Source organism: Poecilia mexicana, unplaced genomic scaffold (assembly GCF_051168715.1).
Source record: "Poecilia mexicana isolate PSO_F unplaced genomic scaffold, ASM5116871v1 scaffold_2, whole genome shotgun sequence".
NCBI lineage: Eukaryota > Metazoa > Chordata > Actinopteri > Cyprinodontiformes > Poeciliidae > Poecilia > Poecilia mexicana.
The window spans coordinates 16,295,050-16,361,373 of record NW_028263371.1 but is presented as its reverse complement, the minus strand read 5'-3'; the positions used below and the strand labels follow the sequence as shown (position 1 = coordinate 16,361,373).

At 39.2% G+C, this 66,324-nt stretch overlaps 11 protein-coding genes and 2 long non-coding RNA genes across 39 annotated transcripts in view; 1 reads left to right on the top strand and 12 right to left on the bottom strand.

Annotated features, from left to right (window-relative positions):
- Positions 1–1,013, bottom strand: part of LOC106904003 (trace amine-associated receptor 13c-like) — a 1,706-nt gene extending 693 nt beyond the window's left edge. Inside the window, exons 1-2 of the mRNA XM_088003912.1 lie at positions 842–1,013; positions 1–638 (exon numbers count right to left, since the gene is read on the bottom strand). The exon at positions 1–638 is cut by the window's left edge and continues 693 nt beyond it. Of these exons, the coding sequence (XP_087860038.1) occupies positions 1–638; positions 842–948 (745 nt within the window). The 5' untranslated portion in view covers positions 949–1,013. The remainder of the gene's footprint in view (positions 639–841) is intronic.
- Positions 1,014–4,021: 3,008 nt separating this feature from the next.
- Positions 4,022–5,180, bottom strand: LOC106904004 (trace amine-associated receptor 13c-like). 5 transcript variants are annotated; one of them, XM_088003908.1, is made up of 2 exons: positions 4,915–5,180; positions 4,022–4,835 (listed from the first exon to the last, which is right to left on the bottom strand). In XM_088003908.1, the coding sequence occupies exons 1-2, from the start codon at positions 5,121–5,123 to the stop codon at positions 4,022–4,024; spliced, it is 1,023 nt and encodes a 340-aa protein (XP_087860034.1). In that variant the 5' UTR covers positions 5,124–5,180. The 5 variants fall into 5 exon arrangements, with proteins under 5 accessions (XP_087860034.1, XP_014823551.2, XP_087860035.1 ...); XM_014968065.2 differs by having other exon boundaries at positions 4,951–5,180; XM_088003909.1 differs by having other exon boundaries at positions 5,017–5,180.
- Positions 5,181–18,725: 13,545 nt separating this feature from the next.
- On the bottom strand, positions 18,726–19,884 carry LOC106930231 (trace amine-associated receptor 13c-like). 3 transcript variants are annotated; one of them, XM_015007657.2, is made up of 2 exons: positions 19,634–19,884; positions 18,726–19,542 (listed from the first exon to the last, which is right to left on the bottom strand). In XM_015007657.2, exons 1-2 carry the CDS (start codon positions 19,804–19,806, stop codon positions 18,726–18,728), a joined length of 990 nt encoding a protein of 329 aa, XP_014863143.2. In that variant the 5' UTR covers positions 19,807–19,884. The 3 variants fall into 3 exon arrangements, with proteins under 3 accessions (XP_014863143.2, XP_087860032.1, XP_087860033.1); XM_088003906.1 differs by having other exon boundaries at positions 19,703–19,884; XM_088003907.1 differs by having other exon boundaries at positions 18,726–19,538; positions 19,720–19,884.
- A 2,310-nt stretch (positions 19,885–22,194) lies between these two features.
- Positions 22,195–23,584, bottom strand: LOC148160519 (trace amine-associated receptor 13c-like). Of its 3 annotated transcripts, none has more exons than XM_088003903.1 (2): positions 23,096–23,584; positions 22,195–23,008 (listed from the first exon to the last, which is right to left on the bottom strand). In XM_088003903.1, exons 1-2 carry the CDS (start codon positions 23,266–23,268, stop codon positions 22,195–22,197), a joined length of 987 nt encoding a protein of 328 aa, XP_087860029.1. In that variant the 5' UTR covers positions 23,269–23,584. The 3 variants fall into 3 exon arrangements, with proteins under 3 accessions (XP_087860029.1, XP_087860030.1, XP_087860031.1); XM_088003904.1 differs by having other exon boundaries at positions 23,165–23,584; XM_088003905.1 differs by having other exon boundaries at positions 22,195–23,004; positions 23,182–23,584.
- A 3,176-nt stretch (positions 23,585–26,760) lies between these two features.
- LOC148160518 (trace amine-associated receptor 13c-like) lies at positions 26,761–30,404 on the bottom strand. 4 transcript variants are annotated; one of them, XM_088011962.1, is made up of 3 exons: positions 30,391–30,404; positions 27,728–27,910; positions 26,761–27,595 (listed from the first exon to the last, which is right to left on the bottom strand). In XM_088011962.1, exons 2-3 carry the CDS (start codon positions 27,898–27,900, stop codon positions 26,782–26,784), a joined length of 987 nt encoding a protein of 328 aa, XP_087868088.1. In that variant the 5' UTR covers positions 27,901–27,910; positions 30,391–30,404; the 3' UTR covers positions 26,761–26,781. The 4 variants fall into 4 exon arrangements, with proteins under 4 accessions (XP_087868088.1, XP_087868090.1, XP_087868084.1 ...); XM_088011964.1 differs by having other exon boundaries at positions 26,761–27,591; positions 27,814–27,910; XM_088011958.1 differs by lacking the exon at positions 30,391–30,404 and having other exon boundaries at positions 26,761–27,591; positions 27,694–27,900.
- Positions 29,319–31,593, top strand: LOC148160517 (uncharacterized). The gene is made up of 2 exons (XR_015765114.1): positions 29,319–30,149; positions 31,301–31,593. It is a non-coding gene; the product is annotated as an uncharacterized LOC148160517 (long non-coding RNA).
- LOC148160516 (uncharacterized) lies at positions 31,213–33,404 on the bottom strand. The gene is made up of 5 exons (XR_015765112.1): positions 32,666–33,404; positions 31,897–32,346; positions 31,722–31,774; positions 31,439–31,543; positions 31,213–31,325 (listed from the first exon to the last, which is right to left on the bottom strand). It is a non-coding gene; the product is annotated as an uncharacterized LOC148160516 (long non-coding RNA).
- A 2,295-nt stretch (positions 33,405–35,699) lies between these two features.
- On the bottom strand, positions 35,700–37,497 carry LOC148160515 (trace amine-associated receptor 13c-like). Of its 5 annotated transcripts, none has more exons than XM_088003898.1 (2): positions 36,834–37,497; positions 35,700–36,733 (listed from the first exon to the last, which is right to left on the bottom strand). In XM_088003898.1, exons 1-2 carry the CDS (start codon positions 37,038–37,040, stop codon positions 35,924–35,926), a joined length of 1,017 nt encoding a protein of 338 aa, XP_087860024.1. In that variant the 5' UTR covers positions 37,041–37,497; the 3' UTR covers positions 35,700–35,923. The 5 variants fall into 5 exon arrangements, with proteins under 5 accessions (XP_087860024.1, XP_087860025.1, XP_087860026.1 ...); XM_088003899.1 differs by having other exon boundaries at positions 35,700–36,737; positions 36,868–37,497; XM_088003900.1 differs by having other exon boundaries at positions 35,700–36,737; positions 36,937–37,497.
- Positions 37,498–41,617: 4,120 nt separating this feature from the next.
- On the bottom strand, positions 41,618–42,796 carry LOC148160514 (trace amine-associated receptor 13c-like). Of its 5 annotated transcripts, none has more exons than XM_088003893.1 (2): positions 42,539–42,796; positions 41,618–42,438 (listed from the first exon to the last, which is right to left on the bottom strand). In XM_088003893.1, exons 1-2 carry the CDS (start codon positions 42,743–42,745, stop codon positions 41,629–41,631), a joined length of 1,017 nt encoding a protein of 338 aa, XP_087860019.1. In that variant the 5' UTR covers positions 42,746–42,796; the 3' UTR covers positions 41,618–41,628. The 5 variants fall into 5 exon arrangements, with proteins under 5 accessions (XP_087860019.1, XP_087860020.1, XP_087860021.1 ...); XM_088003894.1 differs by having other exon boundaries at positions 41,618–42,442; positions 42,573–42,796; XM_088003895.1 differs by having other exon boundaries at positions 41,618–42,442; positions 42,642–42,796.
- A 3,141-nt stretch (positions 42,797–45,937) lies between these two features.
- On the bottom strand, positions 45,938–47,148 carry LOC148160513 (trace amine-associated receptor 13c-like). 3 transcript variants are annotated; one of them, XM_088003890.1, is made up of 2 exons: positions 46,882–47,148; positions 45,938–46,751 (listed from the first exon to the last, which is right to left on the bottom strand). In XM_088003890.1, exons 1-2 carry the CDS (start codon positions 47,052–47,054, stop codon positions 45,938–45,940), a joined length of 987 nt encoding a protein of 328 aa, XP_087860016.1. In that variant the 5' UTR covers positions 47,055–47,148. The 3 variants fall into 3 exon arrangements, with proteins under 3 accessions (XP_087860016.1, XP_087860017.1, XP_087860018.1); XM_088003891.1 differs by having other exon boundaries at positions 46,951–47,148; XM_088003892.1 differs by having other exon boundaries at positions 45,938–46,747; positions 46,968–47,148.
- A 4,622-nt stretch (positions 47,149–51,770) lies between these two features.
- LOC106930232 (trace amine-associated receptor 13c-like) lies at positions 51,771–52,887 on the bottom strand. Of its 3 annotated transcripts, none has more exons than XM_088003884.1 (2): positions 52,681–52,887; positions 51,771–52,580 (listed from the first exon to the last, which is right to left on the bottom strand). In XM_088003884.1, the coding sequence occupies exons 1-2, from the start codon at positions 52,885–52,887 to the stop codon at positions 51,771–51,773; spliced, it is 1,017 nt and encodes a 338-aa protein (XP_087860010.1). The 3 variants fall into 3 exon arrangements, with proteins under 3 accessions (XP_087860010.1, XP_087860011.1, XP_087860012.1); XM_088003885.1 differs by having other exon boundaries at positions 51,771–52,584; positions 52,715–52,887; XM_088003886.1 differs by having other exon boundaries at positions 52,801–52,887.
- A 3,038-nt stretch (positions 52,888–55,925) lies between these two features.
- Positions 55,926–57,556, bottom strand: LOC106930228 (trace amine-associated receptor 13c-like). 3 transcript variants are annotated; one of them, XM_088003887.1, is made up of 2 exons: positions 56,842–57,556; positions 55,926–56,727 (listed from the first exon to the last, which is right to left on the bottom strand). In XM_088003887.1, exons 1-2 carry the CDS (start codon positions 57,015–57,017, stop codon positions 55,926–55,928), a joined length of 978 nt encoding a protein of 325 aa, XP_087860013.1. In that variant the 5' UTR covers positions 57,018–57,556. The 3 variants fall into 3 exon arrangements, with proteins under 3 accessions (XP_087860013.1, XP_087860014.1, XP_087860015.1); XM_088003888.1 differs by having other exon boundaries at positions 56,911–57,556; XM_088003889.1 differs by having other exon boundaries at positions 56,938–57,556.
- Positions 57,557–61,736: 4,180 nt separating this feature from the next.
- LOC148160512 (uncharacterized) lies at positions 61,737–65,473 on the bottom strand. 2 transcript variants are annotated; one of them, XM_088011952.1, is made up of 5 exons: positions 65,139–65,473; positions 64,778–64,846; positions 63,777–64,030; positions 63,416–63,576; positions 61,737–63,328 (listed from the first exon to the last, which is right to left on the bottom strand). In XM_088011952.1, exons 3-5 carry the CDS (start codon positions 63,990–63,992, stop codon positions 62,779–62,781), a joined length of 927 nt encoding a protein of 308 aa, XP_087868078.1. In that variant the 5' UTR covers positions 63,993–64,030; positions 64,778–64,846; positions 65,139–65,473; the 3' UTR covers positions 61,737–62,778. The 2 variants fall into 2 exon arrangements, with proteins under 2 accessions (XP_087868078.1, XP_087868081.1); XM_088011955.1 differs by lacking the exon at positions 65,139–65,473 and having other exon boundaries at positions 64,778–64,966.
- Positions 65,474–66,324: the final 851 nt, after the last annotated feature.

The following is a 66,324-nucleotide window of genomic DNA, read 5'->3' as shown; positions in this document are numbered from 1 at the left end:
CCTCGACGAGCGAGTAACAGCAATACGGGCAGAAACAGACGAGATATACAACAATGAGAACACCAAGAGTCCTGGCCGCTTTCAAGTCAGATTTTGTTAAGAATACAGACTTCTGGATCGAGGCGGCTGCGACGTGAGAGCGCACGGCACGAGCCTGAGACACGGCCACCGCGAACACTCTCACGTACAGGACGACGATGACGGTTACTGGAAAGATGAAGTTCAAAACGACATCAAGAGTTCCCACGGCACAGTTAATGAGAAGCGCACATTCTCCAGTGCAGGAGTTGCTTCTTCCCGGTTGGATCATGTCGTCCTTCACATAGAACACGCCAAAGAGGGCATTCCACAGCCAGCACACACACACGCAGCATTTGGCTTTTGCCGTGGAGATTCTGGTGGGGTAATGCAGAGGGTCGCAAATGGCAACGTAGCGATCAACTGATATGAGAACAATGTTCCCAGTGGAAGCAGAGACTACGTGAACAATTAGGTAGCAGTACAAAACACAGACGACGTCACCGAGAAACCAGCAGGCTGTGTTTCTGTAGATTTCTAAAGGCATCAACAGGAGACCAACAAGAAAGTCTGACACAGCCAGAGAGAGGAGGAGGATGTTAGTGGGTGTGTGAAGCTGCCTGGAAGAAAACACAGAAAACATCAACAACCCGTTTACTACGTCATTAAATCTGTCAGAAAGGATAACAGAGGTCCTGGAAACATCACATTTCTAAAACATTGAAATATAGGTTTATGCTAGGAAGTTAATATGTGCCTGAAGTGTGAGACTGAGATGATGATGAGGAGGTTGAGCACTACGGTGATCAGTGAGATGAAGGACATTACAGAGTTCAGCAGAACGGCTTCAGCCCAGTGGAGTGTGGGCTTCCTGCAGGAGCTGTTGAGGAGATGTGGGAAACAGAGATCAGTTCTGTCTGGGATCTCCATCCTCAGAGAGATCAAGTGTTCGCCACAGTCCCTGTTATCTGCTGATATCTGTTCATGAAGTCCACGTTGTGCGTTAGTCTCAGGAGGGAATCTATTGTCACTCCTCCCTCCTTCCTTGCTCAGAGCATCACAAACATGTTCACATGTTGTGGTTAAACCGCAAACGTCATTGTATTTTATTTTAATTTGTTTGAGACACAACAACATTGACATACGTTTGTCTCCAAGTTCCACAGATTTAAGCCAAGCTGTACCAAACTCACAATGATCCGTCCTCATCCATCTCCCTACGGGATTCCAGTCCAATATTTGGTCAGCGTGGTCTAATTCCTCCACAACGCCACCTAGAATTCTTAAAAAATAAAAAATAAATCAGCCCCAAGCCATCCTTTGACATTCATAAAATTCAGACATCCTGACAATTTATGTACAGTATATAAGTTATCAAAATGTACAAAAAAGTCTATTGGATTCATTGTCCAAATCCAAGAGGACGTTGGCCATTTTGGATCAAAGTCAACATTTTGTCCGTCCTAGTGGAGGTGTGCAGGAAAGGTGTTAATTTGAGCAAAAGTAATTTGGCTATTTGAAGGCCTAAACATATTCTAAAAGTCACCAAATGTTACACATACATCAGTTGTACATGTTTCCCAGAAGTCATACCACAAACTGCTCAAGAGCGCCCCCACCCCTTGAAACTTTCAAAATATCCTCGCTTATTAGAGGCATGAGATTTCTTACACTTGCATTACTCCTTCACCAATGATTTAACCCAAACAAAAAGTCAGCAGCCATTTGGGATTGAAGGTCGGATTTTCAATCAGTTTTTGTCATTCACAGTCTCCGCATTTGATCAAACTCCTCGTAGGAATTTCCATCAATCTAAAGTTAAAAAAAGTTGTGAGGTTTTGTGCATGCTGAAGGGGCGTGGCATGACATCTTGCCGCAAAACCAAAAATGTTATATCTGATGCACTATAGGTCACAATAACACCAAACCTTCTGTGATTGATCCATATGCAGTCCACGACAATGCTTATTGGTCAACTAATGATGTCAATGAAGCCCCAGTCCCTTCCAACAGGAAATCCCTTGTTTTGCTGCTGGTTGTCTTCCTTTGACTCTTTGATTCATACAGATTTAAACATGTGTCTAGTGACCTAGGCCAGCATGACGCAAAATCCTTCCCTCATGAGGCTCTAATGTCTTTAGCAAGAGGGTGTGGCGAAATGGCAAATTCCAACCCCTCGCTGTTTGAATACGGTTGGCTCTAAATCACACATGCATAATCCAGTTTGCACCAAACTGCATATAAATTACCTTTGTTAATCTCTAAAGAGCCCAATATGCTTATGTTGGATCTTGACTCCAACAGCTAAAACTCCCCGATACATAAATTGATCAGCACCAGCACAGCTACACACATTGGTGTGGTAGTTTCATGATATCTCTTAAGCCACGGCCACTCAAACACAAAAGTGAGAATTATTGTGGCTCTTCCAGCTTTTCCGTGTGCATGATAAAAATGTAAAACCTTACCCACTAACCCTTGACAACTAAATATCTTCAAAAGCGTACAGGAAGTCCACGCCAATCCTTCGACACCCCAACACGGAAAGTCAGATTTTGGTAAAGTTGTCTTGGCGCTGAACTCATCCTGATCTGGACTGAAGCTGTTTGAAAGCTTTACTTACTGCGCCCCCTAGTGGATGGGTGCAGGAACGGTGGGAGACCAAACCACTGCAAAAGGCTGGCAATGCCAGAGCTCATGTGGTTGCAGCAAGGCCGAAAAGGCGCTGAGCTACGAGGGCAGCTCAAAGCTGCTGATAGCTTTACATTTTTACTTGTAAGGCTTTTCTTCTCATTTATACCCAGCACACCTTTTAAAAGACATTTGGCTCAATGAAAGACAGTCTGTCCATATTTTTAAAGCACACAGTCGTTTTAAATCAGTTTGGCTAAAGACATTGCTTTCTCATTATGCTAAGGTTTTAGTGACTTATGTGTAACTTGAAAATAAACTGTTAATAAAGGTTTCTCCAAAATACAATATTAACAACTATCAGTGGACACATTTCTTCTGCCTAATGCTCACAACTTTAAAATAATGTCCAAGACTGCAAGTTGCCTGTAGATTTTCATAGACATTGTGAATTAATTTAACAAAAATACATGAATCTGATTAAAATCTGACAGTAAAATACTGCCAATTTGACAAAAGAACCACAAATATATTGAAGCTTCTCATCCATTTGCATTTTAGAAAAACCTTGATATGTTTTAATGTATATCAGTTAAATGCTGTAGGTTAAGATGACTTTAAAAGTTAATATCTATCTCAAAGTCAGAATGCAGATACAAAATGATAAATGTACAATCAGATGTATGGTAGCGATGTGTACAGTTTAAAAAGGTCTTTGTTCCTATACTTGAAATAATCTTAAAGGAGAAGAAAAATCAAAGATCAAGTATTTCGTACATACCGTGTTTCCCCGATAGTAAGACGTATCGGGGGTATCAGGGGGGTCGGCTAATATAAGCCTCTCATCTAGCTTCGCGCCGCCTCCTGCCCATGTCCGCACCGTCCCCCTCTCCATACGTCGCCGCCTCTGCCACCTCTGTCTGATCCAAATGAGCGCCGCTGTTTTATCTTCCAGTATTCCACTGTTCGTTCTTACCATTTTTCATTGTTTTACATGTTATGCAATGTTGTAACAAGACATTCTTGGCACTTCCTTTTATAAAACTGTTTTGTGGTGAATACAATACTGTTCAGGTTGTTAATAAATGTTAATTTTATCGTTAAAACAAAAAAATCGACAATTTTTTTCCAATATAAGACATACCCCGAAAGTAAGACATAGTGGGGCTTTTGGGGATAAAAAGAAAGTAAGACACTGTCTTACTTTCGGGGAAACATGGTAGTTAATTTCTTTTTGTTCTCAACCCTAAGCAACATATACATGTTGTTTATTCATTTATAAACACAAAGCATTTCATTTAAATCTGCAGACGACTAATAATAAACATTCAATAATGAATCTTGTTCAGATGTCAGTCAGTCAGCAGTGTGTTCACAGCAGCTTGGCCTCACGTGAGCCAGGCTGCAGTATCTGTAGAGTAACAATGATTTTAACAGCTTTTCTGAACCAGGGGTAGAACAGGGCGTAGATCAGAGGGTTCAGACAAGAGTTAACATAGAAGAGGTAGAAAAAGAACGCTGCATACCAGGTACTGGTTAGATTAATATCAACTAAAGAGTAACAGTAATATGGACAGTAACACATTAGATATACAACAACTAGAACCCCAAGAGTCCTGGCTGCTTTTAACTCTGATTTCTTTGTTCCTGATGTCACTGAACGAAACGTGACGACTGTAATGTGAGAGCGCATGGCACGAGCCTGAGACACAGCCACCACAAATACTCTCATATACAGAACTATGATGGTCGTTACTGGAAGTATGAAATTAATAATCAGGTCAAATGTTCCTACAATGTAGCTTATGATAAATTTACATTCCCCAGTGCAGGACTTATACCTGCCAGGCTGAATCAGTTCATCCTTTGAATAGAAAAAGCTGCAGGAAGAAGCAGAGAACCAACACAGACAAACACAGTATCTGACTCTCACCAACGAGATTCTGGTGGGATAATGCAGAGGGTAACAAATGGCTACATATCGGTCGACTGATATCAAAGCTATGTTCCAGATTGAAGCACAGATGATTGTACTAATCAAATAACCAAACAAAACACACATGACATCTCCAAGAAACCAGCAGAATGTAAATTTATAGATTTCAAAAGGCATCAGCAGGAGACCAACAAAAAAGTCTGAAACACCCAGAGAGAGGAGGAGGATGTTTGTAGGAGTGTGGAGCTGCCTGGAGGGAGACAGAATAGTAATTATGCATCAATTATCATATAAATAATCATATAAATATGGCTTAGCATTCTTAAAACTTAAACTGTAGGTTCAGCTGAGAAGTTGATGTTTGCCTGAAGTGTGAGACAGAGATGATGATGAGGAGGTTGAGCACTACAGTGATCAGTGAGATGAAGGACATTACAGGGTTCAGCAGAACGGCTTCAGCCCAGTGGAGTGTGGGCTTCCTGCAGGAGCTGTTGAGGAGATGTGGGAAACAGAGATCAGTTCTGTCTGGGATCTCCATCCTCAGAGAGATCAAGTGTTCGCCACAGTCCCTGTTATCTGCTGATATCTGTTCATGAAGTCCACGTTGTGCGTTAGTCTCAGGAGGGAATCTATTGTCACTCCTCCCTCCTTCTTTGCTCACAGCATTGCAAACATGTTCACATGTTTTCACAGTTAAAGCACAAATGTCATTGCATTTTATTTGAATTTGTTTGAAACAGAACAACAGCAAGCAGCAGATGGAGTTTTTTTTAAGCTGGATCTCGGGACGTGGAACATCACCTCTCTGGTGGGGAAGGAACCAGAGCTGGTGTGTGAGGCTGAGAGGTTCTGGCTAAAAATAGTTGGCCTCATCTCGACGCATGGCTCTGGTTCTGGAACCAGTCTCCTTGAGAGGGTCTGGACGTACTTCCACTCTGGAGTTGCCCACGGTGAGAGGCAGCGGGCAGGAGTGGGCATACTTGTTGCCCCCCATCTTGGCGACTGAACATTGGTGTTTACCCCAGTGAATGAGAGGGTAGCCTCCCTCCGCCTACGGGTGGGGGGACGGGTTCTGACTGTTTGTGCTTACGGGCCGAACAACAGTTCAGATTACCCACCCTTCTTGGAGTCCTTAGGGGGGTACTGGAGGTTGTCCCTCCTGGGGACTCCCTTGTTCTGCTGGGGGACTTCAACGCTCATGTTGGCAATGACAGTGAGACCTGGAGGGGAGTGGCTGGGAGGAACGGCCCCCCCGATCTGAACTCGAGTGGTGTTCTGTTGTTGGACAGTTCCCCGATTTTCTTAATTTCAAAAATTGGTGATCCGGCGAAACATGTGAAGCTGATTTTATCCACTGAACTTATCGAGCTCAGCAAAGATCTAAAATTGAACCACTGTCCTCTTCTGCTCTCCTGTGAGAGTGTAACGGGTACCAGGGTTCTGGACCCGTTAGCAGCAGATGATGAAGCTGAGAGACAGCATGTAAATGAGCACACGGGAATGTTGGAGTCTGTGTTACTCCAATTTCTCTCAGCTTATTTATTAAACAAACCAGCTCATTTTACTGTCAATGCATCCCAATTTATAGTTCAGTAATTTACTGCATATATATTCTATATAGACATATTCCATCATAAACATTAGCTTTTCTTAAACCAGAAACAATCACATCACATCATATTTTGTCACAATTTCCTCAGGTAACATGTACTGACTTTATATGCATTTAATTTAATTTATTTAATAAATTTAGTAATATCAATACATATTTATATAACTATACAAACACAAATAAATAATGATATATTGGATACATGTTTATATGTATGTATGTGTATACACATACATACATATAACATGTTATATGTTATAAAAATGTTTTTATGTTATAAAAATCTAACATATATGTATACATACGTATATATAGATGTATGTGTATGTTTTCCAGCCAACTGTTGTGATCTGTAGTTTTCTGTATTTATTTTAAGGTTTTCTGGGTTCAGTTTCTGTCCTGAGTCTCTGTTGTTTCTGCGTCTTCCCTGTTGATTGCTTCCCAGGTGTGTCTCATTCCTTGATTGCCCTCCCTGTGTATTTAGTCCCACTTGTTGTCTTGGTCTATTGTCGGATCCTCGTCGTGTTATGTCGTCAGTCTGTTTCCCTGTGCCGCCTCTGTTGGACTTTCATTAAATCATTCATCACTTCAACCTGGGTCTGCCTGCGTCCTGCTTCTCACCTCACCAAACCACACCATAAATCTTGACACCGACTAGTTCTAGCTTCAGTGATTCAGCAGCTGAGATTGAGTCCAAAATCCGATGTGAGATCCATCCTGCTGCAGTGAATCCGTCTCTCTTTATAGATATCTCCCTCTTCTTCCTCACATCGTGTCTTTAGGAAACTTTCAAAACAAAAACGGAAGATTTGGGATGTATCTTACTTTTGACAGAGTGAAAGAATATAAATAATAGTCTTTACCACCTGTGTAAACTTTGCCGGTGAATGTTATAACACATAATATAAGTTTTATAATATGTGTTGCATTGTTTCATTTCTAATATAGGCCCTTGTGTCAGATAATCTAAGTCAATGTTAGAGAATAATTAATTTTTTAAGATTTACGGAATCTCAGTTAGCCTTCATAGCGGGGCTGAAGCCGTATTACACCAAGCACTGTAGCTAATATTTGCTGGTATCTCGCCGGTGGACATAAATACAGTAAAGTAATATTCTAATCACTATATATACACAATAATTTGTCCATCTTACTTGTGAAATGTTCTCTGTGGAGCCCTCACATCAATAGTCCATCGACCAGAACAACAATATCCCTCAGTGCTGAGGCATCTTCTGCTGTTTTGATTGAGCAAAGTAAGAGAGAACATAGTCATCAATACGTAGACACCTCATGTAACAGCGTCCGCCATCTTCTATGTGGCAACAGAGCGATCGGAGCTCCTGTATTGTGTGTTTCAACCGTTTTACAAAATAAACTGGATTCATTGCCATTACCTTTCACAGGTAAGGATGAAAGATCAGAATTACTTGACTTTGCAGCTAGAAATTTGCTTCTAAACAACCGAAAAATATTTCCTATGTAGCTAAATTGGCCCGAAGCATCATGGCCTGTTGGCTACTTCCTCTAGCCGCTGCTGGCTCCGAAACACAACAAAACTCGTATAATATCTTTTAACACATTACATTTCCTTAAACAATCCTCGAACAGTACCAAATAATAAAAGTACGTAGTTAAAATAAACTTTAGGGTTATTCTCACCTCAAGTAAATGAGCAGACGGGAGACGCAGTTGGTGTTACTCTAATGTCTCTCAGCTTATGAGAAACTGCAGAGCAACAGGCAGCTCAGAGTCCCAATACACCACCTACCGGTGAAACACCGTTACTGCACCCATCATCTTTAACCCCTGTTAACAAATAAATTATCTTCTTATCATAATCCCATACACATTTAAAGAAATGCATGCTCTTTTTTCACTTTTGTGGCCACACACCAGTGGGCATCACAAGACTGATAGACCGGCCCACCAGGCCGTGTTGTGGTTCCATTGACACTTTGCTCTATGCCTGTTAGGAGATGGAACCCAAATAACAAATAAAAATGGGTAGGGCGGTAAAGTGGAGGGTCCAATGGTTCCCAGAACCCTCCTGTTAAGCTGCGCAAATCACTGCCAGTTCAGACTTGCGGGAATAATGCATTTAGTGCCCACAGATGTTTTTTTTCCATAGCGCATGCTCACTGCGTGCTATTTTTACCCTTAGCAACAGTTGCCATGCTTCTGACAATGATGTCATCAGCATGACTTCAAATGATGTCTGTGTCATGAGGCCCTTCTGAGGATGACTTTATGATGTCATAGAGACCATGACATAACCAACTGATCAGTTAATTCTCTGATCAGTTACCACAAATCAGTCGACACAAGATACATTTGGACGTCTTAGCTCGCCACAAGAAAAATGACTGACGAAAGCCAACAGACGCAAATGGATGTGAGGCCTAAGGCCTCGTTTTGGACAAAAGTCAAAAAGACTTTCTCCAACAAAGTCCATCCTGGCCAAAGAAGCCCAGATTATAAGAAGAGGAAGTTTCTCGGCGAACTTCTGTGGGAGGTAATTGAGAAGGTTGCAGATGAACCAACTCTGCATCTTGTCCGTCCCACATTTGAGGAACAACATAGCAAAATTTTGATTTTGCTATTGAGAAAAACTGGAGACATTAATGTGGACGTACTCTCTGAGTTGTCAGGAGAACTCGCTGAAAGGATTTTCCAAAGTGTTGCGAGAGATGCATTCCACTTTGCCAGTGAACTGCATTTAATCGCACTGCTTGATTACCCAGAAGGACACGAGGTCATAGTGGAGAAATTCAAAAAGCACCTGGAGAATCCCATTCGCCCAAAGAAGATGTTAACGTCCACTAAAAGAAAGATCCGGAAGACGTTTTTTCCAACTGAGGACTTGTACGCAGATGAAAACTGCCTGAGTGAAGATTATACTCAGTCAACCATGGACCCTGAACAATTTTTGAGGGACGCAAACAGGATGGGCTTCAGGCGAGGAACAGAAGATGAAAGGAGAGTTATGGTGCAAAAGATCCTGTGGAGATTGATTTACAAGTCCAGTAATAGATCGAGCTATGGGGCTTACAAACAGAAGGACACTGAACCGGTCCAGAGAAAGCTTGCTCCAGAAATATGGAAAGAACTCAAAGACATTGATTTTGTGTTTTTTGAGAAAATGCAAAAGAAAGTCTGCAGAGACATCTTACAGCTTCTCTGTGGCAATGAAGATGTGGTTAGAGAACTGCTCTTCAAAATGATCAAAAGCAACAACCCAATTGTGATTCACAAGGTTGTAGAGTCCTTCAAAAGAACCCTGGCCCGACCGCGGATAATCAATCTCCGAGACACCTTTCTTCAGAAGACATGGGGGCTCATCAAAAGGGCTGCGTGTGGTGGAGACGATTCTGATGAAGAGGAGAGGCAAGAACCCGCCAAGAGTGGACCAAACGTTGAGTTTGGTCCACGCTTAGCTGGGCCTGTAAATCTGGTCAACCCAGAGATCGGTACTGACTCGGAGGAGTCAGGACCGGTCTCCGATTCAGGACACACCTCGGAGACAAGACCTGCCTCAGAGTCGGGACCTACCTCAGAGTCAGGACCTACCTCAGAGTCAGGACCTACCTCAGAGTCAGGACCTACCTCAGAGTCAGGTCCCGTCTCAGAGTCGGGACCCGTCTCAGAGTCAGGACCTGCTTCAGAGTTAGGACAGACCTCTGAGACAGGACTTGTTACCGAGTCAGGACCCGTCTCCGAGTCAGGACCTGTCATCGAGTCAGGACCTGTCTCCGTGTCAGGACCCACCTCAGGACCCGCGTCTGAGTCAGGACCCGCCTCAGGACCCACGTCCGAGTCAGGACCCGCCTCAGAGTCAGGACCCGCCTCAGAGTCAGGACCCGTGTCTGAGTCAGGACCCGCCTCAGGACCCGCCTCCGAGTCAGGACCCGCCTCCGAGTCAGGACCCGCCTCAGAGTCAGGACCTGTCATCGAGTCAGGACCTGTCTCCGTGTCAGGACCCGCCTCAGGACCCGCGTCTGAGTCAGGACCCGCCTCAGGACCCACGTCCGAGTCAGGACCCGCCTCAGAGTCAGGACCCGCCTCAGAGTCAGGACCGGTCATCGAGTCAGGACCCATCTCCGAGTTAGGACCCGCCTCCGAGTCAGGACCCGCCTCAGAGTCAGGACCCGCCTCCGAGTCAGGACCCGTGTCTGAGTCAGGACCCGCCTCAGGACCCGCCTCCGAGTCAGGACCCGCCTCCGAGTCAGGACCCGCCTCAGAGTCAGGACCTGTCATCGAGTCAGGACCCATCTCCGAGTCAGGACCCGCCTCAGGACCCGTGTCCGAGTTAGGACCCGCCTCCGAGTCAGGACCCGTCACCGAGTCAGGACCCGTCTCCGAGTCAGGACCCGCCTCTGGACCCGCGTCCGAGTCAGGACCTGTCTCAGAGTCAGGACCAGTCTCAGAGTCAGGACCAGTCTCAGAGTCAGGACCCGCCTCTGGACCCGCGTCCGAGTCAGGACCTGTCTCAGAGTCAGGACCAGTCTCAGAGTCAGGACCCGCCTCTGGACCCGCGTCCGAGTCAGGACCTGTCTCAGAGTCAGGACCAGTCTCAGAGTCAGGACCCGCCTCTGGACCCACGTCCGAGTCAGAACCTGTCTCAGAGTCAGGACCAGTCTCAGAGTCAGGACCAGTCTCAGAGTCAGGACCCGCCTCTGGACCCGCGTCCGAGTCAGGACCTGTCTCAGAGTCAGGACCAGTCTCAGAGTCAGGACCCACCTCTGGACCCGCGTCCGAGTCAGGACCTGTCTCAGAGTCAGGACCAGTCTCAGAGTCAGGACCTGTCTCAGAGTCAGGACCTGTCTCAGAGTCAGGACCCGCCTCTGGACCCGCGTCCAAGTCAGGACCTGTCTCAGAGTCAGGACCAGTCTCAGAGTCAGGACCTGTCTCAGAATCAGGACCTGTCTCAGAATCAGGACCTGTCTGAGAGTCAGGACCTGCCTCGAGTCTGGACAGATGTCTGAGTCAGGACCAGTCTCAGAGTCAGGACCTGTCTCAAAGTCAGGACCTGCCTTGAGTCTGGACAGATGTCTGAGTCAGGACCTGTCTCAGAGTCAGGACCTGCCTTGAGTCTGGACAGATCTCTGAGTCAGGACCTGTCTCCGACTCACGACAGACCTCTGAGTCCTCATGCCTAATGGTGCTTTCAGGATTTTTATCACCAACAGAGTGACAACGTGTCAGAAGTGTCAAATCTGGATGCGTTTCCTCAGCAGAACTTTGCAACCTACCAGAGCGGATGATTGTGGCCTTTAGAATGCGTACAAGTTTTCAATCTGAGAATACCGGAAACCTTTAGTCATCCATTGTTACAGGCAGAGCAAGGTGGATGTACCGAAGAGTCAGAATGGGAGGCCGAGGGAACGGTGGCGGACTGGAAGGATAGAGGAGGTTCGAAGAAGAAGGAGAGACGGTGCGGGACTGACGTATCCTTAGAGAGGTGGGGGTGGAGGAAGCGAAGAAGGAGGGAACGAAGGAGAGACATTGAGGGGGGGCTAGTGTACCATGAGAGGTACACTAGCCCCCCCTCAATGTAGAGGGGGGGCTAGTGTACCATGAGAGGTACACTAGCCCCCCCTCAAAGTAGAGGGGGGGGTGCGAAGAGGTGGGGGGCGATCTAGCATACCATTGAGTGGTGGGGGGGAAGGGTGGACGAACGGCATATTGCAAGAAGGGGGAGGAGGTCTGGCTGTAGAAGGAGGGGGGCAAAGGAGAGATATTGAGGGGGGGCCAGTGTACCATGAGAGGTACACTAGCCCCCCCTCAATGTAGAGGGGGGGGCAAAGAGGGTGGGGGGCGATCTAGCGTACCGTTGAGTGGTGGGGGGGCGGACAGGCGGACGGCGTATTGCAAGAATGGGGAGGAGGTCTGGCTGTAGGAGGGGGGCGAAGGAGAGACATTGAGGGGGGGCTAGTGTACCTCTCATGGTACACTAGCCCCCCCTCAATGTAGAGGTAGAGGTGAGGGGTCAAAGAGGGTGGGGGCGATCCCGATCCCCCTATAAATGCTATTTTATTTATATAATTAGGGCTATTGTAAACAAATATTTTAGTAATAACATAATCTATTGATTATTCTTACACTTAATCGAGTAATCATTTAAAAAATTGACTAAATAAAGTACTGGTATAACAGCAGTGTTACTATTGGATATCAATATCAGTCCAATTTTTAATTTTTGAGCTTCCCTAACAGCTACTTTTTGTAGTTTAGAAAACTAACCTTTAATAATAACAACTCGCTTTCTAAGTTAACCTGAAAAAATTTATACAAAAATCTAAAATTAATTTCAGTTCAATAAAAAGAGGCAGGCTCACAAATATGCTTATTAAAAATGTCTATGATCCAGCTTTTAGTTTATGTAGCCAGTCAGATGAACTGTCACGTTGCCCCATACATATCAAGCTTTGAGTTTGAGAATATGGGAAATGTCGCCTGAAGTGGTGGTGGTGGTGGTGGTGGTGGGCCATAATTTAACAGTTTGTATATTTTTAATTAAGGGGAAAAAAACTGTTAAATTATGGAATAATTCTGTTGAAATTCCGTAAAAAACGAGAAAATGTATTGGCAGAAAATTACCAGGACATTTCCTTGTTTTTTAATGGAAAAATTGAAATAAAATATTGTTAAATTACGGGAAACTTCTGACGGAAATTCTGTAAAAAACACTGAAAATATCCTGCCAGAGAATTACCAGGACATTTACTGTATTTTTTATTTTTTAAATTTTTTTTCAGAATTTCCATCAAAATATTTTCCATAATTTAACAGTTTTTATGTCAAATTTACCAATATTTTGTTAACCAAAAGCTGAAATTCTCTTCTTTTGTGATTTATTCACAAACTTTTTTAAAAAACATTGGGCATTTCCAAATTCTTTTGTCCTCCAAACCTTTGAAGTCTGTATTCTATACCATATGTTAATTATAGTGTAAAATATATTAAAGGTAATGTATTTAATATATTCTTAACATTATTTTGAAACAAAATTTAATTCTAAGTCCACAGGAAATGTAGTTGTAGAACACAAAACACTTAGTTTGACCTCATGCAAAGTGATGCAAAAATGAAACCATTCTACAATCAATTTGCAGACCTTATTTTGCAATTTAAGACCATAAATTGACATGTCATCTAGTTTTTATAACTAACCTTTACAATTATATATGAAGAGCTCAACATATTCTTGAGTTTGCTAATGTTTATCTTCTGAACATCACAACTAATTTATTGCATTTTGCTATACACATTTTCAACATCTAAATCAAATGTAAAGCAGTCTTGACTCTAATCTTTGAAGTCAAATAAACAATTTTGTTCAGTTATTATACTATAAGATGGAACATAAAAAAATTGCTTTTGAACATGAAAATCATAGTTGTAAACAGGACCAACATAATTCAAAATAAATGCCGAAAGTCAACGATTATTTTTATGAAATACAGGTATAAATATTTTGTTAAAAATCAAATGCTACATAAACCCAGCCGATAACACTCTATTTGAAGGCGGGTGAATAAGACTGACATGACACCGTCATAAACACCTGTCATGAACATGAATAAGTCTTCATGAATATTTATGAATGTTGTCATAAAGCGTCATTCGGTAAATCATGACACTTTTAATACAAAGTTGACATTATTGAAAATTTCTTTGTTTTGACAACTTGATATTAATCTAGACAAAGATTAATGATTGATTAATAGTATTCAGAAGATTGTTTTCTTGACAGCACAAAGACGGTACTCTTATCTTTCATGATACATGATAAGTGTCAATAAAATGATAGTATTATTTAAAAAAAGCTGTGGTCAATAAATCCCCACAATATTTGTTAATCATTTCATGAGGCTTGTTGACCTTTGTGTTACCTGTATGAGTTTATTGATAAGTGTCAATAAAATGATAGTATTATTTAAAAAAAGCTGTGGTCAATAAATTTCCACAATATTTGTTAATCATTTCATGAGGCTTGTTGACCTTTGTGTTACCTGTATGAGTTTATTGATAAGTGTCAATAAAATGATAGTATTATTTAAAAAAAGCTGTGGTCAATAAATTTCCACAATATTTGTTAATCATTTCATGAGGCTTGTTGACCTTTGTGTTACCTGTATGAGTTTATTGATAAGTGTCAATAAAATGATAGTATTATAAAAATAAAGCTGTGGTCAATAAATCCCCACATATTTGTTAATCATTTCATAAGTAAATCAGTGATTTACTTATGAAATGATTTATTTACAATATGTAAATAAGTTACCAGTTTATACACTGCTAGGATCCTTTTATTGAAATTTAGATTGTGGTTATTTTGTTCTTTTATGCTGTGTTTGCATGCATTTTGTTAAGAAAATAAGTTTAAAATAAGCTAGTTTTAAAACTTAATATGTCTTGATTCAAATAGCCTAATTATAGTTTTAAAATCAGTAATGTATTCTGGCTTGTTGACCTTTGTGTTACCTGTAGTTACAGCAGATGGTTTGCTAGGATCGTTTGAACTGCCTTTTGTCTGTGTGGGAAAACAATACAGTGGAAGTTCCAACTTTCACACCCATCTGGAGAGTCGTAAACACAGCAGGAGTTCCTGGCTTTAGCGAAAGGGTCAGAGATCCTGACTGGATGAGCAAAGATACACATAATTTGAATGAATTAAAGAAAAGAAGATAAAACTTTCCACACAGAGTAACAAATCAGATTTTGCTCTTTGCAACTTCTCCAAAGACGTCTTTGCTTTTTGTTTGTCGTTTCCATCTTTTGTCTTTTTCTCTCTCAGGTAAATTCATGTGTTGTTTGTGCTCTGAGGTTTCTGATGTTTTGTGATGTGCTTTTCTGGTGATGGTATGCATCTGTCTTGAATAAATGCTGATTTTTGTGATGCTGTTATCTCTGCGTGATCTCAGTCCTTGCACGCATCATTTTCTGAATCCGGGCATAAGAGAGGATTTAACGAGTCAAAAGGTTTTTAAAGTTCAAGAATTTTTTCTGTCTTAATAATTTCTAGAATGTGTAATATTACCTTGACCTCTATAACCCCATGTCCTAATTTATTACTTGAGAAGAATTGTCAGAAAAACTGTAGCAAGTTTTACATTCAATTAATAAAAATTTAATTTTTATTAAGTATGAAAAGCAAATGTAAGAAGGTGTCTTTATAGTGATTGTTGTGTTTATGATATTCTATTTGGAAGCTTGTTTTTTCACCAGGTTCCAGTTTTGTCTTAGACTAACTGTGGTTGACAGTAGATTTGGTGTAAATTATATACATGACTGCTTCATAAGTTTTAGATAAATCAGAGACATGTTTGTAAGCTGTTGGTTCAGTGGCTAATTAAGACACACATCACTTTATTTTATGTCTGGAATTAACAAGGTGCAAGTAGTTTTATAGTAGAGACATTTCACTGCAGATATTTAGACAAACCACATTCATAAGATGATAAAAAAAACATCCAAGGATAGCTTCAGTTTGAAATAACACACACAGGCATGTTCTGAAATTCACTTTTTTATTGCACTTGGTCTCAACCATTTTTTGATGGTCTCGGTCTCGGGCGCTAAGGACTCTGCATTTTATTTCAAGACCAGTTGAGACCGCAAGTGTGAAAATATTACTAAACGTAATGCTCTGCATACACTGCAGTACCTATCATTTTATTTAATTATGTACACTGATATTTTTTTAATTAACAAATAAATAAAACACAAGAACGAAAGAGCATGCAGAGCATGCACATTGCTCTTTGATTGTTTTTGTTCAAAGTGGCAGCTGCATTGTGTGCCATGGTGTCAGACTATCTGGCTTCATATAGCGGGAGAGAGGGTGTAAACAGTCACGGTGAGCGTCTTGTGGTTTGGTTACTTCTTGCTTGTTGCTCCTTGGTCAGTGTTCATAGTTGAGCGTTATTTGCCATCAGGGTATTGCCTCAATTGCTATGTTAAATGGTACAGAGAGTGGTGGTTTCTGACATGAGCAACATGGACAAACATCAGGGCATTATCTTTTTAGGCATGGCACCAGACCACCACGAATCATAGCACAGAGATGGAAGCAAAGCAGAACAAAAAGTTTGTTCTGCTTCTAATATTGGTTAAATTAATTAAGTATTTAATATCTAGGTGTTTCTATGGGACTATGGATCTTTCAGATCAGTTTGAGAAATAATTTTGATCATATTTCCCATTTTATTGTATCATTTAGTGTGGGGCGCTGGTCTTGGTCTTGACTTGGTCTCGACTTCCCTCGGTCTTGATCTTGACTTGGTCTCGGACCCTAAAAGTCTTGGTCTTGTCTCGGTCTTGATGCACTCTGGTCTTGGTTTTATCTTGGTCTCGGGTTGGGTGGTCTTGACCACAACACTGGCATATACAGACATAAGCTACTAAAACAAGAGCTAAAACTAAAATGTTTGCATTTATTAAAAAAAAAGATTATATTTCACACAAAGTTACAGAGCCTTTCTGAAAGCACAAACCTGCAAAGAGCTCCTTTGTGAATTTTGCATAGAATTGGGTGCCTAGAATCATTTAAGAAAAATTAGGTTCAAGCCACGCATTGACTGACAATCATAAAAGTTGTGTTAGAGAAACAACTTAATGTTCTCAGAGTTTGTTACAGTGATGAAGAAGGTGTGCAGGAATGGCGTTAATTTCAACAAAAAAAGAACAAAAAAGCCTATTCAAAGCCCTAAATATATTCTAAAAGTCACCAAACTTTGCACATACATCAGTGGTTCATGAAGTAAGCCATGGAATCATAATAAGAGCGTCCACCCAAAACTATCAGTAGACACAAAACTACTGCTCACAACTTTAAAATAATGTCGCAGAAGTCGCCTGCAGTTTGTTCCCCCTTATAGACTTTGTGAATTAATTTAATAAAAATATGTGACTCTGATGAAAAACAACAAATTGAAGTTTCTCATTAACATTCACTTAACAAAACCTTGATGTTTTAATGTGTGTTAGTTAAATGATGTAGCTTAAGATGACTTTAAAAGTTAATATCTACCTCAAAGTCAAAACACAGATACAAAATAATAAATGTATAATCAGATGTATGATAGAGCTGTGAACAGTTTAAAAATAAATTTTTTGAATATTTAAAATAATATTAAAGCAGATGAAAGATCAAAGATAGTATTTCATACAGAGTTAATTTATTTTTGTTCTCAACTCCCCTAAGCAACATCTACCTTTTTGTTTATTCATTTATAAATACAAAGCAGTTCATTTAACTCTGGTGCCATCCTAATATTCTGTTTACTCCCCTTGTCCTATGTGCTAAAAATGACCCGCCCTAACAAAAGCCCCAAAATAAAGCAAATTAATTGAATTTTAAATCCAACATCTATTTGGCATGATGAAACAGTCTGTTATTTATCAGTTCAACTCAATTTAATTAATCTTTTTATCGTGTATTTTTATTATACAATACAAAAAGACGATCTTATTTTCTTTTTAACACAAACCATGCGTTGTAGCAGTTTTCTTTCACATAGTAAATGCTTACTATTGCAATTATATAAATGTGAAGTCACTACTTCTGAATTGGATATACTGAAAGGGAACAAAAAGTCGAAAAATTTGAACTTTTTAGTCAACGGTTCATTCCTTTATATGTTTTTTAGGAAGTGAATTATAAAAATACCTCTCATAACACAACAAAACAAAATGTAGCTTCATTTTGTGAACAACTTAACACCAGCTGTTGTGTGTTGTCTCATAATTATATGAGATGTTCTATACAAGCTGAAGAACATCTTCTGCTCAACATAAGGTATTGAACTTATAACTTGAAGATGTTCGTCACCGTATGAAGACGCTCCTACGTTTAACATCGTCAGCACAAGAATTTGTTCAACACCTTATGCTGGAGATCCCATGTAGGGCAGTATGTGCAAACGTAGGTCCTGTTGAACAGTGAAACGTCTACTCATGGCTTCAGCAAGGAGCCAACTAGTGGCACTCAGATTCAGCATATCTTCATATCCTCTATGTCCAATTTGTTTTTATTATGTCTGAGATTATTTTCTGTTGTGTTTGGGAACTTGTGTGATGTGGGAGGTTAGCTGCAGATTGAGAGGGCAGGTGCAGGTCAGTTCAATTCAAACATCAATCCAGTTTCTTTGATATGTGTGGTGTGTGTATGTCTTAGAGAGACTTTGTGTATGGCCTTTGAAATGTTTTTTTCTGGTGCTTAAATGCTTTTATAATGCACGGGTCAAAAATGACCCATAAGACAATCAATCCTTGTACCCTAGAGGTGCACAGCCCTCAAGGAAATATAAACAAAAACAAAGTACTACTTTTTCTAATGATGGGGTCAAATTAGGAAAAGTTATAAAATTTCAAGCTGGAAAAATATTGTTTAGGGTATTTTTTTCTACAGGTAAACGGGTCACTTTTGACCCGCAAGACAATAAAAGGGTAAACTTTGCAGACGACTAATAATAAACATTCAATAATGAATCTTTCTTGTTCAGATTTCAGTCAGCAGTGTGTTCACAGCAGCTTGGCCTCACGTGAGCCAGGCTGCAGTATCTGTAGAGTAACAATGACTTTAACAGCTTTTCTGAACCAGGGGTAGAACAGGGCATAGATCAGAGGGTTCAGACAGGAGTTAAAATAAAAGAGGCAGAAAAAGAACAATGCATATGAGGTACTGGTTAGATTAACATCAACTAAAGAGTAACAGTAATATGGACAGTAACACATTAGATATACAACAACTAGAACCCCAAGAGTCCTGGCTGCTTTTAACTCTGATTTCTTTGTTCCTGATGTCACTGTATGGTGACGTGTGACGACTGTAATGTGAGAGCGCATGGCACGAGCCTGAGACACAGCCACCACAAATACTCTCATATACAGAACTATGATGGTTGTTACTGGAAGTATGAAATTAATAATTAGGTCAAATGTTCCTACAATGTAGCTTATGATAAATTTACATTCCCCAGTGCAGGACTTATACCTGCCAGGCTGAATCAGTTCATCCTTTGCATAGAAAAAGCTGCAGGAAGAAGCACAGAACCAACACAGACAAACACAGTATCTGACTCTCGTCAAAGACATTTTTCTGGAGTAATCCAGAGGGTAGCATATAGCAATATAGCGGTCAACTGATATCAAAACAATGTTCCAAATTGAAGCAGTGATGAGGTTAGAAATCAAAAGACAAAACAAAACACACATTGCATCTCCAAGAAACCAGCAGAATGTAAATCTGTAGATTTCAAAAGGCATCAGCAGGAGACCAACAAAAAAGTCTGAAAAACCCAGAGAGAGGAGGAGGATGTTTGTAGGAGTGTGGAGCTGCCTGGAGGGAGACACAATAGTAATTATACATTCAATTATCATATAAATATGGCTTAGCATTTCTAAAATTTAAACTATAGGTTGATGTTTGCCTGAAGTGTGAGACTGAGATGATGATGAGGAGGTTGAGCACTACAGTGATCAGTGAGGTGAAGAGCAGCACAGAGTTCAGCAGAACGGCTTCAGCCCAGTGGAGTGTGGGCTTCCTGCAGGAGCTGTTGAGGAGATGTGGGAAACAGAGATCAGTTCTGTCTGGGATCTCCATCCTCAGACGGCTGCAGCTCTCTGGTCTGATCCTGTCCTGCAGCAGATGTTTGTTTCTGTCCTCCCTCCTCTCTGGTGCTTTAGTCTCTGGGGAGTTTCTACTTTCTCCTCCTCCACTTTGCAGATGCATTTCATGTATATGATTGGTTTGCCTTTTTTGTTTCCCCCATAAGAAAAAGAAAAAATCCTGACAAAAGTTAATCAAACATTCATTATTTTCACACATCTCCTGTTTTCTGTGATTGCCATCAGAAAGTCATTCACAGATTGTTGTTTAAGCTGTTAAACTCACCATCGTACCCTGTGTTGTTTCAAAATGCTGAAAATATCAAACTTAAGTGAAGAGAAATTTATGTCACAGTTTGGAGGCTTGAGATTGATCTCTGTCTCTTTAAGAAGCTCCATCACAGCACTGCCTTTCCATTATGCTGTTTACCACCGTTCTTAACTTCGTTAAAAAGAGTTTCTGGCCGTAGTTCATTTTATGGAGTTATTTACATTAATCTCACTTAATTATTTAGGTTTAGTGAAGACAGCTTACTTTTTTGTGTTCAATTAACTTAGGCGTTACAAAGCTAACTAACTTAAAGTAGCTTAAAGGAACTTTTTATTTTAACTTGAAACAATTGAGTTCAATGTTGAGTTAAATTGACCAACTCAATTTACTAACTTATTTCATTAAATGTGTTCAGCATGACAAATTGAAGTCAGTCTTACTTAAATCATTTATTTTTGTCTAATAAATAATTCAAATGTCTTTGACTAAATTCTACAGAAAGTCAACTCAAACTTTTAAGTTGTTTCAAACTAAAAAACTCAAATGATCCAAAATGACATTGTCACTCACATCGTACTTCAAATACAACTTGAATTTAAATAATTTTAAGTGTATGTTTTTACATGTTATTTTAGCTTTTCAAAGATATCGTACGCTGAAAAAAGAAAATAGTTTATCCAACTTAATTCATTAAATTAAGTTGGAAAGACAGTCACCGGACTGGAATCGAACCTGCTACGGCCGTGTCGAGGACTGTCTGCAGGCTAGGTCCTGTGTCTGTCCGTCTGTCTGCCTCTCAGGTGCTGCTGCAGACAGACCTCCTGTCTTTTGCTATTCTTCAGTGCTGCAGGCCCAGAACCATTGTCACCGCTCTAACAATGGCAAGCTCGCCAACATACACCCACACACACCCATGCAGCAACACACAAACAATCCAAAAGGTCAAACAAACACAGGTCAGTATTTCTGCAACTAGGTCTGTATACTTTTATTTTTCTTTTTGAAAGATTTTTTGGCACTACTGGCCTGTAATTGAAAGTAAGCTAACAGGAAGAGAGAAAGTGGGAAAGACATGCAATGAACAAACTGAGGACGTTCCTCGAAGTCGGGACGGATGTGTCAATGTCTGTAGCCACCGTATACAGAGCACCACACGACGCCCCGTGTCTGCTTACTTTGATACTGGATGTAGTCCTCACTTAAAGAAGTCAATTGTGCAAGTAGGACTCCATTTTGAGACGTTTTTTCTGTAGACCAGAACTGCTTTGACACATAAAGTCAGCCAGATTCTCTATGTGGTTTGTCTTAAATGCCAACAATAGAACACCTGAAAAAAAAGAGAAATGTAACAGTACCTCTCTCTCTTTTTTTATTTTTACAAGAGCGAAGGCCCAACATACTATGACATACTTCACTCAACAGAGTACAAAACTCCAGCCCACCCTCTCTTTGTGTCATACATATCGTGACTTCATGGCCTTATTTGTGGGGGTCAGTTTTGTGTTGGTTTTGTGCACCACATGCATGATGCATGTTGAGGATGTGGTTGTGTTCGTATGGCTCAGGTGCAGTGATGGTTTGGTGCGTAGTCTCCAATATCATCATGCAGGCACCTCTGGTCATCACCATCGCCCTATATATCAATACCTCTTTCTGAAGATAATAAAAACAAACTTAATTTAAAGATTTTGGTTTTTTTTTAAAGAAATATTGGCAAAAAAGATTAGGATGTTCAGTCATTTCAAAGTTTGGATGCATTTTCGACTTTTAACTACACCTCAGGTAAAGGCCCTGAGAACAATATCAGTGCACATCAACCCTGCAAAGCCAGCAAACGTAATTCCCTCTAACTACCAGACACTGGATATCAAAACCACAATCAGATGTGTGACAGCACTGTGGGAAACTTTAGAGAATGGCTATGAACATTTTTTTCACAGTATCTAAAACAAACTTTAAAGCTGAAAGTATTTTATACATTTAACTAAATTGTTTTGTTCCCACCTTGCCTTAACTGAGACACATACAAAAGACAGTTTATTCATGAAATCCAGACTAATAATGAGAAACATCAATTAGAGCTGCTGGGATGTCAGTCAGTCAGCAGTGTGTTCACAGCAGCTTGGCCTCACGTGAGCCAGGCTGCAGTATCTGTAGAGTAACAATGATTTTAACAGCTTTTCTGAACCAGGGGTAGAACAGGGCGTAGATCAGAGGGTTCAGACAAGAGTTGGAATAGAAGAGGAAGCACAAAATCGACGCATATGAGGTACTGGTTAGGTTAACATCAACTAAAGAGTAACAGTAATATGGACAGTAACACATTAGATATACAACAACTAGAACCCCAAGAGTCCTGGCTGCTTTTAACTCTGATTTCTTTGTTCCTGGTTTCACTGAATGAAACGTGACGACTGTAATGTGAGAGCGCATGGCACGAGCCTGAGACACAGCCACCACAAATACTCTCATATACAGAACTATGATGGTTGTTACTGGAAGTATGAAATTAAGAATTAGGTCAGTTATTCCTGCAGCATAACTTATGTAATGTATACATTCTCCAACGCAGGTATTTATCCTGCCAGGCTGAATCAGTTCATCCTTTGAATAGAAAAAGCTGCAGGAAGAAGCACAGAACCAACACAGACAAACACAGTATCTGACTCTCGTCAACGAGATTCTGGTGGGATAATGCAGAGGGTAACAAATGGCTACATATCGGTCGACTGATATCAGGACAATGTTCCAGATTGAAGCAAAGATGATTGTACCAATCAAATAACAAAACAAAACACACATGACATCTCCAAGAAACCAGCAGAATGTAAATCTAAATATTTCTAATGGGATCAGCAGGAGACCAACAAAAAAGTCTGAAACACCCAGAGAGAGGAGGAGGATGTTTGTAGGAGTGTGGAGCTGCCTGGAGGGAGACACAATAGTAATTATACATCAATTATATAAATATCTCTTAGCATTTCTAAAATTTAAACTGTAGGTTGATGTTTGCCTGAAGTGTGAGACTGAGATGATGATGAGGAGGTTGAGCACTACAGTGATCAGTGAGGTGAAGAGCAGCACAGAGTTCAGCAGAACGGCTTCAGCCCAGTGGAGTGTGGGCTTCCTGCAGGAGCTGTTGAGGAGATGTGGGAAACAGAGATCAGTTCTGTCTGGGATCTCCATCCTCAGACGGCTGCAGCTCTCTGGTCTGATCCTGTCCTGCAGCAGATGTTTGTTTCTGTCCTCCCTCCTCTCTGGTGCTTTAGTCTCTGGGGAGTTTTTGCTTCTTCTGCCTTTTCTCTGATGACTTTTTTTTTTTTACATCCATGAACTCTTTGTTTTGTTTCTGCTATTCTCACTTGGCTCTTTCTTGACTACTTTCAGAAAAAAAATCATAATTTTTTCACTAGTTCAATTAAACCACACAAAAAAGCTGTTTTAGTCTTTAAGTCTCATTGAAGCCATGGTTTTTTCTTGTGCGCATCAGTTAACAATGTAGCAAAGCAATAAGGAATCTGGCATCTGGCTTAAGTAAAACAATCCTGTAAAACTTAACTAAATATTGAAAGAAATTAAATATTTTAACCACTGTGTTGCTTTTCTCCTCCTAACTATCCTGGATGAGGAAACTGGAGACACCTTGCAGAGATGCATTAAAATGCTGCCCTCACTGTGCGTAGCTTTACAAAGCTACAGCTAGCTAACACCCGAGTTGAAAAATAATCCAGACTTTGATGGTGTTTTGGTTTTATTTGCAAATCCTTTTCATTAAGTTCTTTTTGAAGCTGTAACAAAACACAAAGTGAAGTATATAGCAATTACAGATAATATACAGAAGGCAACTCATCTCGGCTATAGCTCCCAATTTGGACTCATCAGCTAATAATGTGGCTAATTGCAGATTAGCTGCCTGCAGGACGTAGAAGGAAGCTTTGCTGACAAAATGCTGTTCAACATTGAAATAATAATTAATAAAATGAACTTGCAGATGAATTATATCCAATTATGTCCACAAAACAGAAGGACAACCAGTGACACTATGCCTACAGCCAGAGCGGTTCTGCTCTACTGATAAAATTAAATTAGCCGAACAGTGTCTACTGGGACTGGGTCACACCCGTCAAGTCTCCCATTTCAGCCAGGAAACTACCGTTTTATTTTTTTACCCCACGTCTCGCCGTGCTCCCATATTTGTATTTTCCCGTAAATATTACTATTCGGACTGCTCCACCCATTCCCCGTTATGACTTTACGTTAGTGTTATTCCCCCGACCCCCACTAGGTGTCAGTAAGACTTTGTTATGCAACTTAATGATCCGTATCAATAAACCCAAGCAAAACATTACGATGCAGTCAGCACAGTTAGCAAGTCTTTTCAGATCATCCAAATAGGCAGACCACAACATCGGGCAGCCACCTATAGTGGTGTGTGCAGACATTTAGGGGGACAAGGTGTTCAAGTGGAAAAAAGGGCCCATTGTATACCAATCCAACATCACAGAATATGACCATATGAAGAATCACCTATACTTCTGCATGTAGCCAGTGTTAAATATCACCAGACTTACTGGAGGCAATGTGCACCAAGCTCTGACATCGGTCATACAGTGACCTGACAGCCTGTTTTAAAATACATGATATTTCATACTGCCCCCTCCCCCCAGGTACACAAAGCACATGTAGATTACTTGGGCGAAGTCCCATTTAGTCTGCAGGACCATGCTGAGGGTGTAGAGCTGGCCCAGTGCTCCACATTCGAGCCATTTCATGTTTTATAAGATGAAATGGAGATGGAGAATAGTATACCTAAACACTATTGCTTTGAAATAGGATGCGGTGGGTTGCATCCTAGTCTGGCGTCCTTGAGCCTGTTCTTCTGAAGCAGTGAGCTCATTCCTGTTCTTGTTGCTAAAATGAAAATAGTTTGCAGTGAATAGCTTTGCCTCATATTTATTAAGCTAGCGTCCGCCTTGTCCAAAGAGATGCTAACGCTCTCAGAAGATCCTGTGGTTGACAGTGAAGGTCACTGAGTTGGCAGGGCATGTTTTTATAAGCTATTCGTTGACCATGAGCAGTCTGCTGTATCTTTCATTTCCACATCAAGCTGTTGGTATTGGTCCACCGATAAACTTCTTCATTTTCAGTTTCCCATTTGTGCTCAGAAGACGAGGAAAGTCATTTTTCAGAATTTCAGATTTTGGCTTGGCCAGATCATTAGCTCCCACATGTACAATTAGACTTCAACTTCAGGCTGATCAGCGGTTAGACAGTATTTTCTCTCTTACATCAGACACTGTGTCATTGGGGTAGCAGAGTACCGGCCCTCTCCTGTCATTGCATTAGAAAGTCATGTTAAAAAGTGGGAAAGGATTTGTGGTTTCAAAACACTGTAGAAATGTTGTGCCTGCCAGCAATAAGCCACAACTCTGAGAAACATGGCTGATATGACAGCGCTCTCCTGATTTTAACAAGATTTAATGAAACTCTCAAAGACCAAGGACTCAGCATCAATCAATACATTTAAGTCATCTCCCATAGAACAACTTAAAATAAGTAATGAAAAAGTAGATTCAGGTGATGCTCTGAACCAGGTGTAAAACACAGCATAATTCATGTTTCATTGTGTGAAGTGTCAAAAAAAATCCAACATATGACTATTGATATAAAGGCTCTTATCCTTCTTGTTTCCCTCATTCCTTGTGATTATGTTAAAACTTTTATCCGTGTTAGATTGGAAGCAGCTGTTAAAGTCTTGTTCAGCTTTATTTAAGTTAAACATGAGCAGTGAAAGAAATCAGTGGGACTGGAAACATTGCATTGGGAATATATTATATTGTGGCTTTATTTTCTTAATTGTGAGTAATCTGAAAAAATACGGTAAAAACGACATTTTATCCAACAGTTACAGAGTGATAAAATGCAGCATTAACATCAGTGTAGGCCTGACACAGTTGGCCCCTTTCTAACTCCGGCTCACAATTTTGAAATACTGTCAAATTTTCCTTTGTCTCTTAACGTCTCCTAAATGTACTTAATTTATAGTGATAAAAGAAACAAACCCATCAGTAGAAAAATAACTTTTTTAAAGCCTATATCAGTTAAATGCTGTAGAATAAAGTGATAAAGGCTGTGGCACTTCAGTGTCAAGGGCCACAGAAATAGCTATGGAGGATCAGAGGTGGCATAAAGTGAGACTTTGGGTGTGCTGTGGTGGCGCAGGGGTTAAGCACAACCCGCATATGGAGGCCTTAGATCTTGACGCAGCTGTCGCAGGTTTGATTCCCAACCTTGGTGACCTTTGCTGCATGTCTTCCCCATCTCTCATTACACACTTGCCTGTCAATTAACTATCAAATAAAGGCCACTAGAACAAAAAAAATCTTTAAAAAAGTGAGACTTGACATGTTAAATGGGTTTATATTACAGATACAACATAGCAAATAGAAGATTAATGTGCAAAAGTTAAAAGAACTTTGTTTGAATATTCAAAAGCGATAACATCTTAATTCAGAGAAAAGTATTTTATGCACAACTAATTTCTTTTGTCCCCAACTCCCCTCAACCAGAAAACATTTTATTTATTAATTTATAAAAAACAAAACAAAACGAAAAATCTGTGAATTTATGTTTTTCAGACAACTAATTCAAAAGATCAAAATAATGAATCTCTCAGATGTCAGTCAGTCAGCAGTGTGTTCACAGCAGCTTGGCCTCACGTGAGCCAGGCTGCAGTATCTGTAGAGTAACAATGATTTTAACAGCTTTTCTGAACCAGGGGTAGAACAGGGCGTAGATCAGAGGGTTCAGACAAGAGTTAACATAGAAGAGGTAGAAAAAGAACGATGCATATGAAGTACTGGTTAGATTAACATCAATTAAAGAGTAACAGTAATATGGACAGTAACACATTAGATATACAACAACTAGAACCCCAAGAGTCCTGGCTGCTTTTAACTCTGATTTCTTTGTTCCTGGTTTCACTGAATGAAACGTGACGACTGTAATGTGAGAGCGCATGGCACGAGCCTGAGACACAGCCACCACAAATACTCTCATATACAGAACTATGATGGTTGTTACTGGAAGTATGAAATTAATAATCAGGTCAAATGTTCCTGCACCATAACTTATATAAAGTGTGCATTCCCCAGTGCAGGACTTATACCTGCCAGGCTGAATCAGTTCATCCTTTGGATAGAAAAAGCTGAAGGAAGAAGCACAGAACCAACACAGACAAACACAGTATCTGACTCTCGTCAACGAGATTCTAGTGGGATAATGCAGAGGGTAACAAATGGCTACATATCGGTCGACTGATATCAAAGCTATGTTCCAGATTGAAACAGAGACGATGGTACAAATCAATAACCAAAACAAAACACACATGGCATCTCCAAGAAACCAGCAGAATGTAAATCTGTAGATTTCAAAAGGCATCAGCAGGAGACCAACAAAAAAGTCTGAAACACCCAGAGAGAGGAGGAGGATGTTTGTAGGAGTGTGGAGCTGCCTGGAGGGAGACACAATAGTAATTATGCATTAAATAAAGAAAAAAAATATCTGAATTTTAATTATTTCTTGTGAGATTATGTAAATACATTGCTTCACATTTCTAAAATTTAAACTGTAGGTCGATGTTTGCCTGAAGTGTGAGACTGAGATGATGATGAGGAGGTTGAGCACTACAGTGATCAGTGAGATGAAGAGCAGCACAGAGTTCAGCAGAACGGCTTCAGCCCAGTGGAGTGTGGGCTTCCTGCAGGAGCTGTTGAGGAGATGTGGGAAACAGAGATCAGTTCTGTCTGGGATCTCCATCCTCAGACAGCTGCAGCTCTCTGGTCTGATCCTGTCCTGCAGCAGATGTTTGTTTCTGTCCTCCCTCCTCCCTGGTGCTTTAGTCTCTGGAGAGTTTCTGCTTCTTCTACCTTTTCTCTAATGATTTATTTTTTTTAACAACCATCAAATGTTTGTTTTGTTTCTGCTATTCTTTACTCGGCTCTTTTTTTGACTACTTTCAGAAAACCCCCCATAAATATTTTACTAGTTAAATTAAACCACACAAACCAGCTGTTTTAGTCTTTAAGTCTCATTGAAGCCATGTTTTTTTTTCTTGTACGCATCTATGGAGTTAGATTTGTTTCACAATTATTCAATCAAAAAAATAAAAAATCATGTCAAGCAATAAAAAATCTTAAAAACTTTTTAATCATAAAAATAATTTATTTATGAAACAAAAAAATTTTTTAAAGATTTTTTGTTTTTGATTGAAGTCACTAATTTTTTGATTGAAACTTTTTTTTTTGGTTGAAACCTTTTTTTGGTTGAGTCTATTTTTTTTTTAGTCGAAATTTTTTCTGAGTTCTTGGTTGAACTCGTTTTGTTGTTTATACAACTTTATTTGCTTTGAGGAAACTTACATGAACATTCTGGGCGGGGCTTAAGGACGAGCGATGTAAGACGTGCTCCGATTGGTTAGCGTTGACTAAAGCGGATGACTCCCTGAGATCTCAGAACTCCGTCCCGAACTGCAGGGCCTCATTGACGGGACACAGAATGTGAATGGTACGTAATCTTCACAAAATTACACCGTTTAGCAGCTTCTAAAGTGTCCACCCTGTTTCAAAGAAGAAATCTTACTCAACTTATGATGTCAGTCACATATTTTGTCTGCCGCGATCCCCGGTAGTATATTGTGCTAGCTAATGTTAGCACTAGGTAAAGTTCATAAACTAGGCTTGTGTAATATTCGTTAACCAGCGCACCTCTGTCGAGTGGCATTAAGCGTGGAAAATACCAAATATATCTGGAGGAAATATGTGTTAAAAACTGTTGCGTAATCCTCCGTGTGTGTGTGTGTGTGTGTGTGTGTGTGTGTGTGTGCATTAACTAGCATTGAAGCTAAAATGGGAAAACAGCGGATCGTTGCACCATTGTTATTAGATGCACATTAATCTGCACCACACGTCAAGTGACTGTGCAGATGATTTATTTACCAGGCACATAATCAGTGCTGTCGATGAGGGGAGGCAATGTAACTCTTAAATATATTTTCTTCCAGATGTAAAATGTAAAACTAAGCTGGTAGGTCACTGGCCGAAGGAGGATATTCACATAATTTCTGATTTTATTATTTAGTGGGTGTGTGTCTTGTACTTAGTTTCATTCCGAATTAGATGTAATATACCTTTTGCTGCGTTATGATATTAAATTAAATTGGTGTTCTTCTAATTCCTACGGTGGCCCTGAGGTGCAAAACACTACAACATTAACGAAGCACAATTACAAATTACAAAATCACTACAACATTAACAAAAACACAACGACATTAACAAAAACACAACGACATTAACGAAAACACAACAACATTAACGAAAACACAACGACATTAACAAAAACACAACGACATTAAGAAAAACACAACGACATTAACAAAAACACAACGACATTAACAAAAACACAACGACATTAAGAAAAACACAACGACATTAACGAAAACACAACAACATTAACGAAAACACAACGACATTAACGAAAACACAACGACATTAACGAAAACACAACGACATTAACAAAAACACAACAACATTAACGAAAACACAACGACATTAACGAAAACACAACAACATTAACGAAAACACAACGACATTAACAAAAACACAACAACATTAACGAAAACACAACGACATTAACAAAAACACAACGACATTAAGAAAACGGAAAAGGTAGGTCCCAGTGGAGACCTAAGGAATCGCTGATTGGACTACAGCTCGTTAGAAAACGGAAAAGGTAGGTCCCAGCGGAGACCTAAGGAATCGCTGATTGGACTACAGCTCGTTAGAAAACGGAAAAGGTAGGTCCCAGCGGAGACGTAAGAAATCGCTGATTGGACTACAGCTCGTTTTACTTCTGAACCGGAAGTTTTTCTGGAGACCCTTTTCACAATGATGTCAGACAATGGGCGCCGTAACTCGAAGAGATGTATCTTTACTTCTGGTGTGATTTTGCCTCGGGAAACCTGACTGAAAAATTCACGGATACTCATTAGCTTAAAGATATACTAAAAGGTAAGGTTAATTACAACAGCATTTACGTGTTAGCCGTTATTACTCATTGTCAATCCACCATTCTCTAACTGTATATATAATAAACAGCCTCCGATCGGAGAATAAACCAGCTAGCAGCTGCTTTAGCCACAGTTAGGAAACATATACACGCCTGCCTGTCAGTGCTGTGTTGTTAAGTTTCACTAAAATCACTGACATCTTCCAACAGTTGTTTAGAAAAGCATTTTAAATATTGACTTACTGGGAATTACTTAGCAATAGTAATTTGTTAGCTGGCTAACATTACGTAGCCTTTCTGTTTTGGAAATAGAACGTATTTAGGCTCTAATCTTAATCAGATTTTTATAGTATAGACTGGGGTTGCCGCCTGTCACGTAAAATGCATTATCGTCACCCTCCTCATGTCATACGCTAGTTTCACCACCCTCTCAGTAGCGACATTACCTGTAGTCTCAAGTCCAAAACCTGACAGTTATGCTAAACTGAGAAGTCAAACTCTTGCTAAGATAGAGACACGAGTAGGAAGATAGATAGATATTAAAGTTTCATTGGAGGAATGTGATGAGCTCTACTCGCATATGTTGGAGCCTATTAACCATTAGATTAATTTATTTTTTGCGAAATTAATTTTCGCAGATCTAGGTTATGTGAATGATAGATCTATTGTATATTTATTTATGTATTTATTTTTGCTTAGACCCTCTTCCTTGTCAGTCAGCCTCCTGCAGTGATTAACAGGCAGAAGCAGCTGCTGGGGTTGATCTGATTGTTTGGTGGAGGAGTGAGGAGTGAAAAGGTTTTTGTACCACAAATTAACGTTTATATTTGAAGTCAACTCAGACATTATTTTTTGTTACTTTTATAAGTAAAAGAAACCAGGAGAAGTCTCTGCGAGTGCTTTTCATTTTTTCTTTGAGTGAGTTGAAAACCTCCTAAAAGACTACTCTTGCATTTTTTTTGGACTTTATTATGATGCAAGAGTGGCCATAACAATATATATTAGCTCATTAACTTCACATTTCTCCAATGAATATTTATCAAAGGTTATGATTAGAAGGATACATTTCTTTTACTTTGTTTTCCTGCGGTTGTAGACTTGGCAGTAGAAAATTGATAATATAGGAATAACACCTTTATATCCCTTTTAACAGGTTACACTTGATTCTGCTGTGGTGCCTGTGGAAACGAAGTGCATGAAGTTTGTGCTCAGCTAGGAAAACCCTGTGGATCACATGGTGGGACTTCTGCTTCAAACTGCTCACTAGTTTACCATTGGCTCTGTCACCCACCAGTTCACTGCAGACTGGCACCAGTTCACTGCAGTTCACTGCAGACTGGCACCCGCCAAGGATCCTACATGGATGTCTTCTTAAGTTGTAAACCCTGAGTACATACTGTTAAAATAAAAATATACCGTTTGTAAATAAATTTTCTCTATCAATGACTTAAATTGTTAACTGTGATAATTATGTTTGTGTAATGTTATTTATATATATATATATATATATATATATATATATATATATATATATATATATATATATATATATATATATAAAATTCCCTTCTCACCCTCCGCAGGTGGTCTCTTTCATCCTCTGAGCCCTGGGAGCTTGAGGGTTCTGCTGCAGTATGTATATATATATAGCTGACTGTATATATACAGTCAGCTATATATATATATATATCTATTTATATATATGAATCCATGTACAGTGTTTAATGTTTGCAAGAAACGGTCACAAACCTTATGTCTTTGTTCCACAATGGCAGCTTTAATAAGCTCCTCTCCTTTCTCATTTCCTCTCCTCCACATACTTCGTTGCCAGATGTGTAAGATTTACAAAAAAAAGCAATTTAAATGTAAAAGTTGCACATATGTAGATTACTCAAGAGAAGCTATTTACAATAGTTTTTACAGAACTCTACACAACATCAATTTATTAATAGATACATATTGATATTAATTAAAGGATAGATACACAAAGATTTCATTTCTAACAGCTGCAGTATTGAGTGTTCATCCAAGAAGTGTGACTTGCAGGAGCAGGGAGGCTCTGTACTGGTTTGTCTCCTTTTAAATCAAGAGGCTCATGATAGTTTGATGTTAGGCAGCAGATGTCCCACAGCTGATTGACTGAACCTGCCATGGACAGAGGAACAAGACCATCCCAGATATGGTAGGCTAGGTAGGCTACTGTTGAGAAAGATGAACAAAACAATATGAGAAATTATGAATCACATCAGAATATGTAAATTATTTGGCAGATAGCGCTTAAGTCAATATTTAAAATGCTTTTCTAAACAACTGTTGGAAGATGTCAGTGATTTTAGTGAAACTTAACAACACAGCACTGACAGGCAGGCGTGTATATGTTTCCTAACTGTGGCTAAAGCAGCTGCTAGCTGGTTAATTCTCCGATCGGAGGCTGTTTATTATATATACAGTTAGAGAATGGTGGATTGACAATGAGTAATAACGGCTAACACGTAAATGCTGTTGTAATTAACCTTACCTTTTAGTATATCTTTAAGCTAATGAGTATCCGTGAATTTTTCAGTCAGGTTTCCCGAGGCAAAATCACACCAGAAGTAAAGATACATCTCTTCGAGTTACGGCGCCCATTGTCTGACATCATTGTGAAAAGGGTCTCCAGAAAAACTTCCGGTTCAGAAGTAAAACGAGCTGTAGTCCAATCAGCGATTTCTTACGTCTCCGCTGGGACCTACCTTTTCCGTTTTCTAACGAGCTGTAGTCCAATCAGCGATTCCTTAGGTCTCCGCTGGGACCTACCTTTTCCGTTTTCTAACGAGCTGTAGTCCAATCAGCGATTCCTTAGGTCTCCACTGGGACCTACCTTTTCCGTTTTCTTAATGTCGTTGTGTTTTTGTTAATGTCGTTGTGTTTTCGTTAATGTCGTTGTGTTTTTGTTAATGTCGTTGTGTTTTCGTTAATGTCGTTGTGTTTTCGTTAATGTCGTTGTGTTTTCGTTAATGTTGTTGTGTTTTCGTTAATGTCGTTGTGTTTTTCTTAATGTCGTTGTGTTTTTGTTAATGTCGTTGTGTTTTTGTTAATGTCGTTGTGTTTTCGTTAATGTTGTTGTGTTTTCGTTAATGTCGTTGTGTTTTTGTTAATGTCGTTGTGTTTTGGTTAATGTCGTTGTGTTTTTGTTAATGTTGTAGTGATTTTGTAATTTGTAATTGTGCTTCGTTAATGTTGTAGTGTTTTGCACCTCAGGGCCACCGTAAATTCCCCATTCTAGTATGACCAGCAGAGTGCAGCTGAAGCAGGACAGGCTTGTTGGTCTTACTGATTCTTCCAGCTGCTAGAGACGATCAGAACATGAGGATGGAGAGACCAGCAAGTGTTGAGTCAGAGAAGGTCAGGTAGGGAAGTAAGTGTTCCTTTTAGGGGCCACGTGTGTTTGGCTAAATATATTTCTCCAAGTCAGTTTATTTATTGGTTTTAAAACTAATACCTCTTCTTCTATGTTACATTTTTTGCATTATTTTTAGTACAGATAATCGGCGTACTGTGTCTGCTAGTGGTTTAAATTGATTTCAGCTGCATTCAAAAAAGTATTCAGATTTTAACATGCATTTTGTACTTACTAATTATTTCAGTTTTACCCAAGATAGATATATTTACTCCAGACTTACTGGAGGCAATGTGCACCAAGCTCTGACATCGGTCATACAGTGACCTGACAGCCTGTTTTAAAAGACATGATATTTCATACTGCCCCCCAGGTACACAAAGCACATGTAGATTACTTGGGCGAAGTCCCATTTAGTCTGCAGGACCATGCTGAGGGTGTAGAGCTGGCCCAGTGCTCCACATTCGAGCCATTTCATGTTTTATAAGATGAAATGGAGATGGAGAATAGTATACCTAAACACTATTGCTTTGAAATAGGATGCGGTGGGTTGCATCCTAGTCAGACGTCCTTGAGCCTGTTCTTCTGAAGCAGTGAGCTCATTCCTGTTCTTGTTGCTAAAATGAAAATAGTTTGCAGTGAATAGCTTTGCCTCATATTTATTAAGCTAGCGTCCGCCTTGTCCAAAGAGATGCTAACGCTCTCAGAAGATCCTGTGGTTGACAGTGAAGGTCACTGAGTTGGCAGGGCATGTTTTTATAAGCTATTCGTTGACCATGAGCAGTCTGCTGTATCTTTCATTTCCACATCAAGCTGTTGGTATTGGTCCACCGATAAACTTCTTCATTTTCAGTTTCCCATTTGTGCTCAGAAGACGAGGAAAGTCATTTTTCAGAATTTCAGATTTTGGCTTGGCCAGATCATTAGCTCCCACATGTACAATTAGACTTCAACTTCAGGCTGATCAGCGGTTAGACAGTATTTTCTCTCTTACATCAGACACTGTGTCATTGGGGTAGCAGAGTACCGGCCCTCTCCTGTCATTGCATTAGAAAGTCATGTTAAAAAGTGGGAAAGGATTTGTGGTTTCAAAACACTGTAGAAATGTTGTGCCTGCCAGCAATAAGCCACAACTCTGAGAAACATGGCTGATATGACAGCGCTCTCCTGATTTTAACAAGATTTAATGAAACTCTCAAAGACCAAGGACTCAGCATCAATCAATACATTTAAGTCATCTCCCATAGAACAACTTAAAATAAGTAATGAAAAAGTAGATTCAGGTGATGCTCTGAACCAGGTGTAAAACACAGCATAATTCATGTTTCATTGTGTGAAGTGTCAAAAAAAATCCAACATATGACTATTGATATAAAGGCTCTTATCCTTCTTGTTTCCCTCATTCCTTGTGATTATGTTAAAACTTTTATCTGTGTTAGATTGGAAGCAGCTGTTAAAGTCTTGTTCAGCTTTATTTAAGTTAAACATGAGCAGTGAAAGAAATCAGTGGGACTAGAAACATTGCATTGGGAATATATTATATTGTGGCTTTATTTTCTTAACTGTGTCTAATCTGAAAAAATACGGTAAAAACTACATTTTATCCAACAGTTACAGAGTGATAAAATGCAGCATTAACATCAGTGTAGGCCTGACACAGTTGGCCCCTTTCTATCTCCGGCTCACAACTTTGAAATACTGTCAAATTTTCCTTTGTCTCTTAACATCTCCTAAATATACTTAATTTATAGTGATAAAAGAAACAAACTCATCAGTAGAAAAATAACTTTTTTAAAGCCTATATCAGTTAAATGCTGTAGAATAAAGTGATAAAGGCTGTGGCACTTCAGTGTCAAGGGCCACAGAAATAGCTATGGAGGATCAGATGTGGCATAAAGTGAGACTTTGGGTGTGCTGTGGTGGTGCAGGGGTTAAGCACAACCCGCATATGGAGGCCTTAGATCTTGACGCAGCTGTCGCAGGTTTGATTCCCAACCTTGGTGACCTTTGCTGCATGTCTTCCCCATCTCTCATTGACTTTCCTGTCAATTAACTATCAAATAAAGGCCACTAGAACAAAAAAAATCTTTAAAAAAGTGAGACTTGTCATGTTAAATGGGTTCATATTACAGATACAACATAGCAAATAGAAGATCAATGTGCAAAAGTTAAAATATCTTTGTTTGAATATTCAAAAGCGATAATATCTTAAAGCAGAGAAAAGTATTTTATGCACAACTAATTTCTTTTGTCCCCAACTCCCCTCAACCAGAAAACATTTTATTTATTAATTTACAAAAAAAAACAAAAAAAATCTGTGAATTTATGTTTTTCAGACAACTAATTCAAAAGATCAAAATAATGAATCTCTCAGATGTCAGTCAGTCAGCAGTGTGTTCACAGCAGCTTGGCCTCACGTGAGCCAGGCTGCAGTATCTGTAGAGTAACAATGATTTTAACAGCTTTTCTGAACCAGGGGTAGAACAGGGCGTAGATCAGAGGGTTCAGACAAGAGTTGGAATAGAAGAGGAAGAAAAAGAACGATGCATATGAAGTACTGGTTAGATTAACATCAACTAACGAGTAACAGTAATATGGACAGTAACACATTAGATATACAACAACTAGAACCCCAAGAGTCCTGGCTGCTTTTAACTCTGATTTCTTTGTTCCTGATGTCACTGAATGAAACGTGACGACTGTAATGTGAGAGCGCATGGCACGAGCCTGAGACACAGCCACCACAAATACTCTCATATACAGAACTATGATGGTTGTTACTGGAAGTATGAAATTAAGAATTAGATCAAATGTTCCTAGAATGTAGCTTATGATAAATTTACATTCCCCAGTGCAGGACTTATACCTGCCAGGCTGAATCAGTTCATCCTTTGAATTGAGAAGGCTGCAGGAAGAAGCACAGAACCAACACAGACAAACACAGTATCTGACTCTCTTCAATGAAATTCTGGTGGGATAATGCAGAGGGTAACAAATGGCTACATATCTGTCGATTGATATCAGGACAATGTTCCAGATTGAAGCAGAGACGATGGTACAAATCAATAACCAATACAAAACACACATGGCATCTCCAAGAAACCAGCAGAATGTAAATTTGTAGATTTCAAAAGGCATCAGCAGGAGACCAACAAAAAAGTCTGAAACACCCAGAGAGAGGAGGAGGATGTTTGTAGGAGTGTGGAGCTGCCTGGAGGGAGACAAAATAGTAATTATGCATTAATTAAAGAAAAAATATCTGAATTTTAATTATTTCTTGTCAGATTATTTAAACACATTGCTTCACATTTCTAAAATTTAAACTGTAGGTTGATGTTTGCCTGAAGTGTGAGACTGAGATGATGATGAGGAGGTTGAGCACTACAGTGATCAGTGAGGTGAAGAGCAGCACAGAGTTCAGCAGAACGGCTTCAGCCCAGTGGAGTGTGGGCTTCCTGCAGGAGCTGTTGAGGAGATGTGGGAAACATAGATCAGTTCTGTCTGGGATCTCCATCCTCAGACGGCTGCAGCTCTCTGGTCTGATCCTGTCCTGCAGCAGATGTTTGTTTCTGTCCTCCCTCCTCTCTGGTGCTTTAGTCTCTGGGGAGTTTCTGCTTCTTCTGCCTTTTCTCTAATGACTTTTTTTTTTTTTTTTACATCCATGAACTCTTTGTTTTGTTTCTGCTATTCTCACTTGGCTCTTTCTTGACTACTTTCAGAAAAAGAAAATCATAAATCTTTCACCAGTTAAATTAAACCACACAAACCAGCTGTTTTAGTCTTTAAGTCTTATTGAAGTAGGGCTGAATCGATTCCTCGAATGAATTGCGTATCTCGATTAATAAAATTCCTCGAGGAAAATGTATCTGCCTCGAAGCTTTGTGAATTTATGTGTTATTTAGCGCACCGTGTTCCAGCCGGAATATTATTTGCGTTGCGCAGAGCTCTGACGTCCGCCTGAGTGTTTGACGAAAGCTAAGTGTTAGTGGCACAACGTCCAATTTTCAAGTTCGGCTTGTGGAGATTTTATTGATTGATGACCAATAGACATCCTTAAAATGACTGGCGCGATGCCTGGAGTACGGCAGGGAGCTGCTGGTTCAGAGCGAACAGCAGGAAGAGCGCTGCAGGTGTATTTATACAGGTGAGCAGATAGACTGAACACGGCGGGCGGCTGAGTAGTTGATGCTTACAGTGTAAGTGTAGCTTCACAGATGAACTGCACAATAAATTTCAAATCATCCCGATCTCAACAAACGAGTGGCAGAAATCATCGTGTCAGTACATGACTGGCAGGTGAATTTCTGATTGTGACGAACAATTTTTACCCTTTTTTTCTGTCTCGATCACACAAGATCTGCTCTAATTCCAAAGCTACAACACCTCGACTCTTCAAACCTGGACTGGATTATTCTGCTCTACAACCCCTGGCAAAAAGTATGGAATCACCAGTCTTGGATGAGGAGTCATTCAGACATTTCATGCTGTAAAACAAACTCGGATCAAAAACATGATACAATATTAAGGTCATTCCAAAGTGCAACTGAGGAAAAAAGTATGGAATCACTCAAATTGGAGGTAGAAAAAAGGACACACCCAGTCTATTTCCTTTCCCTAAATGGACACCTGCCCCAGATTAGATGTGCCCGTTAGTGTGCAGTTCAAAACACCTGCAGTCATGACACCTTGGAGGGCTGCTGGACGAAGTGGAGTGGCGAGAACCATGACTCCAACAAGAGAAATGTCCCTTGAAACAAAAGAGAGGATTGTGAAACTTCTTGAAGAAGGTAACCCTTCACGCATGGTTGCTAAAGATGTGGGCTGTTCACAGTCAGCTGTATCCAAGATATGGTCCAAACACAAACAGCATGGAATGGTTGTTAAAGCCAAGCGTACTGGTAGACCAAGAAAGACATTAAAGCGTCAAGACAAACAACTAAAGGTCATTTGTCTTGAAAACCAAAAAAGTACAACTAAACAGATGAAGCATAAATGGGAGGAAGCTGGAGTCAATGTATGTGACCGAACCGTAAGAAATCGCCTAAAGGAGGTGGGATTTCAATACAGGAAAGCTAAATGAAAACCAGCATTGACACCTAACCATAAAAGAACAAGATTCCGATGGGCTAAGGAGAGGCAATCATGGACTGTGGATGACTGGATGAAAGTTGTCTTCAGTGATGAGTCAAGAATCTGCATTGGACAAGGTGATGATGCTGGAACTTTTGTTTGGTGCCGTTCCAGTGAGATTTATGAAGAGGCCTGCCTGAAGAAAACAACCAAATTTCCACAGTCCTTGATGATATGGGGCTGCATGTCAGGCAAAGGCACTGGGGAGATGACTGTGGTTAATTCTTCTATCAATGCACAAGTTTACATTGACATTTTGGACAGTTTTCTCATCCCTTCAATTGAACAGATGTTTGGAGATGATGAAATGATTTTCCAAGATGACAATGCATCGTGCCATAGGGCAAAAACAGTGAAGGCATTCCTTGAAGAAAGACACATTCAGTCGATGTCATGGCCTGCAAATAGTCCAGATCTCAACCCAATAGAAAACCTGTGGTGGAGATTGAAAAAAATGTTCCACAAGAAGGCTCCAACCTGCAAAGCTGATCTGGCAACTGCTATCAAAGAGAGTAGGCACCAAATACTGTTTGTCCCTCATCAAGTCCATGCCTCAGAGACTAAAAGCTGTTATAAAAGCCAAAGATGGTGCAACTAAATACTAGTGATGTATTTTGAATGGTCTTTTGTTTATGTGTTTTTCATGATTCCATACTTTTTTCCTCAGAATTGAGTGATTCCATATTTATTTCCCTGTGTTTGGTCAATAAAAGTATCATTCACTGACTTCCACAATGTTTTCTCTTCATTTCTTTGAGTGTTCCTGAAAGCCAACAAGTTGCACTTTGGAATGACCTTAATATTGTGTCATGTTTTTGATCCGAGTTTGTTTTACAGCATGAAATGTCTGAATGACTGCTCATCCAACACTGGTGATTCCATACTTTTTGCCAGGGGTTGTAATAGCAGAATATTTAAAACCGTGTTTGTGATTTGTGAGACCTTTTTCTGATTTGTGAAACTTCAAAAAAGGGCAATTTTTGTAAAACAATCCTGTGGAACATAATTAAATATTGAAAAGAATAAAATATTTTAACCACTGTGTTCCTAAATATCCTGGGTGAGAAAAGTGGAGACACCTTTCAGAGATACATTAAAATGCTGCCCTCGCAGTGTGTAGCTTTACAAAGCTACAAAGGTTCTGGGTTCGATTCCCGGCCCGGGATCTTTCTGCATGGAGTTTGCATGTTCTCCCTGTGCATGGTGGGTTCTCTCCAGGTACTCCGGTTTCCTCCCACAGTCCAAAAACATGACTGTCAGGTTAATTGGTTTCTCTAAATTGTCCCTATGTGTGAGTGTGTGTGTGCATGGTTGTTTTTCCTGTCTCTCTCTGTGTTGCCCTGCGACAGACTGGCGACCTTTTCCAGGGTGACCCTGCCTCTCACCCAAAACGGAGACAGGCACCTGGACCCCTCCTGCCCATAGGGACAAGGGTGTAAGAAAATGGATGGATGGATTCTTCTTATAAAGAGCAGTAATAAAAGAAAATCACTAAACAGTAATCAAAAATAAGTCTAGGACAGTTGCATCTCCCATAGAACATCCATCCATCCATCCATCCATCCATCCATCCATCCATCCATCCATCCATCCATCCATCCATCCATCTATTTTCTAACACTCTTGTCCCAGGTGGGGTCGGTCGAGGTGCTGGTGCTGATCTCCAGCTAACGTTCCGGGCGAGATGCGAGGTTAGAACAACTAGAATAAGAAAAGAAAAGTAGATTCAGGTGATGCTCTGAACCAGGTGTAAAACACAGCATAATTCATGTTTCATTGTGTGAAGTGTCAAAAAAAATCCAACATATGACTATTGATATAAAGGCTCTTATCCTTCTTGTTTCCCTCATTCCTTGTGATTATGTTAAAACTTTTATCTGTGTTAGATTGGAAGCAGCTGTTAAAGTCTTGTTCAGCTTTATTTAAGTTAAACATGAGCAGTGAAAGAAATCAGTGGGACTAGAAACATTGCATTGGGAATATGTTATATTGTGGCTTTATTTTCTTAACTGTGTCTAATCTGAAAAAATACGGTAAAAACTACATTTTATCCAACAGTTACAGAGTGATAAAATGCAGCATTAACATCAGTGTAGGCCTGACACAGTTGGCCCCTTTCTATCTCCGGCTCACAACTTTGAAATACTGTCAAACGAGTCTGATAAAAGAAACAAACCCATCAGTAGAAAAATTGTTTTTAAAGCCTATATCAGTTAAATGCTGTAGAATAAGGTGATGATGGAACCACTGTAACGTCACATCGACCTCAAACCAGAGGCAGCTTCTTCCAAAGCTCCTTCTCCACAGACTTTAACTAGGCCTTCCTCCTTCAGCACTGTTCTGAACAGAGCCAGATATTATCCAGCCAGAGCAGACTGTGTAAAGTCTGTTTAACGTCAAAATGAAAATCAAGATCATAAAAGGGCCATTTGTGAAAAAACGTATTAATGAAAATACCTATTAAACTCTTAAGATATTATAGCTTGAGTACTTCCTAAAACTAAATATTTAACATCTCACATTGATGTAATTTGGCACCGGGCAAATAAAAACTAATTTGACTTGACTGATAAAATCATATTTATGTAACTGCTAAAGTTTTATTTCTGTGGCCCTCGAGAGTCTTGAGGGCCACAGAAATAGCTATGGAGGATCAGATGTGGCATAAAGTGAGACTTGACATGTTAAATGGGTTTATGCTACAGATACAACATAGCAAATAGAAGGTTAATGTGTCAATGTGCAACAGTTGAAGGAACTTTGAATATTCAAACGTTTAACATCTTAAAGCAGAGAAAAGAAGGTGGTATTTTATGCGCAACTAATTTCCTTTGTCCCCAACTCCCCTCAACCAGCAAACATTTTATTTATTAGTTTACAAAAAAAATCCAGTGAATTTATGCTTTTCAGACGACTAATTCAAAAGATATTAATAGTAATGAATCTCTGTTGTTTGTCAGTCAGCAGTGTGTTCACAGCAGCTTGGCCTCACGTGAGCCAGGCTGCAGTATCTGTAGAGTAACAATGATTTTAACAGCTTTTCTGAACCAGGGGTAGAACAGGGCGTAGATCAGAGGGTTCAGACAAGAGTTAAAATAACCAAGGAAAAACAAAGAAAATGAATAAGGGGAACTAGTTAAACTAATCCCAATTAAAGAGTAACAGTAATATGGACAGTAACACATTAGATATACAACAACTAGAACCCCAAGAGTCCTGGCTGCTTTTAACTCTGATTTCTTTGTTCCTGGTTTCACTGAATGAAACGTGGCGACTGTAATGTGAGAGCGCATGGCACGAGCCTGAGACACAGCCACCACAAATACTCTCATATACAGAACTATGATGGTTGCTACTGGAAGTATGAAATTAAGAATTAGATCAAATGTTCCTAGAAGGTAGCTTATGATAAATTTACATTCCCCAGTGCAGGACTTATACCTGCCAGGCTGAATCAGTTCATCCTTTGAATTGAGAAGGCTGCAGGAAGAAGCACAGAACCAACACAGACAAACACAGTATCTGACTCTCGTCAATGAAATTCTGGTGGGATAATGCAGAGGGTAACAAATGGCTACATATCGGTCGACTGATATCAGGACAATGTTCCAGATTGAAGCGCTAAGGATGGTATTAATCAAATAACAAAACAAAACACACATGGCATCTCCAAGAAACCAGCAGAATGTAAATCTGTAGATTTCAAAAGGCATCAGCAGGAGACCAACAAAAAAGTCTGAAACACCCAGAGAGAGGAGGAGGATGTTTGTAGGAGTGTGGAGCTGCCTGGAGGGAGACAAAATAGTAATTATGCATTAAATAAAGAAAAAATATCTGAATTTTAATTATTTCTTGTCAGATTATGTAAACACATTGCTTCACATTTCTAAAATTTAAACTGTAGTTTGATGTTTGCCTGAAGTGTGAGACTGAGATGATGATGAGGAGGTTGAGCACTACAGTGATCAGTGAGATGAAGAGCAGCACAGAGTTCAGCAGAACGGCTTCAGCCCAGTGGAGTGTGGGCTTCCTGCAGGAGCTGTTGAGGAGATGTGGGAAACAGAGATCAGTTCTGTCTGGGATCTCCATCCTCAGACGGCTGCAGCTCTCTGGTCTGATCCTGTCCTGCAGCAGATGTTTGTTTCTGTCCTCCCTCCTCCCTGGTGCTTTAGTCTCTGGAGAGTTTCTGCTTCTTCTACCTTTTCTCTAATGATTTATTTTTTTTAACAACCATCAAATGTTTGTTTTGTTTCTGCTATTCTTTACTCGGCTCTTTTTTTGACTACTTTCAGAAAACCCCCCATAAATATTTCACTAGTTAAATTAAACCACACAAACCAGCTGTTTTAGTCTTTAAGTCTCATTGAAGCCATGTTTTTTTTTCTTGTACGCATCTATGGAGTTAGATTTGTTTCACAATTATTCAATCAAAAAAATAAAAAATCATGTCAAGCAATAAAAATTCTTAAAAACTTTTTAATCATAAAAATAATTTTTTTACGAAACAAAAATTTATTTTAAAGATTTTTTTGTTTTTGATTGAAGTCACTAATTTTTTGATTGAAAATTTTTTTTTTTCTTTGGTTGAAACTTTTTCTGAGTTCTTGGTTGAACTCGTTTTGTTGTTTATACAACTTTATTTGCTTTGAGGAAGCTTACATGAACATTCTGGGCGGGGCTTAAGGACGAGCGATGTAAGACGTGTTCTGATTGGTTAGCGTTGACTAAAGCGGATGACTCCCTGAGATCTCAGAACTCCGTCCCGAACTGCAGGGCTTCGGTGACGGGACACAGAATGTGAATGGTAAGTAATCTTCACAAAATTACACCGTTTAGCAGCTTCTAAAGTGTCCACCCTGTTTCAAAGAAGAAATCTTACTCAACTTATGACGTCAGTCACATATTTTGTCTGCCGCGATCCCCGGTAGTATATTGTGCTAGCTAATGTTAGCACTAAGTAAAGTTCATAAACTAGGCTTGTGTAATATTCGTTAACCAGCGCACCTCTGTCGAGTTGCATTAAGTGTGGAAAATACCAAATATATCTGGAGGAAATATGTGTTAAAAACTGTTGCGCAATCCTCCGTGTGTGTGTGTGTGTGCGTGTGTGTGTGTGTGTGTGTGTGTGTGTGAGTGCGTTTGTTTGTAATACGTTGTGGGGACCAATTGCTCCTCGTGGGGACCAGGCTCAGGTCCCCACGAGGGGAAACCCTGTTTTTGGGTCAGGGGTGAGAGTTAGGGCTAAGGTATGAATTGAGTTTTGGTTAGGGTTAGGAAAAGGGTAAAGCTCAGGTTTAGGCTGTAGAAATGAATGGAAGTCAATGGAAAGTCCCAACAAAGATAGCAACACGTGTGTGTGTGTGTGTGTGTGTGTGTGTGTGTGTGTGTGTGTGTGTGTGTGTGTGTGTGTGTATTAACTAGCATTGAAGCTAAAATGGGAAAACAGCGGATCGTTGCACCAATGTTATCAGGTCCACATTAATCTGCACCACACGTCAAGTGACTGTGCAGATGATTTATTTACCAAGCACATAATCGGTGCTGTCGATGAGGGGAGGCAATGTAACTCTTAAATATATTTTCTTCCAGATGTAAAATGTAAAACTAAGCTAGTAGGTCACAGGCTGAAGGAGGATATTCACATAATTTCTGTTTTTTATTATTTGGTGGGTGTGTGTCTTGTACTTAGTTTCATTCCGAATTAGATGTAATATGCCTTTTGCTTTGTTATGATATTAAATTAAATTGGTGTTCTCCTAATTCCCCATTCTAGTATGACCAGCAGAGTGCAGCTGAAGCAGGACAGGCTTGTTGGTCTTACTGATTCTTCCAGCTGCTAGAGACGATCAGAACATGAGGATGGAGAGACCAGCAAGTGTTGAGTCAGAGAAGGTCAGGTAGGGAAGTAAGTGTTGCTTTTAGGGGCCACGTGTGTTTGGCTAAATGTATTTCTCCAAGTCATTTATTTATTGGTTTTAAAACTAATACCTTTTCTTCAATGTTACATTTTTTGCATTATTTTTAGTACAGATAATCGGCGTACTGTACTGTCTGCTAGTGTTTTTAATTGATTTCAGCTGCATTCAAGAAAGTATTCAGATTTTAACATGCATTTTCTACTTAGTAAATATTTCAGTTTTACCCAGGACAGATAGATTTACTCCAGACTTACTGGAGGCAATGTGCACCAAGCTCTGACATCGGTCATACAGTGACCTGACAGCCTGTTTTAAAAGACATGATATTTCATACTGCCCCCCAGGTACACAAAGCACATGTAGATTACTTGGGCGAAGTCCCATTTACTCTGCAGGACCATGCTGAGGGTGTAGAGCTGGCCCAGTGCTCCACATTCGAGCCATTTCATGTTTTATAAGATGAAATGGAGATGGAGAATAGTATACCTAAACACTATTGCTTTGAAATAGGATGCGGTGGGTTGCATCCTAGTCAGGCGTCCTTGAGCCTGTTCTTCTGAAGCAGTGAGCTCATTCCTGTTCTTGTTGCTAAAATGAAAATAGTTTGCAGTGAATAGCTTTGCCTCATATTTATTAAGCTAGCGTCCGCATTGTCCAAAGAGATGCTAACGCTCTCAGAAGATCCTGTGGTTGACAGTGAAGGTCACTGAGTTGGCAGGGCATGTTTTTATAAGCTATTCGTTGACCATGGGCAGTCTGCTGTATCTTTCATTTCCACATCAAGCTGTTGGTATTGGTCCACCAATAAACTTCTTCATTTTCAGTGTCCCATTTGTGCTCAGAAGACGAGGAAAGTCATTTTTCAGAATGAAAAGGCGCATGGGTTAAGCACAACCCGCATATGGAGGCCTTAGTTCTTGACGCAGCTGTCGCAGGTTTGATTCCCAACCTTGGCAACCTTTGCTGCATGTCTTCTCCATCTCTCATTACACACTTTCCTGTCAATTAACTATCAAATAAAAGCCACTAGAACAAAAAAAATCTTTAAAAAATTGAGACTTGACATGTTAAATGGGTTCATATTACAGATACAACATAGCAAATAGAAGATTAATGTGCAAAAGTTAAAAGAACTTTGTTTGAATATTCAACAGCGATAACATCTTAAAGCAGAGAAAAATATTTTATGCACAACTAATTTCTTTTGTCCCCAACTCCCCTCAACCAGAAAACATTTTATTTATTAATTTATAAAAAAACAAAACAAAAACAAAAATCTGTGAATTTATGTTTTTCAGACAACTAATTCAAAAGATCAAAATAATGAATCTCTCAGATGTCAGTCAGTCAGTCAGCAGTGTGTTCACAGCAGCTTGGCCTCACGTGAGCCAGGCTGCAGTATCTGTAGAGTAACAATGATTTTAACAGCTTTTCTGAACCAGAGGTAGAACAGGGCGTAGATCAGAGGGTTCAGACAAGAGTTAACATAACCGAGGAAAAACAAAGAAAACAAATAAAAGTTATTGGTTAAACTAATCCCAACTAAAGAGTAACAGTAATATGGACAGTAACACATTAGATATACAACAACTAGAACCCCAAGAGTCCTGGCTGCTTTTAACTCTGATTTCTTTGTTCCTGATGTCACTGAATGAAACGTGACGACTGTAATGTGAGAGCGCATGGCACGAGCCTGAGACACAGCCACCACAAATACTCTCATATACAGAACTATGATGGTTGTTACTGGAAATATGAAATTAAGAATTAGGTCAAATGTTCCTAGAATGTAGCTTATGATAAATTTACATTCCCCAGTGCAGGACTTATACCTGCCAGGCTGAATCAGTTCATCCTTTGGATAGAAAAAGCTGCAAGAAGAAGCACAGAACCAACACAGACAAACACAGTATCTGACTCTCGTCAATGAAATTCTGGTGGGATAATGCAGAGGGTAACAAATGGCTACATATCGGTCGACTGATATCAGGACAATGTTCCAGATTGAAGCGCTAAGGATGGTATTAATCAAATAACAAAACAAAACACACATGGCATCTCCAAGAAACCAGCAGAATGTAAATCTGTAGATTTCAAAAGGCATCAGCAGGAGACCAACAAAAAAGTCTGAAACACCCAGAGAGAGGAGGAGGATGTTTGTAGGAGTGTGGAGCTGCCTGGAGGGAGACAAAATAGTAATTATGCATTAAATAAAGAAAAAATATCTGAATTTTAATTATTTCTTGTCAGATTATTTAAACACATTGCTTCACATTTCTAAAATTTAAACTGTAGGTTGATGTTTGCCTGAAGTGTGAGACTGAGATGATGATGAGGAGGTTGAGCACTACAGTGATCAGTGAGATGAAGAGCAGCACAGAGTTCAGCAGAACGGCTTCAGCCCAGTGGAGTGTGGGCTTCCTGCAGGAGCTGTTGAGGAGATGTGGGAAACAGAGATCAGTTCTGTCTGGGATCTCCATCCTCAGACGGCTGCAGCTCTCTGGTCTGATCCTGTCCTGCAGCAGATGTTTGTTTCTGTCCTCCCTCCTCTCTGGTGCTTTAGTCTCTGGGGAGTTTCTGCTTTCTCCTCCTCCGCTTTAGACGTTTTGAAAACTCATTTTAACTTTAGGATTCATTAAACTTTTGCTTTGTTATTGTTATTCTTACAAACCTCCGTCTTTTCAAAATGTACAAATTTTGAAAGGACGTCACACTTCATTTTGCTCTGCTTATTGATCACAGAATAGACTATTTATCAAACCAACAGAGGAAAACTGAAAGCAAACTGTTGTGAAAACTCTTGCATGTTTGAGGTAACAAACATACCAGCATGTTTTGGTGACAGAAATATGTAGGATAAGCAGTGATGGGAAGTAAGTAAGTACAGGTACTTTGTTACTGTACTTAAGTACAAATTTCGTGTATCTGTACTTTACATCCGTACATTGCGCTTTTTTTCCCCTTGAAATGTGAAGTTCAGTACGGAAGCGCATTGGTATCATGCAAGAAAAAAAATTCAAGCGCTATCTTGTTTTAACAAGATAGCTATCAAGATAGTTAATTTGACAACAAATTCAAGTGCTATCACGTTATAACGTGATACGTATCACGTTTATACAAGATGCAGTACAATGTACAAATGTTGCAGTGAGAATTTTTAGATGAAACATAGACAAAATGTCATATTTTTTTTTCTCTTTTTTTAATAACCCCTGCAATTCATTTTCAGGAAAACGTCTCAAGATAAATATTGTAAACCAGAAGAAATATTTCTGGTTTACAAATCAAGTGTATATATTATCAAATGATTTAGCTGTAAATTAGATTTGGAAGGCTTTGTACTCTAAAATGCCCGTTTTTCTGTAAACTGGATGTTAACGCTTTTGGCAGTTGAAGGTTTTTCTTTAGGAGACGCTAACGGATGGAGCAGTAAACGGCTGTTGAAAAAGGTCATGTTATGTTCGAGTGCCATTCCTCCGACGATGTGGCCAAGTCAAACTGACACGGTAATATTCACGGTTGTTTTTCCGAAGTGGAAATGTAAAAAATAAGCCAAGTGTCATATTGAACCTGAAAGCTAGCGAGAATCCTGTAAAACAGACGGCTTCTCAAATGTGGTGTTTTTTGCTCGCCTTGCCCTTTTTACTTTGAGATCTTGTCAACCGAAAGAGTCAACACTGGAAATTACTTGTTTTATTAAATGAGATCTGCAGCATTATTTTTGCACCAGTTGTTACCAAAGGACTTGCTGTGTTTCTAAAACAATTGATAATTGAGCGTCATACTCTTTTCAAGCAGCTGTATGAGAGAAATCTCACACTGAAACATATTTTCATGACACATTATCCAAGGATAATGGTTCGTTTTGGACCTCTGTATAAACTTTGGTGCATGCGATTTGAAGCAAAGCATAATCCATTCAAAAGACTTGCACATATTATGTGTAACTTTAAAAACGTTTCAAAGACATTGGCTTTCAAACACCAGGTACAACAAATGTATCATTATAAACATAGCTCTCTCATCTCCAAGAAAGTCAGTGTGACCAATGCCTATCTGGTTAGTGTGAAGTCATTCAAAACAATCTGAGCTCTTGTTAAATCACTTAAGGTTAACTCTAAAAACTGACATTTCTACGGCCACCAACTTATATCTGTCTCAATGTGTATAGCCAAATATACATAAATGGCTCCATTCTGGCATTGAAAGATGGTTACAAAAAAGCCAGTATTTGGTGAAGTTGTTCATATTCTGGCATGTAATGACTCCATTTTTATCTTTGTTCAAATACTAAATGTAATGTACTTTGATGATCATGTTTATGCCTATCCAGTACAAAAAACATGTGACTATGAACTGATCACACTTTCAGAAATTTCTAATTTTCATCCTTTAGATGTTATGAGGAGTTTTGCCTCCAGAGAGCTGAATGTGGCACCAAGATATAAAATATTGCACCCTCGTTCATGATTGTTCTATATTGTAAATGGATGTTCTGATTTGAGTCCAATTGAAAATCTCAGAAATGTTGAAAGGGACAGGAATTCGTTTTCATTTCTTCCATGACATTTGTCATTTTTTCATCCATGTTATTGAATTTTACATTAGAAAAACTGGTTATTTGTTAGCTTGTTGATTTGAATCTCTATTTAAACTTTTTAATATTTGAACTAGATATTGTAGCTGTGTAAACTTTATGTGCATGATTGTAATCAAATAATCTCTAAGATCCACAATTTGAAATTTCAATTTTATTTGCTCTTGTGTATGAGAATAAATTTTACACATGTGTGTCAAAATAACACATCTTAACACGTTTGTGTTGATTTGAGTAAAACAAAACTTGTGTTAAAATGACAAACATTAATTGTGTTAAAAATAACGTGTTGTTCTTGAGCTGATTCGGCATGTGTTAAAATTTGACACATTGTTATTTTTAACACATCTGTTTTTAGAGAGTGGGTGGCCAGGATGAGGGCCTATGGGCAGTCCTTGAGTCCAGCTTTTTCCAGCCATTGGTAGGATTTCAGTTCACTTCGGTGGTTCATCCCATGTAGGGGCTTGTCCTCCCATGATGGTGCCTCCAGCACCTCATCCTCTGTTCCCCATTGTCTGAGCACACCGTCTGTTGAGGCTTTGTCCTTGATGTATTTATGGATCTTGGATGTTTCATCCTGGACAGTGGCTCTCACACTCACTAGTCCTCTGCCTCCTTCCTTTCGGCTTGTGTACAGTCTCAGGGTGCTGGATTTGGGGTGGAACCCTCCATGCATGGTTAGTAGCCAGCTCTCTCTCTTTCTCTTTCTCTCCCTCTCTCTCTTTCTTCCTTTCTCTCTCTCTCTCTTTCCTAAGCTTTGAACCATGCAGCTTATATGTGGATTTTTCTTCCACCACCAGGGGGCTCTTTAGCAGGAACTGAATCATAGGTATACATATTAGAATCCAATAGATGGCAGTAGTGCAACAATAATGGATGCAAGCTGCCGAATGAGCCAACGAAAATGTAATTTTTATTCCGTTTCTGTTACTGCATTTACATGAAGACGTTCTAATTACAATCTTTGTTTACACAGTAACGGTACACATCGAAAAGGTGTAAAGTTCTATGAAATGCATAGAAATGCTATTAAAAAGTGCAGTGGTGTAGGGGTTGGACCAATTAGTCGACTAGTTGATTCTTTTCTCTGCAATGACTTTTTTCTGGGCCAGTCAACTAGTCGCAATCACGTGACAAAACTGATTTTTCCAATGAATTGAAAAAAGGTGAAGTAGGTGAGTTTGTCAGAAAGCTCAAATTGTATAAAGATTTCATCAATTTACCAAAGAGAAGCTGAAAATTTCAATATTTGCCATGAATATAGCTGATAAATCTTCAAGTAGTTGTGAGGGGTTTTGTGCTTATGTCACTATGACGTCACCGCGACTAGTCGACGTCGACTCGACTATTATCATGATGTACTCGACTTTAAAAATTATGAAGTTGTTCAACCCCTATAGTGGTGTTTGGGGTCGTCACGAGACAACGAGACGTACAGCTGAGTGTCAGCATAACTGTGAAAGCTGATCCCATGGTTCCTGATAACTCCACCAAGCGGCAACATGTACAAATTAAAATGTATGTATCCATACAGACCATAAAGGCTCTGTGAGATAGGAGCTGAACCACCAGAAAGGCCAACCAGATGCTGTCGCCTATTTAAAAGAATTTGATCTACGGTATCAAAGGCGGCACAAGGACTGAGCTTGTGTGAATCTAGATCACACCTAAAATCATTTATCATTTTTAAAAGGGCTGTTTCTGTACTGTAGCTCGTCCTAAAACCAGAACTGCCGTAACCTGAATCAAAACTAACAAGATATATACACAATTATTAACATATTGTGTATGAATATATTCTATTAAATACTTAAGTAATTTAGTATCCCATTTCATAGCAAATACATGAAGACTAAGAGAATCAATAGCTACACATTAGCAATGAGAATTATTTTTAATAGGAATCGATAAAAGCTTCGTTCTAATAAAGACATTTGACTTTTTTTTCTTTGGTATTGCTGATGAACAAGTGGGACATACTGAAAAACTGGGGGGAGAGAAGAAACCTAAGAAGTTTATCTTCTTGCCTCGCAACAACAGTGGGTCCTTCCAACAAGATTTTTTTTTTTACTTTGATTTTTCCAACAAGTGTTATTCTTATACTTCACTCCCATCTGATGTACGATTGCTTATTTGCACCAGTACAGCTAAGTTGGATGTGGTGGACCTCACAGAATCAGATTGTCCTTGCAATGCATTATACACATGTATTGAAGAGGGAGGAAGCTAATAAAACAAAACTCACCATCAATAAAAAGTTATGTTTTCATATGAAGAAGGAAAATGATCAAAACTGGTTTTAGGCTGTTGAGTTGTTCACAGTAGAGATATTTCATATTTTTAACCTAATTTCAGAGAAATTTGGCAATAAAAGACCTCTGCCAGTGGATATGAACACAGCAACAAAGTGAGGCTCCTCTGAGGAAGAAATAATAAATAACAAAAGCACAATAACCTAAGAGATAGTGCTGTGAATCAGTTTTGTCCACACCTCGTCTCAACTCATACTTAGGCCAGTTATTTTACTTTTTTTAAAGACTACTAATAATAAACATTCAATAATGAATCTTTCTTGTTCAGATTTCAGTCAGCAGTGTGTTCACAGCAGCTTGGCCTCACGTGAGCCAGGCTGCAGTATCTGTAGAGTAACAATGATTTTAACAGCTTTTCTGAACCAGGGGTAGAACAGGGCGTAGATCAGAGGGTTCAGACAAGAGTTAAAATAAAACAGGTAGAAAAAGAACGCTGCATACGAGTTACTGGTTAGATTAACATCAACTAAAGAGTAACAGTAATATGGACAGTAACACATTAGATATACAACAACTAGAACCCCAAGAGTCCTGGCTGCTTTTAACTCTGATTTCTTTGTTCCTGATGTCACTGAATGAAACGTGACGACTGTAATGTGAGAGCGCATGGCACGAGCCTGAGACACAGCCACCACAAATACTCTCATGTACAGAACTATGATGGTTGTTACTGGAAGTATGAAATTAATAATCAGGTCAAATGTTCCTGCAGCATAGGTTACAAAATATCTGCATTCTCCAATGCAGGACTTAGCCCTGCCTGGCTGAATCATCTCATCTTTCAAAATGAGAAAGGAACCGGATGTGGTAGAGAACCAACACAGACAAACACAGTATCTGACTCTCACCAACGAGATTCTGGTGGGATAATGCAGAGGGTAACAAATGGCTACATATCGGTCGACTGATATCAGGACAATGATCCAAATTGAAGCATAGAAAATGGTACAGATGAAAAAACTAAACAAAACACACATGGCATCTCCAAGAAACCAGCAGAATGTAAATTTACAGACTTCAAGAGGCATCAGCAGGAGACCAACAAAAAAGTCTGAAACACCCAGAGAGAGGAGGAGGATGTTTGTAGGAGTGTGGAGCTGCCTGGAGGGAGACAAAATAGTAATTATACATTAAATAAAGAAAAAATATCTGAATTTTAATTATTTCTTGTCAGATTATGTAAACACATTGCTTCACATTTCTAAAATTTAAACTGTAGTTTGATGTTTGCCTGAAGTGTGAGACTGAGATGATGATGAGGAGGTTGAGCACTACAGTGATCAGTGAGATGAAGAGCAGCACAGAGTTCAGCAGAACGGCTTCAGCCCAGTGGAGTGTGGGCTTCCTGCAGGAGCTGTTGAGGAGATGTGGGAAACAGAGATCAGTGCTGTCTGGGATCTCCATCCTCAGACGGCTGCAGCTCTCTGGTCTGATCCTGTCCTGCAGCAGATGTTTGTTTCTGTCCTCCCTCCTCCCTGGTGCTTTAGTCTCTGGGGAGTTTCTGCTTTCTCCTCCTCACATAATTACAAACATTTCTCTTCGTTATTAGGTCATAGTTTTATCTTTTGCTCACGCTACAAGCTAAACAAGTTCTACACAGCAAATTCAAAAGTGTTAAATGTTTTGGTGTTAGTAGACTTTGTGCAAAAGCAGAGTTAATTTTACTCTAATAGAGTCACTTTCTGTTTATAAGTCTGGGGTGTATATTATTAGTAGTTAAAATCGAGTGTTAAAACAAAGTGTTTCCGTATCAAATCTAGAGGTGTTAAAATGGAATCAATAACTCTTGACCTCTGAACTCTGAACTCCACCAGCGGCTCTAACACTGAAGGAGTTCATTCACTGCCTCCGCCCAGAATCACAGATTCCCACCGAAGCGACGCAACAGAAGCCAAATCATTTCAGGACTATTTACTCTCCACATGTCTGAGTTATTTACTGCGCTTGGTAAGTTACTCTTTTTCTGAGATGGTTTATAACTATTATTTTGAGTTGAGTTCAACCTGCATGATAGACGTCACGTTCGCCACACGGCTCGGTGTTAGCATATTTAGCTTAGCATGCCGAATGTTAGCGGAGTATAAGGGTTGGAAAAATATCGAGCCGGTTAACATTTAATCAAATTATTGGCTAACTTAAACAGATCCGTAATAATCTGTAATATGTTTTTTCATGATCTTGAACGTTTACATGCATATTGGTCAGATTTATCAACCTTTCTGATCGATTTTTTTCTTTTGAAAAACGGTTGAGAGCGTTATTCCCGCTGTTGTGTCTTCTTATATACGTTTTTCAGCATGTTTTAATCTTTTTATTGCCTTTTTGTATACAACCAGTCTGGTTGAGGATGAATCTCCAGCCTAACCTCCCCCTCCTGATCCCTCCATGGATTCTTCGAAGATTCAAGCTCCAAAAATGATTATGTAAGTGTTAATATCTCTGAAACTCCACATTTCTGTAATGAAAGCTTGTTGTTAGAGTTGTAGTAAAAATTTATTCCTTCGTTCCAGTCCTCATTGTTATGTTTTTTGTTTGTTATGATCCGGAGACCGACACTGTTTGTAGTACTCAGAGACTGAAGACGGTCGATGCAGTAGGAGCTTATTGGTTTCTCCTCTACAATAAATCATTACTGTTTAAACTTTACCTTTAATAACATAAAGTTACCTAATTTTTAAAGTGAAATCAGTAATACTTTTATAACAAATTTATATCAGTAATGATTTCTTGGTTAATGTCAAGTTGCCATAACAACGGCATTTTGAATAATGTCAACTTTGTATTAAAAGTGTCATAATTTAATGAATGACGCTTTATGACAACAGTCATAAATATTCATGAAGGCTTATTCATGTTCCTGACAGGTGTTATGACATGTTTATGACAGTGTCATGACAGTCTTATTCAACCCCCTTCAAATAAAGTGTTACCGGTACGAACTCTCCAAAAAGAGTTAAATTAACACTTTCTGGTGTGGACCCATATAGACACTTTAAAAGTGTTGAAATCAAATCTGACAGTGTTAATCTGGGCCTCCTGGATTGCTGTGTAAGGGTAGTGAAAGATTAGGTGGAATCGGCCAGTAGTAGTTTTCCGAACCTGCAGATCATGAGCTTCTTAACCAGATGGAGGCCAATTTCAAGGCTTCAAATGTCTTTTTATTGATTATTAACAATATGTTAATAAATATCATTCAAAGCCATGCATAGCAATACAATTAAAGGTTTTAATCCACAAACAGATCCCCGAACAGCAGACAATTCCTACACAAAACAAACTGATGTAAAATAAATAACATTTGCATAAAGTATAAAAAAGACACCACAAATAAAAAAAATGCTATTTGAGATAACTGACAATAAAATATGTTATCCACAAATAAGAAGCGAAAAAATAAATAATTTTATAAAAAAGAAGGTTGGTTAGTTGGGGGGCTACTCAGAGACAGGGGGCGCCAAACTTAAAAAAAAAATCTATTTTCAGAACCTCAGAGAGTAAATGTCGTCTTTTCAAAGTCAAAAAAGAAAAAAATAATGAAGCTACTTTTTTGTTGAAATTTCTGTGACAATACATTATGAGATCATGTATGAAAAGAAAGAATTAATGACCAATGATCATAATAGGGAGGTGGTGGAACAGATAGTTATTAAGGGAGCAGCAGCATTTTCACAGTTATAGTGAGAATGATATAGTAAATATTATTTTTACCTACTTTTGAATGTTTCAAAGAAAATTGTTTCAGATTTAACTATCATCATTTAAACTGTTGCTGTGTTTTTGTTGCTGGTGAAGAGCAGAGAGACTTCAAATGTCCACACAGATTCCACATTTAATAACACACCTTTATTTTTTTACCATACAATTAGTACAACACAATTAACACAGGGAACAGAGACTGCAGCCATAATATTTATGACAAGTTTTGCGTCAAACATGTTAAACTCAACCAGTCTATCCACATTAATAGTTTAATGCACAAACAAGCAGTTTTAAAACTGGAAGGACAGTGAGGCCTGACGACCAAAACAGCAAACTCCAGTCCGCATAAAATCCAAGGCCTCGGTTTGAAAAGGAGAAACTCTGGCATGTGAACCAGAGACCGCTCCAAAGGCAGGAAGCTGACTGTAGGGCAGGGCATTCTGGGTAAATACAACCAAAACAAACAGGAGAGTCTAATGCTAGCAGGAGAAATGGCTTTTACCAGAGACAGAAGAGAAATCCTACAACCACAAAAATCTGACGCCACTTCATTTTTGTTTACATAAGAAGGAAGTTGTGCTCGGCCTCTTCTGAGGTTTTCACGTTGTTTCCTTCAGTAGTTATTGGTGCAGAAACGCTCGCAGGCAAGGGGGGAGGAACAGGTTTTGGTCCCCAATAGAACCAAGACTAGAGGACAATCAGGTGTGAAAGTCAGCACTCATCTCATTATGTTTACAGACCATCTACAGTATGTTGGCCTCACGTGAGCCAGGCTGCAGTATCTGTAGAGTAACAATGACTTTAACAGCTTTTCTGAACCAGGGGTAGAACAGGGCGTAGATCAGAGGGTTTAAACAGGAGTTAAAGTAAAACAGAAAGATTAAATACGACGCATATGACGTGCTGGTGACGTTAACCTCAGCAAGAGTGTAACAGTAGTAAGGGCAGAAACACGTGAGATAAACAACGACGAGAATACCGAGAGTCCTGGCAGCTTTCAGCTCTGATTTCCTTGTGACAGAAAGCTGATGCGAGATGGCTGTAACGTGAGAGCGCACGGCACGAGCCTGAGACACGGCCACCACAAACACTCTCCCGTACAGAACTACAATGACTGTAACTGGGACAATGAAGAACAAAGTCAGCTCGACAAACCACGCAACAGGCTGGGCAACGTATGCACACTGTCCAACGCAGGAATTGCTCCCGCCCGGCCGAAACAGCTCGTCCTTCAGAAAGAAAAGCCTGTAGAAGGCATTGCTGATCCAACACAGGCAAACGCAGCATTTCACTCTTGCCATAGTGATTTTGTTCGGGTAGTGCAGAGGATCACAAACAGCCACGTAGCGGTCAGCTGCTATGAGAACGATGTTCCCGATTGAAGCAGAGACAACATGGGCAATCAGAAAGCCATACAGAGAACACACAGCATTTTGCCAGCAGGCGACTTTTCTGTAGATTTCCAAAGGCATCAGCAGGAGACCCACAAGGAAGTCTGAGACGCTCAAAGACAGGAGGAGCACGTTTGTTGGTGTGTGAAGCTTCCTGTGAGAAAAGACAAACAGATACATTTTGAATCACAAAATATCATCAGATTTTTTTCATTTACAAGTTTAGCGTTTCTTAAATAGCTGGTTTCGATGTGACTATAGTCTCTGCCTGAAGTGGGAGACCGAGATGATTACGAGGAGGTTTAGCGTCGCCGTGGTCACAGAGATGAGAGAAAGCACAATGCTCAAGAGCACGCCGTCCGACCCGGGGAGCGTCGGCTTCCTGCAAGACTTGTTCCGCAGCTGGGGGAAACAGAGTTCTTCTATATGATCTGTCTCCATCATCTGCAAGCAGCAGCTGTGGAAGAGCTCTGAGTTGGACTGGGGTTTTATCTTGTTCGGCCCTCTGGCCGCCTTTCCCTTGTCGCTTCACGTAGAACCTGGAAGTTGCTCCTCCTTTGTGACAGGCAGAGATGAATTTCTGTTCAAACCACGACACAAATATAATAAAAAAAGGTTAAAAGTAGAAACTTCCACAGCGGTTATTCTATAAAACAACATTGTTTTTGGAAAACGCATAAAAAAAAAAAAAGCATAAAAAAAGCATAGCAGTCATAGACGACTAACGCGATGCAGCACACATCAAGAACTCTTCAAAGTGCATTTACCACAACAGAGGACTTCATTTTGTGCATCTTGAGTATATCTGAATAGACAGCTACATTCCTTTTCATTCAGACGTGTTGCAACACACCTCGCCCTTGTTGTACCTCGTTCAACAAACCTTGAGTCATGTTTTATGTGTAGCCAAAATGGAAGATAAAGTTCAAACCAAAGTCATTATTGGTCTGTTTGCTTGTGGGCAATGCCATGACCTGGTATGATGTTCTCCAAGTATGATAACATTGAGTAAAATTTCACAGTGTTTCACTATGAAGGTTCACAACCAGCTCATCTCTCTGAAGTTGCCCTGAAGTATGACCGCCTTCGAACCCTCCACAGATTGAGTTCAGGACCTGGTTGGATGGAACCACGAAATAATCGAAACTCTCTGTATCTAATCGCTTTCACCTTTACTCAAATTTTGTGAGAAACAAAGGAAGAAGAGAACAAATACAGTGCGTTTTGACACCAGAAACTGAAATAAAAAAAGCAGCCAAGACGGTATGTTCACAGAAACCCGAGCTTACGTATGAAAACCTCAACAGAGCTCAGTCAAATCTGTTCCCCGAACAAATTTTATTAGTGACTCTGTTGTGGTTTACTGAAATTTAATGAAAGAACATCAGAGTAAGTTGAGATTTTGGTGGAGCATTCATCATCAGAATCATATGAATTATAGTATTTTTATGATTTGTTGTTAGGGAAAACAATTGGCAACACTTGGAGGACTGCTTGAAACCATGATCAAGCTGTTCCAGCTGCACCAGTAATGCAGCTGAAAATGCGACGCCTCCAGGTTGTTTACCATGGCTAACGCAGCTCGCAGGAGGTGTGGTACAGTAATAAGAGCTTAGGATGAACATTTTATGTGTTTTGTGTGTGTAGAACTGAATTCAAACAGAGCAGGGGTGCATGCTACATATAGCCAAAGCTAACCACAGAGTTCTGACTGTTGAAACTTTTTCCAGGGAATGTTTTAAAAACCAGACAGTAAGGTTTATCTGATCTCTTTTATGCGTATCTTTCCATTGTTTCATGCTATTAAGTTACATAACATAGTCCCAGAAAGCTAAATGTGGCTACGAGCTACACAGAGTTTCCCAGTGGACAGTTGACGCTAATTCAATTCAGTTCAGTTCAATTCAAAAATACTTTATTAATCCCAAAGCGAAATTAAATGTTTTTGTAACTCATTAATTTAGATTCTTCAAAGAGTTATTGAAGATGGTGATGGCTGTTGGCAGGAACAATCTTCTGCAGCGGTCTGTGCTGCACTGAATCTGAAGAAGCCTCTGACTGAAGATACTCTGCCTTCCCATCACAGCTTATTATGGTTTAATAAGGTGGACCTTTAACAGGAAAACTTGCTTATTTAAGTCTAGTTATACCACCATTTTGACAGTGACACACTGAAGCTCCGCCATTTTGTGAGTGGCAACATGCTCCTGTCCTGCTACTCCATTAAATCACCAATTTATGAACTAATATATAGATTAAGAGTCGATTTTCCAAAGGGTTATTGATTTCTACTTCACTCACAAATTATTAAAGCAGAATTTAATCCGAATGAGGTTTTATTATTACATATTTCTGGTGATGTATGAAGAATGACTGGCACATTTTGGTAAGCAAACTTGAATTAGCCAAAACTAACAATGCAGTTCCTCATGAAGTTAATCTGGGTTCTCAATATTCACAATTCATTCTGAACTATGACATCACTATTTTTACCTGTTTTAACTTTTATCAGTTTTAGTTTCGTCGTTTGATCTTTCTCTTAGTAGTTTTAGTTGTGTGTTACTATCTTAGTGAATAGATTGAATAAAATGTCTTAGATGTGAAGTTCATTTCATTTTGTTAACAAACTCTTCTATATATGTTGATTCCATACACATGCAGCAACCAACTAGATCAGCACTACAACAGCAGGTTAGTGCTAAACTTATGCTGTCAATTATTATTATTTTAAGACCATAGTCTTATCAGGCTGGTATGATAAATAACTGAGACTTAACTGTTTTGCAAAATATATGTTTTTTCTGCAATGAGATGGTGCTCCGATTTAGTAATTTTATAATCCAAATTACAATTATTAATGATTGCCATAAGCACTTGTAATATATTTTCATAGCCAACAGTCAGTTCAACCTGTTACAATACAACATTTTTGGTTTCCTGGGTGAAGGGCTCCTTAAAGTAAAACATATTTCTTATTTTACAACAATAAACTATTAGTAAAATTATTAGTAATCATTATTAATAGCTGCACAAGCATTTATACAAATTCAAATCCACACGTTTGGTTGCAGGGATTCTGTTTCCCAACATTTTGGTGCCACCCTTTGAGGTTGCTGCAATATTTTTGGTTTCCAGAATTCCAATTCCCCAACATGGCGTGTTTGTACCTTTGTATAAAAATGTCCAGAAACACTTTTATTTTATGGGGTGTGCATAAGACTGACATGACAGTGTCATAAACATGACAATAACACCTGTTATGAACATGAAGGAGTCTTTATGAATGTCTATGACTGTTGTCATGAAGTGTCATCCGGTAAATAATGTCACTTTTAATGCAAAGTTGCTTTTAAAGTTCCATTAAAAGTGCCCTCTTTGCATTAAAGTGTCAAATAATGCAAAGTTGGCACTTTTGATAGACAATTTAGTAAATTTGTATTAATTTCTATGGGTTTCAAGTTATTTCAGTGACTATTCTAGGTTTTTGGTCATTAACAGAACGGAGACCATGTGATATGCTTGCCCTGATCCTTGTTGTGATGATACTTTTAAACTATGTTTTTTTTTTCTTCCTCGTGCTTCAAAGCAAAAATCCCGAACCGTAATCTCCCCCGTTACTTGGTCCCTGTTTGACACTAGCGACAACAAACACACATTACAGCAATATGCTTGAAAATGACGAGCATATTCATGCAAAATAAGATAAAAACATTGTCTGATAGAAGGAATGAAAATGTTTAGATATTTAAATAGCACATTTTTATAATGAAAATGACAGAGAATAATGAATACTAGTATAAGCTAAAGTTAATGTTGGTCACAAAGTTCATGCCGGTCGCGGTCACATCCAAACGACACAGGAACTGCATCGGTCACGTGGTTTTCCTTAAAGTGATACGCACACCGACACGTATCGCATTGTAACCTTTAACAGAGAACCAGTGGCAACCTCAGCTCACAGTAAATATTAATCACACAAATGCAAAGTAAAAAGTTCAATCTTTCATTTTAACTTTCAACATTTCCGTCTGCTTCCAATGGAAATAAATCTTATTTTTCTTGTCATTTCAGCAGCCAAGCATATTTGTATTTCTTAGAAGTTTGATCTATCTTGATGCTATTTTTGATCTGCCAATCAACGTGACTCAGAAGACGCAGCAACAAATTATCTACATCTGTTCTGTGGAAATTTGAAAAAAGCACAGGCCATGATTATGAAAGAAAGAGACAAAAGTGATTCTTAAGATATTTCCTGAAAAAGAAAATGTGTCTAAAGTTCAACACATTTCATGGGGTCAGGAATAAATGTTTAACCCGTACAACATTTCTTCCACTTTCACTTTTTTGACTTATTTAAATGTTTCAGATCATCAAACAAACTTTATTATTGAAGCAGATTTAAAATGAGTGATTTAACTTCCTAAGGGGGGAAATATCCAAACTAACCTCATGTGAAAAAGCAAACCTGATACATGTTTGTGCCACCATTTTAAATCTTTGTAGAGAATTTTTCCATTAAATTCTCTACAATTAAACCAACCTTTTCAAAATTGGTTCAATTTAGCTCCTCTGGAAAGATTTTGAGCAAAAACAGTTTAAAATAAAACTTTAAATCCACTTTACATCCAGACTTTAATTTAGCCACTCAGGAATATTTAGTTTATTTTTTTAGCCTTTCAGAAGTGATGATCACTAATCGCTGACTAAAGGTTTTCAGCATTTCCTGGCAGAAAGGAAAATTCATGATTAAAATATTTATGGCTAACTTGTCCAAGTTGTGAGTCAGAAAGACGGCTTCTCATTTTCTGTCGCTACTCGCTGGATCCTCACATCGTCTCCTGTCACTTCCCCGTCTTCTCCTCGTGCCTCCTGGTTTCTTTAGATATGTAACTGAGAAATTCAGATATGAGAACCAAACGTTGCATTATATTATAATCCTACCTGTAGATGTTCACCTATTCTATTCCTTTTATCAAGGAGGATTGAAGCAGATACATGAAACTATGAACATACTGACAGTAAGTGCAGATAAGCAACTAAACCAGAGCTAAATAACTATTAAAACCATTATTTCTACAGCTTTAAATCTAACAAGTGTACTGCTCTACATTTTTTTATATCAAAGAATGAGAAGCTGTTTTAATAATTAGAGAAAGATTAATGTTTGTCTTTAAGTTTCTTTATTTGAAGGCAAAAGCGTTCAAAGACCCGACTCACTGAACGCAGTCAGGAGAAGAGCCCTGAACGACACACATCACATGGTTATAGAGTCACAGCAAGGAAGAGACCCACCCAAAGTCTGACCTTATCTCTATTAGCAGATGGACCACAGAGACAATCCTGACCCCCAGCTCATGAACCGTCCCTCACCTCTTGGAGGGGACGATTTTACGGCAGGAAAGAGAACCGATAAGGATTTCAGGAGAAACTTCTGATTCTTCTTTGTCACTCGTGGGTTCAGGTCAAACCAGGGTACAAACTACATTCCACATTCAGTCCTTTAAGACGATTTCCAGATCAAGCATTTAACCCAAGATGTCTTCAGGTCTCTTCTGCCATCACAGCTGTGGAAACATCTAAACATTATCTGGAAACTTCTTTAATGGAAAAACACATGTTGTAGAAACACAAAAACACAGCAGATATAATCAGTGAATAAATGGTAAAAAGTTTCATCAGTTCCATCAAAGATGAAATAAGGCTAAAAATGAAATTTTCTATTACAGTACATATAGTAATTATGTATGTCTGCTTTAAGCGACATGAAAAAAATACATCCATGATGAAATGCAAGTGATTATACCAGAAATTATAATTTTACACTTAATTACAATAATGTAGCAGAACTTCTTATTCCTGTAAGTTACCATATTATCAACTGTTCCACCATGAAATTGCTGCAGAGTTACAGGAAAAACGTAACAGTGGACATAACTCATACAAAGATCAGCAAAAAATATTGAGTCGACACTTGAACCAGTTCATGTTAAGATTTTCTGAAGATATAAAAGTAAATAAAAAATGAACAAAGACAAAAATGCTCAAAGTCCTCACTCAAACAGTGTCTTCAGTAGCTGATAGTTTACATTACATTAGTAGATAGTTTGCCAATAAAAATATTTTTAATGAAACATTTCAGAAAAATAACCTGTATCTGTTGCTACTGCCAGCTGTGTGTGGAGGCTCTCTTGAATAGTAATAAAACCTAAACAGTCTCAGTATCTGTAGCAGGACTGATTTCACAATCTGTGCTGCTCAACTCCAGATTGTTACATATTTTAGAACAGAGTGAAGCCAGAAACTTATCCATGATGCTTTTCCGACTTAACAAATATAAAGTTGTGTCTGCAAGGGGACTAAGAAAAATACAAACAAAATAAACTGTTCCAAGAATAAAGTGGTTTTTAAATCCTATTTTGTCAAGATCAATCAGAAGCCAAACGATGATGGGCAGATAAAGCAGAGTGTAATTAAGCAGCACCACGACATGAATGGCTACGATTCGTCGTTTTTCATCTGCTGGGACACGAAGCGCTCCAGAGAGAGATTTGATAGTCCCAACCAAGAAGAAGATGAACAACGGAAAGGGCAGGAGGAGAAAAACTGCGAAGAAGATGGCAACTGGCAGACCAGGAGTCACATAAAACAGTGGAAGATAAACAACAGGAAGGATCCAGACCAGACTGCAGACCACCACATATGTCTTGATGTTTCTCCTGAATCTGTACCACAGTGGCTTGGCAATGACCAGATACCTGTAGTAACAGATACAGATGTTTAGTCTCTGAAGATTATTAAGGGCAGATTGAAGTGAGAGACAGAAGAGAAACATGGAAACATACCTTTCACAAGAGATGCACACCATGAATCCAACACTGACCATTACAGCATACAATGTGATGCGAAATAAATATATCTGTGGTGACATCCTGCAGCAGAGCTGAATGAGATCAGAGACCAGCAGGTTGATGACATAGACTGGAGCATCTTGACCCTTTTTCACCTGTGAGAAAGTCAACAGAGAAAAAATGTTAATGACTAAAAATATTCTGGACATGTTGGATGTTTCCTGTTCCACTTATTTTAGTCATTTCTAAGGACAAGACGAACTTAAACCTGAGACAAGAGAGAAGCACAGTTTAAATATCAGGCTGAGAGTCAAATAAGTTATAAATAAATAAGTTACAATTATACTGAACTCACCTGGAAAACAACTGCAATCATCACTATAAGAATTAGAAGAAGTCCAATTCCAATGGTGATCCAATTCACCCATTGTTGGATTTGAATCAGGAAATAGTAGTAATGGACATAATCGATGTCATAATTGTAGCCATCATGAGTGTCGCTGTTGTTGAGGTTCATGTTGCTGTAATTGAAACCTTTTTCCTCAGATGTGTTAAAGTTAAACTCTTCCATCCTTCAGTATTGAACCAGGAGTTTGATGACAGGAGTGACTGTAAACCAAAGAGACAAAGGTGTAAATAATTTTTAAACGTTTCAGTATAACATGTAATTCCTGACATTTTACCATCAGAATCTAAATGATATCAAATTATATTGGTAAAAGTGGACATATTTCTCAATTATCAAAGTTTATATGTTGTTTTTTGGGTTTTCCTTAACTGGGTCCAACATGGAAATATTCACTGTTCCAACCAGAGAAAGCCAAACATTCAGTGTTTTAAAGATTTACTTCTCTGTATTGACCAATGGACATGTTTCAATTCAGGTTCTTATGAACAACCCTGCATTAGCAAACATTTACCTGGAACAATTTAAATGTTAGAGTGAGACGGCAGTTTATATGTGTTTAATCTGAATGGTTTGTTATTTTGTTCATTTACGCTGATGCATCAGGTTTGGGGGTGAAAGTTATTTTTCACCCAGGATCCATTGCAGGAAGTTTCCTTAGACACAAAAAATGAAAATAATTTTCATGTTTTCATTTCTAATTCATTATTGTCAAAATGAATTTTATGCACGTGACGACAGTGGGGAGGAAAAACTCCCCTTTAACAGGAAGAAACCTCCAGCAGAATCAGAACCTGGCTCAGTTCAAGTGGTCATCTGCCACAGCAGACTGGAGGTTTGAGAAAACAGAACAGATATGTAATAAAAAAAAAACAGAAGTGTTGACATAGGAGTACTTTTTATGTTAAAAGTAAAAAGTTAACAGCAGAAGAGAGAAAACAATTAATTACCGTTTATATGATCTCAGATGATGCCGTCTTCTAGAAAGGCTTCACAGCCAAACAGACCAGATGAAGCTTCTGTGGATTGAGGGAGAAAAAATGAAAATATTAAGTTAATCATTGAATTAAAAATAAATAATGCAAACTGAACAGTAGCAGAAGAAGAAAGTAGGAGAGAGAGATAAAGTGGTCAGTTTGTCCTCCAGTAGCCTGAACCTACAGCTGCAGAACTTAAACCATGCATGTCTACGATTGGCAGGTAGCATAATTGTTTTTCTAATTTGTTCTACCAGTAGTATTAATTATGGGATATATTTTAACAACATATTATATTGGATGTAATCTTTCATTTCTGAAAAAATATATTTACCTTTGAAAGTCTCAGGGGACAGAGATGGTTCCTGTTTTAGCCAGTTATCCTTCTCATCTTAACGATCTGCAGCCTGTGCATTCTCTATATCTACATACCATAAGGTGTCTGACCAATCACATCTGACTAATAAGATATGAAAGGAAATGGGTGCAGAGATGATGTAAGTTCACTTCCTTTATAAACAGGAAGAAAGTGTTTTTTAAGATCATAAAGTATTTCAGTTTTCTAAAACTCAGTTCTCATGAACCAACTTCTTCCAACTCAATTCATTTCAGTTATTTAGCGCCAATTAACAATAAATATCCTTTAAAGGTTCTTTCCAAATAAATTACCCTTTACGTTTTAACACCTGTTTTACCTTCTTTGCTCACATTGAACAGTTTAAACCATGCATGTTCTGGGACTCTGCTGTCAGCAAGCAGCACCTCATCTGATAGCTATAACTCTAACTCTAGAGAAGCAAAGCTGCAGTCATGGACACATTTCACATTATAGACAAATATGGGCATGCTGGGTGCAGGATGCACTGCATTGCTCTCTTTTGCTGTTGCTTCATCACCCATGTTGGTTCTTCCATCCTCCTTTATGTGCTGTTAGCTGGTGGGCTATCACTCGAGATGTGGTGGGCCAACTGTGGGCCTCCAGACACATTGGTGTGGGTTGCTTTATGTTTGCCTCCCTGCAGATGACTCAGCAGAAAGGTGATGCCACTGGCATCTGGCAGCCAACAACCCTCCCCCCACATATACTCTATATCCACACACTTTCACACATAAGGAAATGGCTGAAGTCACAAATACAGATGTTCCCCATGTACTTTTGTACCAGATGCAGCTTTATTTAATAAAGAACGTCACACATTTAAGACACCATCTCCAGGTATTTTGTATGGACTTAAGTGTGGCCTCAGTTAGTGTAGGAGCTAAATGACACTAACTCAGTGTTTTCTCCCTCAGCCTGCTGGTCTGGTTTCTTCTCTCAGCTGCATCCTGTCAGGAATCAGCCACCAGTTCTCTATGTAGTAATCAATCCCTTTGGTATATAAGCAGGACGAAGTAGTTTGAAATTCTTACCTATGATGAAAATCCTGAGTGGCTCATTGTGTGAACCAAGATAAATAAAAACATTAATATTTTACTGTGCTATAGGCTCCCTGTACGGACAAGTGGAAGAAATATATATT

What these genes read in the sequence shown, in the direction of transcription:
- LOC106904004 (XM_088003908.1), bottom strand. Translation starts at nt 5,123, where the DNA reads ATGGAGATCCCAGACAGAACTGATCTCTGTTTCCCACATCTCCTCAAC. An exon ending in CAGCTGAACCTACAGTTTAA is followed by an intron (nt 4,836 to 4,914) that starts GTTTTAAGAATG and finishes GTCTCCCTCCAG; the next exon opens with GCAGCTCCACACTCCTACAA.
- LOC106930231 (XM_015007657.2), bottom strand. Translation starts at nt 19,806, where the DNA reads ATGGAGATCCCAGACAGAACTGATCTCTGTTTCCCACATCTCCTCAAC. An exon ending in ATCTCAGTCTCACACTTCAG is followed by an intron (nt 19,543 to 19,633) that starts GCAAACATCAAC and finishes GTCTCCCTCCAG; the next exon opens with GCAGCTCCACACTCCTACAA.
- LOC148160519 (XM_088003903.1), bottom strand. Translation starts at nt 23,268, where the DNA reads ATGGAGATCCCAGACAGAACTGATCTCTGTTTCCCACATCTCCTCAAC. An exon ending in ATCTCAGTCTCACACTTCAG is followed by an intron (nt 23,009 to 23,095) that starts GCAAACATCAAC and finishes GTCTCCCTCCAG; the next exon opens with GCAGCTCCACACTCCTACAA.
- LOC148160518 (XM_088011958.1), bottom strand. Translation starts at nt 27,900, where the DNA reads ATGGAGATCCCAGACAGAACTGATCTCTGTTTCCCACATCTCCTCAAC. An exon ending in ACAGTTTAAATTTTAGAAAT is followed by an intron (nt 27,592 to 27,693) that starts GTGAAGCAATGT and finishes CCCTCCAGGCAG; the next exon opens with CTCCACACTCCTACAAACAT.
- LOC148160515 (XM_088003898.1), bottom strand. Translation starts at nt 37,040, where the DNA reads ATGGAGATCCCAGACAGAACTGATCTATGTTTCCCACATCTCCTCAAC. An exon ending in ACAGTTTAAATTTTAGAAAT is followed by an intron (nt 36,734 to 36,833) that starts GTGAAGCAATGT and finishes CCCTCCAGGCAG; the next exon opens with CTCCACACTCCTACAAACAT.
- LOC148160514 (XM_088003893.1), bottom strand. Translation starts at nt 42,745, where the DNA reads ATGGAGATCCCAGACAGAACTGATCTCTGTTTCCCACATCTCCTCAAC. An exon ending in ACAGTTTAAATTTTAGAAAT is followed by an intron (nt 42,439 to 42,538) that starts GTGAAGCAATGT and finishes CCCTCCAGGCAG; the next exon opens with CTCCACACTCCTACAAACAT.
- LOC148160513 (XM_088003890.1), bottom strand. Translation starts at nt 47,054, where the DNA reads ATGGAGATCCCAGACAGAACTGATCTCTGTTTCCCACATCTCCTCAAC. An exon ending in ATCTCAGTCTCACACTTCAG is followed by an intron (nt 46,752 to 46,881) that starts GCAAACATCAAC and finishes GTCTCCCTCCAG; the next exon opens with GCAGCTCCACACTCCTACAA.
- LOC106930232 (XM_088003884.1), bottom strand. Translation starts at nt 52,887, where the DNA reads ATGGAGATCCCAGACAGCACTGATCTCTGTTTCCCACATCTCCTCAAC. An exon ending in ACAGTTTAAATTTTAGAAAT is followed by an intron (nt 52,581 to 52,680) that starts GTGAAGCAATGT and finishes CCCTCCAGGCAG; the next exon opens with CTCCACACTCCTACAAACAT.
- LOC106930228 (XM_088003887.1), bottom strand. Translation starts at nt 57,017, where the DNA reads ATGATGGAGACAGATCATATAGAAGAACTCTGTTTCCCCCAGCTGCGG. An exon ending in ATCTCGGTCTCCCACTTCAG is followed by an intron (nt 56,728 to 56,841) that starts GCAGAGACTATA and finishes CTTTTCTCACAG; the next exon opens with GAAGCTTCACACACCAACAA.
- LOC148160512 (XM_088011952.1), bottom strand. Translation starts at nt 63,992, where the DNA reads ATGGAAGAGTTTAACTTTAACACATCTGAGGAAAAAGGTTTCAATTAC. An exon ending in TGATTGCAGTTGTTTTCCAG is followed by an intron (nt 63,577 to 63,776) that starts GTGAGTTCAGTA and finishes ACTTTCTCACAG; the next exon opens with GTGAAAAAGGGTCAAGATGC. An exon ending in GTGTGCATCTCTTGTGAAAG is followed by an intron (nt 63,329 to 63,415) that starts GTATGTTTCCAT and finishes CTGTTACTACAG; the next exon opens with GTATCTGGTCATTGCCAAGC.